This window comes from Lactuca sativa, chromosome 3 (assembly GCF_002870075.4).
Source record: "Lactuca sativa cultivar Salinas chromosome 3, Lsat_Salinas_v11, whole genome shotgun sequence".
Classification (NCBI taxonomy): domain Eukaryota; kingdom Viridiplantae; phylum Streptophyta; class Magnoliopsida; order Asterales; family Asteraceae; genus Lactuca; species Lactuca sativa.
In genome coordinates, this window is record NC_056625.2 from 288,894,031 (window position 1) to 288,966,119 (window position 72,089).

The following is a 72,089-nucleotide window of genomic DNA, read 5'->3' on the forward strand; positions in this document are numbered from 1 at the left end:
AATGTGAGAAGTGACAATGGCTTGGAATTCAAGAAAAATGATTTTGAAGACTTTCTTGCTAAAAAAGGAACGACTCACAATTTCTCAGCCCCTTATACTCCATAGCAAAATGGTATTGTTGAAAGACGAAATTGATCTCTGTTTGAAGTAGCTTGAACAATGCTATGCTTCGCGTCCTTACCTCTGTATTTCTGGGCTGATGCAATTTCCGCTGCTTGTTATACTCAAAACATATCATATTTGAACAAGCTATTCTCCATTACACCTTACGAGATTTTGAATAATCGTAAAACAAATGTGAAATTCTTTCATGTGTTCGGTTCAAGATGCTTCATCTTCAACTCCAGAGAAAATCGAAATAAGTTTGATGCTAAGGCTGATGAAGGAATATTCTTAGGCTACTCCCTGAACTCCAAGGCGTATAGAGTTCTCAATAAGCGCTCAAATAAGATTGAAGAAACATACAATGTCACCTTTGACGATAGTTATGTTAAGAAGATGAAATCAACAGAAGGTGCAATGCAAGAAATCTTTCCAATGAATGGTCATGTTACGACCTCTATCTCAAATCTTTTCGAGCAATATTTGCTTTTGTTTGATGAGCCTCAAAATGCGATTGATTCTGAATCAACTGCAAAAGACAACAAAGTTGATAATCTAAAACAAATTATCGACGACGCTGCTCAAAAGATGGTTGATGAACAATCCAAAGAAACCGAAAAGCCAGAAGCAAGCGAACCTTCAATTGACTGTCCTAATGTCCAGGGGGAGGGTCCATCTCTTCATCATGATCAAGGTTCATCGTTCCAGGGGGAGAGCTTACCGTCTCATTCTTCAAGCTCTTCTGAGAATCCAATCAAAGGAGGGACTACAAATACAGGTACTGAACAGGAGTCAATCTTTGAGGGGGAGAACACCAACATCAATAATGATGATATTTTGTCTGAATTAGAAGAAGAAATGAATGCCGAATTGGATCCCACTTATGATCCAAATTACCCACCACTTATCAAATGGACCAAAGATCACCCTCAAAGTCAAATTATCGGGGAATATTCAGAAAAGGTGCTAACTCGATCTCAAATCAAAGCAAAACAAGTTGCACTCTTTTCTCAAGTAGAGTTTTGCATGTTCAACTCCTTTGTTTCCAAAGTTGAACCGAAGACCGTTAACTCTGGACTTGATCATTCAGACTAGGTTCAAGCCATGCAAGATGAGTTAAATGAGTTTGAAAGAATCAAAGTATGGTGTCTTATTCCAACTCCAAAGGATGCTTCGGTTGTCGGTCTCAAATGGGTATTCAGAAACAAGATGGACAATGAGGGGAATGTCGTTCGTAACAAAGCACGGCTAGTGGTTAAAGGATACTGTCAGGAAGAAGGCAACGATTATGAAGAGACCTTCGCTCCAGTTGCAAGATTAGAGTTTGTTCGTATCTTTCTTGCCTATGCAACCCACAAGAACTTTGAAGTCTATCAGATGGACGTCAAATGTGCCTTTATCAACGGGGAACTTGAAGAAACTGTATATGTTGAGCAACCTCCAGGCTTCATGAACGAAAAGTATCCAGATCATTGTTATGTCCTTGACAAAGTTGTGTATGGCCTAAAACAGGCTCCCAGAGCATGGAATGAAACTCTCACTCATTTCTTAAAAATGTCTAAATTCAATAAAGGTTCGGTTGACCCAACCTTCTTTCGCAAGCGAGAAGGTAACCACCTTATGATAGTCCAAATTTATTTTGATGACATCATGTTTGGCTCCATGAATCCTAGCTTAACAGCTGAATTCAAGAAGTTGATGGAAACTAAATTTGAGATGAGCTCAATGGATTAAACATTAGACAGGGACCCGAAGGCATTTTTATTAATCAGGAGGCATACACCAAGACTCTATTGGCTAAGTTTGGGATGATGGGAGACTCCAAAGTGAAAGTGCCTATGGCCTTTGGGACAAAGCTTACACCCTCATTGGAGAAACCAGCAGCTGATATGACACTCTATCGAGAAATGATTGGGTCTCTGATGTATCTCACAGCCAGTAGACCAGACATCATTTTCTCAGTCTGTTACTGTGCAAGATTTCAAGCCAACCCACACAAACCTCATCTGTAAGCCGTGTAAAACATCTTCCGCTATCTGAAGCGAACCTCCTCTCTCGGTCTATGGTATCCAGCCAACTCAGGATTCTTTGTTCAAGCATTCTCAGCTGCTGAATTAGGTGGTTGTGGATTAGATCATAAAAGCACCACTGGAGGATGCCAATTTCTAGATGGTAAATTGGTTAGTTGGCAATCGAAGAAACAAACTTGTGCTTCTCTCTCCACTACAGAAGCTGAATATATTGATGCAGCATCATACACATCTCAAGTCGTATGGATACAAAGTCAACTTAGGGATTACGGGCTAAACATGAAGAAAATCCCACTATATTGCGACTCTGAAAGCACAATTAGGATTTGTCACAATCCAGTGCAACACTCGAAGACCAAGCATATAGCACTGAGGTACCACTTCATCAAGGATCACGTCGAAGATGGTAACGTAGAAATTCAGTTCATCAGAACAACTGATCAACTGGCAGATATATTCACTAAGGCTTCACCTGAATCGAGCTTCAATAAGATTCTACAAGGCCTAGGAATGATGCAATCCGAATCCGTACCAAAATCGTCTTCGCTTCAATAAAGGTAACAAGCGAAATAGAGAAAACTGAAATGAACCGAACGTTTGGTCTATTTCGGGTGAAATTCAACCATGAACCGAAATGGAGTCTATTTCGGGTTCGGTCTTTCTGAACTCGTTCGCTTCTTTTTCTCATCAAGGCATTTTGACTGTATTCTCTTATGTACACTTTTTCATTACTTCTTTTCTACTTATAAAATACAAAAATATTTTTCTATTTCATTCAATTGGTCAATTCTCACAAAATACAAAAATATTTTTACTTTAATTTTTATTTTTTTATCTAAAGTTTTTCTTTTTGTCTAAGTGTGATTTTCGTTGGCGAAGCTAAGGTAGGTAAATTTTTTTATTAGTTAGGAGTCCTTAAAAGCATGTTGTTGTATGTTGACTAAAGCCTCAAAAGATTTTGAGTGAAGCCTTAATAACATGATATATACCAGTCATGTTTTCCTAATCCAGGTTGTCCTATTCACCCTAATCATGAGCTACCTTACTCTACTCACATTGAGTTTAGATTTTTCTGCTTGGTCACTCTTTTTCTTTAGAGTAGAGGTATATTCGCTTCTTATACCATCTCCATCACTTTTCTCCATTATAATTCGTTTCACCAATTTAAACCCTGAGATTCTCTGTATTAACCACTGAGGTTTATGGTTATACAAAATCTGTGTTCATGATCTTAGTTTCATGCAACTATGTACTAATTGAAACCCAAAGTTCAACACCACTAATGAATTGACGGTGAATTCTCATATTCAAGATCTTACTTGTTACCTAATGAAATCTCTTTTTACTTTTGAGTGATCTTTATGAATTTGTCATACACCAAGGCTTTTCTTACCCTAAAGATCCAGTTTAATTTTTTTTTGAGATTTCTTTACTTCCTTTTGTCCTATAAAATTTCTCCTACCTACTTGTTCAACAAATCACAATGATCTCACAAGTACTTCATTCAATTTCGGTCTTATGTCAAGTATCGAAAATATGAATTGAAGCGAAAGCCACCCTTTATAACCTTCAAAAGATGCCTTTCAATACTTCTTAATAAGTTATTGATCGTTATTTAATGGGAAACCAAGCAAGCACTTTAATGTCTCTCTTGACTTTGAAGGAAGTGATTGATGCCCAAAATCCATTGTTTTATGTGCATTTATGGCATCACAGATTATCCTTAAATGTTTGCTTTATTTCTTTATCTTTTACACCCTATGCACGAAAATTTTTAATTTTCCACACTCTGGTTCTTTTAAGGCTGTTGAATAAAGCATAATTGGCAACGACGATTCAAATGTATTATGGAGTGACGATTGGGATAAAGTGAAAGCTGACTCAGTGGTTATCCAAAACGGTTTCGCGATTTAGAAAAGTGAATTTTATGGAATGGTGTGCAAAAAGGAAACGCCCTTTCTCTTAGGGGTGAGCATATTAACCGAAAAACCGAACCGTAACCAAATTAACCAATATAACCGAACCATTTTAACCGAACCATTATTAAAACATATGGTGTGGCTTCTAATTTGGATTAACCGAATACATATGGTTCGGTTATGGTTTTCATCCAAAACCAAACCACTATTAACCGAACCGAACCAATAATATTAATAAATATTCTTAATATAATATAATATTAAATACTCCTGTATCCCATATTTATTATCTAGTTTTGACTTGACGTATTTTTTCTTTAATTTTTACTTTAAACATTTTTGTTTTGATATATAATACTTGAGGCAAAATATATGAATGAATTGTGTTTTAAATGTTTTTTCATTATTATAAGTTTTATCAACTAATTTATAACACAAATAAAAATATTTAAGGTCAAAGTTAAATAATAAATACTTCGAAAGTCAAATGTGGACAATAAATATAAGACGGAGGGAGTATAATGTATGTAATATATTGAGAATTGAAATTTTAAAGGGAAATTACTTGGAATCAGATATGATAAGTAATCTTCTATCAATATAGTTATATATACACAATCATTCATTTTTTTATAACAATAGATTTATTTATTTTCAATTAATATAGAAAAATGTTTTTATTTTTATGTCATTTTTGACCATTATGGTTAACCAATATTAACCGTTAACCATAACCATTAACCGACTAAAACCGCTATCCAAAACCAATATTTACCGTTACCCAACGGTTATTGAAATACATTAACCAATTGTAATGGTTATGGTTCGGTATTAACTAATAACCGAACCAAACCGTCCTATACACACCCCTACTTTCTCTTTCCTGCATCATCATCGGCATGCCAAATGTTCATCCGTTAACTCAGGCACTATTTTTGAGATAATCCAAGATCTCAACCGGATTTTTCTCTCTCTTCCTTGTACTTATAAAAGAATTAAAATGGTACTCTCTAACCTTTTATCACTTACCAACCTCTCTCAAAGAACAAAGGCGATTTCTCTTACTGTTCATCATCTTCTCCAAGCTTCTACAATGGCAGACTCTTCGTCCGTTCATGATACTTCCGTTCGTCAACCACTTCTCACAATCAAACCCCAACAGAACCTGATCATCGATCTCACTCCGTTTATCCTATGATCCCTACATGTTATACGTTGTTGAGTGTCTCAAATACTCCCCTCTCGGCGAGGCGCTGACCAAAGTCGAAGTCGTACCAATGTTATGCCTTTCTCTTGTCTACTCCACTGCCTACTACGACAAGGTTCATGAAAGGATTCACTTCGAAATCCACAATGAGAAGACCTCTATCTCCAAGCATCGCTTCTGTGCCCTAATTGGTCTTTCTCAAGAACAATCTCCGGTAAGCCCTGAATCCATCACCACTGGTCAATTGTTTTCCATGTTTTATTAGATGGGGTATACTAAAACCCTCATCACAATCACAAAGTTTAAGAAGTCCTGCGTTCCTCCTCAAATGAATGGCCTGTTCACGTTGTTGTTCAAGGGACTCTCTGAGCGAAGCGCCGGCTCAGATTGTGCGAGCAAGTCTTTTATGATTATGCTACATGGGTTGTACCATCGGATCGACTTAGATTATGGAACTATAATCTGGCAGCAATTGGTACAAAGTTTGGTCTCTTCATCCAGGCATTTTGAGATCTCATGTGGGCGATTATGGTCAATCATCACCAATTGGGCAATAGACCGCCTTCATGTTCCAATCATGGCGGACTCTTTTCTCTCCTCCGTTGCTACCTTTCACGCAACCAAAATCATTGTCACAAATCCCACCAAGTACTCCTTTATTGGAACTATTCCTGAAGCCATGCTCGCTCGTATCTATGCGTCGAGTAATGTTCTCCAACAATACAGGAAGCATCCTTCTTTAGGTCCAAGGGAGCTTACACCAGCCATGGTTCTCTCCATTGAAGAGGCTGACAAGCCGGCTAAAAGGGGCAAGAAGACTGAGAATCAGAAGGAGGCACCTGTTTCCAAACCAACCAAAGGACAAACCCCTAAGAAGCGAAAGTCTAACAAGGCTGCTACATCACAGGCTCAACCGAAGAAGCAGAAAAAGCCTACTAGGAGGCTTATACTACAATCCTCAAGTGATTCAGATTCAGAGTATGTTCCTCCTAAACATAAGAATGCTCCTCCTTCAGAATCTGAGAGCGAAAGCTCTGATGATGAGGCTTCGGGCTGAGGTAATACTCCGCCTCGCTCTCCTACCCCAGAAATTCCAGTTCGCTCTCACCCTCCTTCACCTCACCTGTAACCATCCCAGTATCTATCCCTCCAATATTTCCCATTCCAACCACTCAACCATTCACTACAATTTCCATCCCCACTCCCATATTCACAGACACTACTACTACCACTACTACCACAGGAGCTCACTCCACTACTCCCACTCCACCAGTAACAACCGAACCACCTGCACAACCGAACCTCCAGCTACTACCAAACCCTTATCTCCCACTCAATCCACAGAAACAACCCCCATTATAGGTGGTGAGGACTTGGAATTTGATTCCACGTATTTCAGTCCTTACCGTGTGCAGAGTCATGATGATGATGATGAGCCTGTTACAAAGCGTCATCTCAAGTCAGTGAACGAGAAACTTGATCAACTACTCTCCTCCTCTTCCTCTGGAGCTTACTCTGAAGCAGCATTAAAGGCTTTATTCACAATTGTTGTTCAGGAACACAGTGCCTCACTTTTTGCTGCTTCCAAAGCCATTCAAGCATCCACTTCTCAATGCCAGCAAGCCTCTCTTGCTGTTGAGGCTTCTACCAAGGAGTTCAAGGAAGCGATCGCAAAATTCAATAAACTAGTTTCTGAAGCTCATCTTTTTCTAGATTCTTTGCAGGCAGCAGCTACGAAGAATGCTCAAACAGTCAATGCTTTGGTGGATAATCTTCAACGTTCTCTTCAATCTGAACATTCCAACCTTGAAGATGCACGCCAGGAAATTGAAGCAGCCAATGAAACTTTACATGCTAACGTCAATGACCGATTGACCCAACTGGAGTTTGAGTTAGCTGTAGAGAATCGTATCATGGATGAGCTAGACAGGCGAACCTCACAGCTGAAAATGCAAAATTACAAGTTGCGTACGGCTACTGTAGAGGTCAATGACCTAAAGTCAGAAAGGGAGGTCATTCAGAGTTCTGCAGCTGATGTTCACTCCATCCTCCTTCATCTCCTTGAGGCTCACGATCATATCATCACCATAACTATCAGGCGCCATCTGGCTGACAAGCTCAGACCAGCATTGGACATCCTTAGTTGTATCGAGGGTGTTCTTGTGACTGGTGTCCAGCCGAAAGAAGGGGGAGAGAAGGTAACAACTCAACCTCCTTCTGGACCGAAACCATCTACAGAACCAAAGGGTAATGAAGCTTCGGTCAGTTACATGGAGAAAAAGAAGAAGAAGATTGGTGAGGATGACACACACAATGAGGATGATGTCTATGCTGAAAATCCTAAAAACCCCTTTCAAAAGGTAAAGCCCTCTGAAAAGGAAATGGAAGAAAACTACAAGAAACAAAAGGTTGAGCTCGAGTAAAAGCGAAAGGAGGCGGAACTCCTAGTAAAGAAGAAGTCCATGTTTCCTATCTGGACTATAGATTCGCTTTAAAGATGTGCAATTGATGAGTCAAGCATTCTTTGGCTTGAGCCATTAATGTCGTTTGGGCTCGAGAACTCCAGGGATGCACAGTTCGATATGCCAATCACACAAAAGGCATTTATTTTCCATTGCTTCAATTCGACTGCTGCTATTCCTTCGCCAGACCCGAAGGTAGATAGGGATCTGCTAGAATTCTACTTGGAGTTTGCGCAACCCCAGTACTTGACCTGGAGTTCGAAGAAGATTACTACTATCAAGGTGTTGCAGCCCTACTCAGCGGGGAAGTTCATTAATGTCAAATTCAAAGTGACTCGAGGAACCGAAGGCTCAGTTCACAACTTCACCCTTGCTGATCTACCGAACCTTAATCCCCATGACTGCATACTCCTCAACAACATTCTTCTGTCAAATCCACAGGAGTACCAGCCAATAATTGATCATGTCAAGTGAATGCTTGTGTGCTACATTCATGAGGTAGCGAAGATGGACCAGGAGATTGCCTCTGTCATTCACAAGCGAACCACGATCAAGACTATGGGCAGAGCAGGCAATGTCAACACTATGGTCAAGGGGAAGATAGATTCAAAGTACCACACTGTTATGTTCATCGGAGACGAAGGTTGGAAATGCTTGTTCGCTCTCGTTGACAAACACCTCTTCTCTACGTCTTGCCTGGAGCATATTTAGGAGATCATTCAGAGGTGTGATCAGAATAGTGCAGCTGACAAGAAGTTGTTCACTGATATGCTGAGGTGGTATATCCAGTTTTTGCAGACACTTCTCGCAATAATTCCTCGGCTGTTCAAAGTAATAAAGACAGTGAAGCCAACTCAGAAGAAATAATCTCTCCCCTCATTTGAAGCAAAGGGGGAGATTGTTGGGATTATTATGTTGCGTCATGGGCTCAGTCCTTAGCCCAATTTTGATTGCCGGTATTGGGCCTGTCCAACCGTGCATGTTTTTGTTCTAGGGTTTAGTATATAAGCTCCATGCATGGAGTCTTAGATGTTAACGCTTTGATAATTTTCTCTTTGAGTTTTGTAAACCCTGGCTCGCCTCTACAGCGGAAGTTCCTCATCGAGCTCTACTAAGGCATGACTTTATTGAATCATCAGCATATATTTGATTCCATTTTTTGTTCATTCACTTACTGTATTTGTCTTGCTATATTTTCATATTCATACCTGTGAAAGATCTAATCGATCTGGAATTTAACTCTCATCACGTAGATCCATCATCATTAGCAGTTGCTAGCATGCAGATCTTGCCTTTTCCTTTGATGTTGCCAATGGTTTCTTCTTCATCTCCAGATGACCAAACTTGATGGTCTCTTTTAACATTAGCCACATACGCCCTAGCTCTTTCCTTTTCTTCCAGTTCCTGAGCCATTCAAAGGTAGAATGCTCTGTCTTTCACTACATTGGCTTTGCAATCCTTTGCAAAATGATTCTCTTTGTTGCGTTTGTGGCATATTACAACATCACTTTTGTCTTCAGAAGGGGTACCAGAGTCAGAGGTTTGCATGGACTACGGTGTCTCCATTGGTTGAGTGTTTTGAGATTGCGGTTGTGGGTGTGAACTTTTAGGATAATGAGAGTGATTGTTTTGTGGGTTGAAGTTAGATTGAAAGGTGGTTTGTTGAATTGTTGATTTTTGGGAAAAGAGTGAGGTGGTAGTCGGTTGAACTGTTTGCTAACTAGAGCAATAGCCTTTTGAAATTCTTCTTCGTCATCATACTCTAAGTCAGCTTCGTATGACTACGGTGTAGTGTCATACGAGGGAGAGTAGGACTGGTAGTGAGGAGCTTGTGCTATAAGTGCTAGTGGTCCTCCGAAGTCAGCACAATCTTTGAGTATGGTGGATTCTTGTGCTTGCAATTGCCCATACATCTTGTAAAGAGACAGGGAATGAATCTTTCTATCTCCTTGAACTATCATCTTAGCAGTAGTCCAATGTCTTCCTAACACGTTGAGAAATTGAAGGTTTGTTTCATGGTTACCGCGGATGGTGCCAGCATTTGATAACTTAGTAACAATCAGATTGAACCTTTTGAAGGAGTCCTCTAAACTTTCACCAGCATGAGCTTTGAAGTTATTGAAATCATTGAGTGTAGTTGTGAGCTTCTTATCTTGAGCTTGTTCTGAACCTTCATACAAGTTCTTGAGAACATCCCAGATCTCTTTTGCTGATTTACAGTTTATGATAATGTCGAAGTTGTCAGGAGCAACTCCACAAGATATTTCATAAAAAGCAACAACATTATTTTCCATTTTATCAAGATCATCCTTGGTGGGACGGTTCAAGACTGGTTGTCCTCCTCCTAGTCTGGCTATGGCACCATCGGTTGGAACATGTGTAAGAACAGGGACATGTGGTCCTTCTTCAACAGATCACCATACATCTCTTCTAAGTCTCCTTAAATATCTTTCCATTCTTTGAGACCAGTGATGGTATTTATTTGTAACCAGTATTGGAGCTCGATTTGAACCACCAACACTGTTGGAAACGTTTAGAGAAAGTGATTGTGCCATTTTCTGTTTTTTTTTTTTTTTTTTTAAATGAGCTTTAGTGGTATAGAAGGCCCTTTGAAAAATCAGAGTCCCGTTTTTCAAAAAGCAACCACTATGGCTCTGATACCAATTGTTGAGAGAAAAAACTTGAGACACACTTGAACAAACGTTAGAACAAGCATGATTGCGGAATTAGTTACTCTCAAAGGATCTAAAACCTCAACAATAATAAGTTAATATGTTAGATGGTTAGCTAGTTAGTTGTGGAAATATAAAGAAACATAAATGACAGCAGGTGATATATCAAGTAAACACATAAGATGATTCATAACATGGAATGCATTCAAACCAAGTTAGTAAGTAAGATCAATCATAGTGATAGAGTCACGAATGACTTGCTCCGAAGAGAGATATTAATCAGTTGTGTTCGAGAGGATTTCAAAGAATAAGAAAGATATGAGATAACTTGATGATAATTAAGATCTAGAGATGAGTAAGAAGAGATTTGTTTTGATTGATAAAATGTAGTCTCTATTTATAAAGACTAAGGAGACACACGAGATTGACTCTCTAAGAGTAGCCATGCAAGGCATATTGGACAATAGAGAGTATACAAGAAATAGATACAAAATAGACTATGTACAGAAAGAAAGACTACGGTAGCTTGATGACTTCGGATGTGATCGCTGAAGGAGCTTGACTGCGGAGAGCTATAGACTGCGGTAGATAAGATTAAGAGGGTCACTTCACGTGTCAACACATGTGTCATCGGCTTCGGTACGTCGTGGGACATCCATTTACCCTTGGTCGAGTTCTCCTACAACAACAGCTACCACACCATTATCAAGGTTGCGCCTTTTGAAGCCCTCTATGGTCGTAAGTGCAGATCCCCTTGTGCTTGGCTGAAGTGGGAGACACGTAGCTGGCCAAGGAACAAGTCCCTGACAACACTCTTATAGGCCCAGAAATCATCCGCGAAACCACTGAAAAGATCATACAAATTCAGGAACGACTGAGAGCCTCATGAGACCGACAAAAGAGCTACGCCGATAAATGACGAAAACTCTCCAACCTTGAGTTCCAGGTTGGAGACCATGTTCTGTTGAAGGACGCTCCCTGGAAAGGCATGATACGCTTTGGAAAGCATGGAAAGCTAAGTCCAATATACATAGGACCCTTCGAGATCCTTGCTAGGATCGGTCCCGTAGCCTACAAACTTTGTCTACCCCAAGAACTTAACAACATTCATCCTGTCGTCCACATTTTGAATCTTAAGAAATGCTTATCCGACGAAACCCTTGTGGTGTTGGGTCAATATTTTGGTTTATACTTTGCTTTTCTAGGAAATTGATTTGTTATGTAATATTGTATATGTGTTTACGGTCAGGAAGTGAGTTTATGACCATAAATAGAGTTTACGGCCGTAAACACGTTTACGGCCGTAAACTCAGTTTGCGGCCGTAAACTCAGTTTGCGGCCCAGTCAAGTATATATAAAGGTGAGGGGTGTGAGGAAGAGTCATGAACACTAGAGGAGCTTAAGTGTGTGCATTTGAAGGTGTTCTAGAGAGAGAAAAGAGAGTGCGTGTTAGTGTGTGTGTATCTTGTATCTGAATCTTCATTCATATCAATACATACAAGATTCATCATCTTCTTCTTCTCCTTCACTTCTATTTGATCTGGCATCATCCGTTTGATTGGGATTCCGCACCATAAAACGGATATGATTGATACACAAGCAGATTAGGGACTTACAATTACTATCAGAGCTTGGTTGTATCAATCAATTTTCTTCAGATCTGGAGCTTATTTGATCTTATTTTGAAGAGATTTTTGCGTTTTTGGATAGATCTCGCCAAAAATAAGGGGGGTTTGTTCTTCGCGTTCTTCCTAAAAACGAGATTTTGATCGAGTTTTGGAGCAAAAAGGGTGAAAAAACATTGTTTTTCATCAAGAACAACAATTTCTGAAGAGTTTACGGTCTTTGAAGGGTTTACGGTCAGGAGTTTACGGGGGAATTGAAGACATGAAAGAGAGTCGTCAAGAGATGTTATGACAAAACTTCAACATGTTCGATTATATCCCTGGAGAAACCCTGGAAGCTCAGTTGCAGCGATTTACCACACTCACTACCGAGATGAATATAGCTGGGATCTTCTTGACCAAATCTGAGATAAACAAAAAGTTGTTGAATACACTTCCGAAATCGTGGGATATGGACGTGGCTAACATCAAGAAGATAAAAGATCTCAATCGTCTTAGTCTGGCTGATATAATTGAAGAACTTGACGCTTTGAATTGTCGAAAAACAATGAGTTCCGCAAACCTTACGGTCAATGAAGTGTCATGTTCTCATTCATGTGAAGTTTCATGTTCTCAATCATGTGATGCTACGATTAAACTTCTTCGTGAACATAATGATTTATTAAAAAGAGAAATTGAGGACCTGAGATATGAAGGATATCAACTCAGGAAAGGACAGAAACCCCTGAAGGCCCAGTTAGAAACAAAAATAAAGGATTTTAAGAGAATTCAGACAGAATACAATGAAAAATGTGAACTTTATGACTATACTAAGAGACAACTTGATGCTGTAACCGAAGAACTTGACGCTTTAAAAACTAAGTGTGGAAAAACAGATGTTAGTTTTAAAAATTATACTGCGTCAAGTAAGACTGAAACCCAATTAAAATTCAAAGATAATCAAAACAAGGGTCTAGGGTATGATAGTGTTCCTCCACCTTTCAATCATAACTACACATCCATCCCTATGACACAGGAAGAAATTGACAGGGAGGCATATCTTCGATATGGCAAACCAGCTGGATTCGTGTCAGGAGGTATTCAAGTTGAAAATACTAATGTTTCTACCTCATGTGCAGGTAAAGTAGTAGACGATGAGAACAAGGAGAACACCATTGAACAAACCAACATCTCCTTGAACTCTAAATCTGTTGCTTCGAACTCAACTACTTTTGATCAACCTTCCGTTGAGAAATACAGGCCACCAATTCCAACGCAACAGAGTTCTTGTTGCAATTGTGCTTGTAGGAACAATAAGAAACAAGGCAAGGATACGCCACCAGGGGAAGGAATAAACAACTTCACGGTGAAGAAAAACACATGTTTTCACTATGAACACCTGGACACATTGCCCGAAACTGTCCAAATTGCGCATACGTTCCTTACTACGAACAAGACTGGCAGAACGCGCCAAGAGGGAGATACTCCAAAAGAAACTCCTCAAGGTCACGTTCATACCATGATGGATGGAACGCGTAGAAGGCCAAGAATTCAACTCCCAAGGCAAAGAATCTGAATCCCAAGGGCAAGAAGGGAATGTCGGCCAAGAAGTCCAATCCAAGAGATGCTCCCGTGAAGCCAAAATCAAAGTCATCTCAACGGCCGACATCATGTTCCAAAGCAAGTACCGAGGCACCCATCGAATGGAAAAAGAAATGGGTTAAACCCAACTACAAATGGGTACCAAAGGCTTACTCTCCCAAATCAACTAATGACTCTAATATTTCTTCATCTTCTGTTTGTGATAAACAAGATACGTCATGGGAGAAAGTACCGTGCAAGGATGACAAAGGTCGACCCAGTTTCAAAATGGATTAGGTTCCAAAGACCAACTGATCCTGCTCTATGTCGGAGCAGCTATGGAGGCATACCATCAAACTTCGGTTTGTTGGTAGTAGCTGTTCTAGGCACATGATAGGAGGCATCTATCAACTTTACAACACTCAGAACATTGTTTGGGAGATTGTGTCCTTTGCGGGAAGAGAAGAAAGGAAGTCATCACTCACGGGGTTAGTGGTTAATGACATGAAGAATTTTTGGATCTGTTCTGAGATTATGCGTGCTGTTCTCAGACCTTCTGGATGCAAATTCAATCGGTGACTTACGGTTTGAGTTTTCTTCTCTATACTCCTGAGTTTATCTTAGGTTGATTCGCTTTAAAGACTAATTTTTGTTTTAGGATAGTTTAAATTTGCGCATTTACTTTCGTTTCTCTCTTATGCACAAATTTACGGGGAGAAATAAAAACAAAACAATAATTAGAAAAATTAAAAATATCAAAAATATTCTTGTTATGAAGTGTGCTTGAGGGAGATGTTTTGGGAAGTGATATTATCAAGTGATAACAGGCAACCTGAGTCTGCGTAACGTACCCCAAGTTGAAGAGTCTTTGCTCTGGTTTGATGTGTCGGTAGACACAAAAGATTCTAAATGGACTTGACTAGGCAGAGTTGAACTTAGGAAATTTATAGACTTGACAAATCTTGACCTAGTTAGATATGTTTAGCCTGACAATACGACGCTTGGATAGGTTGAGTTGGGAGATATATATGGGAATCCACTCGTCACATTAAATGAGCCCATACTTGGAACTGTGGTTTAACTTTTCCTCGATGTGCGGATTCTGTGCTTAATTCCAGTATTGATGGGGCGACTGGTAAATTTTGATAAATTAAGTCTGTAGAAAATCGTTTTCTTTCTTTCTGTCTGTTAGTCATATGTTTTCTCCTTTGCGTGACTTCCAATCCGACTTGGTACACAAGCAACTCTATTTCTCTGCATGTTATATATATGAAAGTCCTCTTATCTGTTAGCCATATGTGGTCTCCTTTGCGTGACTTCCAATCCGACCTGGTACACAGCATATGCAACCTTCTACTTCTCAACCCCTCTGAAACAATAAGTAATAGCAATCTGAATCTGTTCTCTCTCTGAATAATTGTTTGCTCACCCGGTGTAAGGAGTACTCTGGAAGTTCTTCTACTTCTCAAAACCTCGAGATGTCATCTTCCGATACAGATCAAAAGCATAAACAAGACATTATAAGCCTTTCAACAGTTATTTACAACTACTGGCCTATAATCCAAAAATCTCTCGTCGTCCTCCGACTATGCTCGGGGCCCACTACCTGTAACATAAAAAGCTGAGTGGGTCAGGCTTGGGAGTCTGGTGAGCATATAGGGTTTTCAACCCACAGTAATAATAAACTTATTAAGTTCACTAGTCGACAATAACACTGATTAGCCGTTCCCGTTATCCTCACTTTACGTCCCTAAACACTTTTCACAAAGGACCTAGCCTAAAGAATATCATCGGGATGGACACTACTGCTAAGGGGTTTCCTCAGCCATACATGTCCTAAAGGAAACCATGAAGGGGATGGAGTACAGCGAATGAACACCCAAGTTCATTAACACTTACAGGTTGCGGACCTGCTAATGTTTCCCACTGGACTGTCTAGAAAGTCCGTGGTCGTCATCCAAACTCCGCTAGATGACTTGATCTTAAAACACATCAAGGCCTCTCATCACTTTTATTTTATCACACATCACTATCTACCCATGTTCTACCCAACATATTTGTAGATAAAAATACATATACAGTTTAAAACTTGTATAAAACATCAACTCAATAGTCACCTCAAATAAACAATTAATATATTTACACATAGCACGTATTATAAGGTAAATACTTCATATCTATCTGTAAAATGGAAGTGACTATACACTCACATGATTTGATGATAATCGGGCATCAATTCATTTCCTAAAACGATCGTTTCTAATAAAACCGGGAGTTTTATTGAAAAACCGGGCTCTACAAAAGCCGGTTTCGAAACCGAAAAGATAAATTTTTTGGGCTTCTCGGGCACTTCGTGGAGTATTATGGGGCTTATAATTGATATCGGGGCTTTGGGGGATGTTAAGATGAAAGAAATATGGGTTTATGGGAAAAAAATGACAAGACTCCAAAATATATCCGAGAGGTCTCGCACCCTTCTATATATAGGGGCGAGGCTTTTGATCCAAGGGATGAGAAGAGGCCACGCGTCGCAGATCTGAAGCTCGCAGGGGATGGCTCGCACATGGTTTGCGCATGCGAGGGGCTCATTGTCGCCTCCTGATTGGACCGCGGTCTAGTCGAGGCTTCGGACGTGGCTCCTTCTACGAGGCTCAGACGGATGAGTCACTACACACGCGTCGCATGCGAGGCTTGCCATTGAATTTTATACGTGTAGTCAGCGGATTGGACCGCAACTCGGACTTAGAAGGACACGACACGCCTCGCTAGGTGGCTTCGTGACTCAGCAGCTAGGATACGTGGCGCGTTTTGAGCGAGGGTGACGTGGCTGAAGTCCACGTGTGTGAAATTCCTCGGTTTTGGGGATTTTTCTCGTTTTTCACGCCAAAACTTCTAAAATACATAACTTTCGCATACGAGCTCCGTTTTTGACGTTCTTTATATGCACGCGTAGCTAAATTTTATATTATAATTTTTAACAGACCGGGATAGAAAATCCGTTAAAAATTCATAACTTCTTCATCTGACGTCCGTTTTCATCAGACTTTTTACCGTTGTGCTACTAATGACAAGACCTTTGATTCACATTTAGGTTGTGTCGGCTAAAAATTGCTCGATCTAAAATTCGAGTTTTTAGCTGTCTACTGTTAAGCTGAAACTTCGAAAAATCATAACTTCCTCATACGAAGTCAGATTTGGGCGTTCTTTTTATCGAACTTCTCGGTTTAACAAATACTAAGACTTTCGTTTAGATCACTAAGGCTAAAAAGTATTTTATCAAAAACTCACTTTTTACGACACTCGGCCCCATGCCGGTTTGTCGCGAAACTTCGACAAGTCATAACTTCTTCGTTATAACTCGGATTTCGGCATTCTTTATATCCCAGAAATCCTTGTTTTGACCACTACAACTTTATGTAAAGATATCGGACTTATCTCACACTATAATTTTTGACGCTTATTTTTATTCTTAATTAATTAAGCCCTAATAATTAAGCATAAAACATATAATTCACATAATATTCACATAATTCCTTTTCATTTCTTCAAAATGAGTTACAAAGGTTAACCTAGAATATCACCTCAACATTAATGCCTAGGCTAGAAACACGAGTGTTACAGTATAATAAATGATTATAACTATTAATTTAATTTTTCTTTTTTGATTTTATTTTTTATATATATTATTTGTTTTTATTGCGCATAGATATAAAACTATAGTGTCACATATACATGTTTTTATGATTTATTTAGATTTGTAGTTATTTATTTTATTATTTTAGGCATAATGCTAAAATTTTATAAAAGCAAAATGAAATGAAGTATTTTATGAAATGTGTCAATGAAAAGTTATAGTGTCACAAGTTGTGAATTAGTATTTGAGCCAGTCTTTTAAGCTGTGAAGTTGATATTTTAATCTGTCATTTTTTGTTTACTTTTGTTAATCATAGTTTTTCTGCTATTAAATTTTGAATTCATGTTTGTTTTTTATTTGTGATAATATTGGAATCAAATTGTTATTCGGTTTATGTTTAATGGTTGTTATGTTGTGAATTGAAATTCGAATATATGTTATTATGTTGCGAATTCACTATATTAAGTTGCGAATTTCATGTTTAAACTATAACTTAGTTATATTAATTTGTCAATTTTTTGTTTAAGCTGTAAATCGATTATATTAAGTTGTGAATTTTGTATATTAAACTATGGATTTATTGTATTAAAATGTGAATTTTGTGTATCAAACCATGAATTAACTTTATTAAGATTTTTAAGTTTATAATATGGTTGTGAATGCATATTATTTGTGTATTAAACTGTGATTTTATTGCATTAATCTATGAATTTTGTATATGAAGTTATGACTTTTTGTTATAAATTGTTAATTAACTGCATTAAGCTGTGAATTTTCTGTTTAAACTTTGAATTGAATATATTAAACTCTGAAGTTTGTGTATAAAATTTTGATTTTTTGAATTAAAATATAAATTGACCGCATTAAACTGTGAATTTTATGTTTAAACGATGAATTGACTATATTATGATGTGAATTTTGTCTATAAAACTGTGACTTTTGTATATTAATCTATTAATTGACCACATTAAGTTGTGAATTTTTTGTTTAAATTGTGAATTGACATTATTTTGATGTGCATTTTTTAATGAATATTTTGTTAAAATATGAATGCTTAATGTATGAATGTTTAGATTAATTTTCTTGTGTATATGTTTATTTTTTGTGTTGTATAAATATGTAAGAATGTATTAATGTTTATAATTATTTTGCGTTAAACTCTGAATAAGTGAATTAATTGATTTATTAAATTGTGAATATAAACAACTCTGATTCGGAGGGAATGATGATTGTGACAGTGACACTTGTGGTGGTGGTGGTGTGTGGTAGTTGGCGGTGGTAGAGTTTGGGTTTGGTTTTCTTTAAATATTTGAATTAGTGTATAATGGAGATTGTATTATCTTAAGTTTTGAATTTTATTATTAAAAAAATGAACTGTATTAATTTTTATATTTAATAGAATTTTTTTTGTTAAACTATGAATAAATGTATGCATTAAAATATTAAATTGTGTATTTTTAAATTAATATGTTTATTAAACTATGAATATGATATTTTATATTAGGAATATGTCTTACACATGATATATATATATATATATATATATATATATATATATATATATATTAAAATCTACAATTTAGATAAAAAAGAATTTTAAATTTGTCAAGGCATATTTCTATTTTTTTATTAAAATTTTGTATATTTAGTTGCAAAAATGAAATTGTTTGTGTTAAAAAGTATTAAAAAAATGAGAATTACAATGTTTGTTTTATTAAACTATGAATATTACTAGAAAAATGTCATTGATTTTGTTAGTCCGATAGTGGCTCGGCGGTGGTTTGACGACAATCCAACAAGAGGCAAGTAATTGTAAACTAAGGAATGTGCAAATATGGCTAATATAATATTAATATTTGATTTGTCAAAAATGACATTAATGAAAACATTTTTAAAAAAATGGTTTTTAGGTTCTTAACATTTTTAGGTTATCTTTTGAACCACTTTCTCTCTCTCTCTCTCTCTCTCTCTCTCTCTATATATATATATATATATATATATATATATATATATATATATATATATATATATATATATATATATATATATATATATGTGTGTGTGTGTGTGTGTGTAGGTGAGGTTCACTAGAGAACCATAATTAACAAAGAACCAATTGTGAGCATCAGAAATCATATTGATCAACGGACAAATAAATAGATCTACACTTGTATATTGCACACGCACACACCGGATTATACCAAAAAATTCACCTCCTTACCAACAAACCCCACCTTTTTTTCGTTTAAATTTTTTTTGACAACACTTTTTATCAAAAAAAATCGAATATACTGTTGTTCATGATTTTTCGTTCCTTTCCATAGAGATCCATGTTGATATATAAAAAACGAACTTTTTTTTTTGAAAAAATCTCACTTCATTTTGTTATTTTTTTCAATATTTAAGTTTATTTTTATCCAAAAAAAACTAATTATACCAAAAATATTTATTTTTTATACTCTACTAATAAACATCAATACCGATTAAAAAAAAAACTCTTTTAGTTTAGATTCACATAGTGAATCTAAAATGTAATATTTCACTTTTACATTGACGATATGAATTTGACTGGCTATATCAACTTTTTGATCATTCGCAAATTAACTTAGTGAAATTTACATATGAATCGAAATATATTCCCTGTAGTTTTATAATATTTTAACTTTTTCTTTATTCATAAATTATTTTTGTAAAATTAACAAATAGATTTATTCACATTATCAATTTGACTTACTATTATTCACACTGTGAATCTGAGTAGTTTCACAACGTGAACCTGAACATATTCATAATGTAAATCTAAACAGGTTCACAATGTGAATCTGAACAGATTCACAATGTAAATTTGAACTCAAATTCCGATTTTTTTTAAACATAAATATGAATCTATGCTTAAAGAGTACCAAAAAAATATGAATTCTGATATATTTATTAATTTTTTCTACAAAAAATAGACTTTAACTCTTCAACCAACAAAGAAAATGAAGTGAGTTTTTTTGAAAAAAAAATCATTTTTTATATATCAATATTGATCTCTATGGAAAGAAGACGAAAAATAACGAACAGTGATATATTCAGTTTTTTATTTCGATAAAAAACATGAGTAAAGAAAAATTAAACTAAAAAAGAAGAAGTCGGTTTTGTTATAATCGGGTGTATATGTGTCCATTGTAAAAGTTTACAACTTTTCATTTTATCGTTGATCGCTTTCAATTTCGACGTTTTGGATTGGTTACTTGGTTTCTTCATTAATAATGATTCTCTTTTGAATATATATATATATATATATATATATATATATATATATATATATATATATATATATATATATATATATATATATATATATATATATATATATATATATATATATATATATATATATATATATATATATATATATATATATATATAGGGAAACAGTTATGTGGAAAATGAATATTGGGGCAAAATATCATTTTAGAGTAATTTAACGAAATCACCCTTATAATTTGATTAAAATTACACTTTCGGTCCCAAGCATCTTTCTTTATAATCGTTATTAAAAATAAATAATCTACTAATAAATAATAATCGTTATTAAAAATAATACAATTATTCTTGTTATCCCTGAAGACATGTGTTGAAATTTGTGAGAACTCTCTAAAGGGAAGAGCATAGCCACCACATCTGCAACTAGATATTAATTTCCATCGTTTTCCTAAAAGTTCACATCTTTAGGCTAAATAATGTTGTGTTATTATAAGCTAATATATGAATTATATCAAAAATACAACATCATATTAGTAACTGAGAGAATTACATCATTTGGGTAGGACATTTTAAGATCGCTACGAACTGGCAACTTGCAATACAAACCATTTTGCCACTACTGAGTTCAACCACTAAAAGATGCAAATAAATTTATTTTGTTTAACTAAAAGGTCAAAATTCATATCATATTGCCAACTGCATCGGTCCAATAACAAGGATGATGATGAGTTAAACAAATCAAGAAATAAGAACAAAATCTTATAGAAATAGAGAATTTGAGCTTGAAAATTAAGAATTAAACAAATCAAGAAATAAGAACAAAATCTTAAATCACAGATTGCAGATTATTTTGAGCAAGAACAAATCTTGAAAATTGAATATTGAGAATTATGAACAAAAAGACATCTTATTATTTTCAACAATTTTGTTTATCCGAATTGACATATCCTATTCCAATAGGTTTCAGGAGCATTTTGATTTTTTTTTTTTTTTTTTTTTTTTGTAATCTCAACAACTCGATATCATAAGAACGTGTGATTTATTTTGTTATTATTCATACTAGGTTACGACCCGTGGAAACCACGGGTTAAAAATTTAGAAAAAAATTTATATTATTAAGAAGAGTTAACTTTGTTTAGCATTTGTTGTATTGATTATTTAAAATTTAAAATAACTTTGTAAAAAAGATTAAAATTTTGAATATATGTTAAAGAGAAACACAATTAATCTATGCAAAGGTACATATGAAGATAACTAAAATGCATCTTTCAATATCTAAATGCTTTATGAAGTGTGAGGGCAAATCATTATTCTTTGATTTGAGTGATCAATGAAGAAACACCATGTCGCATCTATTAAAGCCTGAAAGTAAAATATTGAAACAAATTAAATATTATGGATTACAATACAATGCTATATAAAAAAATGTAAAAAAAAAAAAGAAAAAACACAATTGTTTGAATTTAAAAACTACAACGCATTTATAAATTTCTAAAAACTTCCTTATACACAACATTGGAAGTTTTGTTTGTAAGTCTACCATCATTATCTAAAATTAACAATTTCAATCATTCTCTACTTTGAACTCTAGATAAGGCAACATACAACTGTCCATGAGAAAAAACAGAATCTTTGAGATACAGACCAACCTTTGATAAGGACTGCCCCTGACTTTTATTAATTGTCATTGCAAAACATACAACCAATGGAAATTGTCTTCTTTGAAATTTGAAGGGATTTTTTTTTTTAGATGGACTTAAAGACATTCTCGGAATATAGGTTTGCTTCCCAATATTAGTTCCAGATATGATAATTGCCTCAATAACACGTTTGCCCAGAGATTTCACTTGTAGTCTAGTGCCGTTACATAAGCCATTTTTCTGATCAATGTTTCTTAGTAACATAACTAGAACACCGACCTTTAAAATTAACTTGTGATTTGGCAAACCTGATACTTTAAGACCATTTAAAATATCTAGGGAGTATAAATTGGGATCAAACTGATCATGAACAAACTCTGATTGGCAAAGTGTATCTGAACTTAAATATTCTACTTCGTCTCCGGGAAACAATGCTAGCAAACGATCATTGATTTGTTGGACAACTTCATTTTTTGGAGCTAGTATAGCTCTTTCTTGAAAATAACTCGTACCATTGAATTTTTCCAAGATTGAAGGATATACAAACTAAATTAATGAACCTATAGGATCATGTGGATCATTAATGAGAATATCATCCGGAACATCAATAATCGCTTCACCATCGTTCAAACCACCAACCTTTCCTTCTCCTATGTCCAAAAGCCAGTTTGCAAAATTTTGTATTTTTTGAATATCAGATGGATCCTTTCCAACAGTTAGTGTCATGTTTTTTGTTAATCTATGGACTTTGCATTGTTGCCATATATATGAAGAGCTTAAAGAAGCATTAACGATATTTTGTCTGCTACCTCCTTGAACAATATGTAGAATCTGTCTGAAGTCTCTTCCAAAAACAATCGTTTTCCCTCTAAATGGAATATTTTAGTTGGTAGACTTATCAAACTTACATACATCTCTCAGAGCTCGATCTAAAGCTTCAAATGCATGTTTGTGGACTATAGGTGCTTCATCCCAGATAATCAATGAGCTTTTTCTTACTAATCTGCCGAGTTCACTATCAGGCGGTATCTTACAAACAGAATACTCCGTAAGATTCAACGGGATTATAAACCGAGAGTGTACTGTCCTACCTCCAGACAATAATAAAGATGCAATACCACTTGATGCAACATTTAAAACTACATAACCATTACATTTAATTGCTGCAGATAACATCTTCCAAAGAAAGGTTTTGCCTGTTCCACCATATCCATAAACAAAAAACACACCTCCTTTATTATCATTGACTGTAGTCATGGTATCAAGAAAAATATTGCGTTGCTCGTTTGTTAATGCATGAAACATACTATCAAACTCTTTCTTTAAAAGCGGTGTGTCATACTCTAGCTCCTCCATGATAAGTCGATTTGTTGAAGAAGAAACTGTATCGGAATCAGGGTAAGACATTTGTTTATAATTTTTAAGACTGGTGTTGTTACGAAGTAAAATCTGTTCGATCTCGAACAAAGTCAGGTTTTTGAGTTGATACTCATTGAGTGATAAACCTGTATAAAATGAACAATATGTAAAAAAAAAATATAATATCAAACAGTTTAATGGTAATAAAAAACATACCGTACATATTGAAAATTGAAAATATATAATATTCGTTTTTATAAATAATGATAGGAAATTATAATACCTGGAAACTTTAATCTACGCTGTTGGTTGTAAAGAATACCATCCGACAAGTGTTGCCATGTATTTTCCCAAACAAACTCTAGTCTACCGAAACTGTTAGACATTAACATCGTAGCAAATAAGAAACGCAGATAAAAACCAGTTCCTGAATGACTTGCTTCCTTAATTGCATCGACGTATTCTCTGTCGTCATCTAAGAGGCCCAAAGCATAACATGCATCTCGAAAAGTAGGAAATTCTTCACCATTTACCGTACGAATTTCTTCAAATGATTTTGGACCTTTCACTTTATTTAAAAGAATCCGTAAGAAGTAGACTTCGCCGAGTTTAGGTGAAACATAGTGAATCTTTCCTATTGAATGTCCAATTTTCCTTGGCTTCCACAACCTATCATCAGGTTTCCAAACAAACTTTGTAGGAAATTCAACATATGTAAGTTTTCGTGCATCTTTATTAATTTTATTACATTCCATCCAAGATGTGAACATAGAAGCAGCAACTGAAGGTTGTTCAAGAACATTGTTAATATCATCGTCTGCAGCATATCTGACTTGTTGTTGATCAGGAAGATGAAAAGGTAGTCGCATCACAGAAGGATATCGGTAATGAACATCATATTTAAATATTCTCCATGATGCTTCACATGCAGATATATATCTACAATCATAATAATCTTTTATTTCATCCACAACCTTTTCTTGATGAGAATCAGTGTTGATGTCAACAACAATTGTAGCTATATCTGGACCTTTGTTTATATATTTAAACAAATACTTTATGGAAGATCCCTGATTGCACCATTCAACATGAATGTGTGCCTGATATCTTTTCAATAGATATTTGTTATATGGAACAATATTTATGTTGTCTAACTTGACACCTGATTTTTCAACAAAATATCCATTGTTTCTTCTAATATATAATGTAACAGCCCAAAATCTCAAGTATTGTTAAATTTCAATTTTGGGGTGTTTTAAAGGGGAGACTCGGCGAGTGGGAGCCAGACTCGCCGAGTAGGGTCGCAGATTTGGTCGCGGGTTCGCGACTGGACTCGACGAGTCCATGTATGGACTCGGCGAGTCGACGCTGTTCAGCGGAAACCCTAGCCGTTTCGTATTGGGTCGTATAAAAGGGTGGTTATGTCGTCATTTCACGTCTTTTGGCCGATTGAGGAGGACCCTAAACGGTTGTGGGCATCCAGAACAAGGATTGAAGATCATTGGTGAATTGAGGAAGTTATTGTTCAAGAAGGAGAAGGTTTTGGCTAATGGGACAGCAAGGGAATCACGTTTCGAGTCTTGGGGACACTGAGAGTGCATGATTCAGGTAACCTTTCGGATTATTTACTGCTATGTGAAAGTGTGCACGGATTTAGGGTTTGTGAAACCCATTTAGAGATTAGATGGATTGCTGTGTTGTTATTCAACGTCTATAACCTTGTATTAGGACCCTTAGAGGTCCAGAAGGATCCATGTTTGTATATTTGGGAAAATATGTATCTCAGGAAGCAGTTCGATCGACTGCATGGCGTGGACTCGCCGAGTCGGATGATCAGACTCGGCGAGTAGCTTGAAGATTTACTGGGACTCGCCGAGTTGTTCTTCAGACTCGGCGAGTAGAGTCGGGGTGGCCCCGCGATTCTTCCAGGAGTAACTCGTTGAGTCAAGGAGAGTACTCGACGAGTAGAAGGGAATTTTAGAGGAATGAAGGACGACCAGACTCGCCGAGTCGCCAGGGAACTCGCCGAGTCCAGTCGAGTTGACAGCGGACTGTTGACTAGAGTTGACTGGTGTGATTTCTTAGGGTCAACTAATGAGGAAGATAGAAGTATTAATAAGAGACATATGATGTGACAGGGAGCTTGTAGCTCGGAGGATCAAGTGTAAGGAATTTCAGGAGTTGCTATCTTCCAGTGACCGCAAGGTGAGTCTTCTCACTATACTGTACCCGGAAGGGTTTTGACTGTGTGACCGGAAGGTCGGATATGATATGTGATATGTATGCTATATGTGGTAAGCTAATTGTTATATGTGCTATGTATGATATGTGGGCCGGAAGGCAAAGTGTTATGTGACAGGATGGTCAGGTATGATATGTGATGTATGTGCTTGAGTGTTAGAGTAAATGTATTATGTGCTATATATATGTGTATGGGCCGGAAGGCGATTATCTCATGGGCCGGAAGGCATTGTGCAGTGGACCGGAAGGTCAGGGCCTGGAAAGGCGTATTTGTGTAAGGTGTATATTGGGGAACTCACTAAGCTTCGTGCTTACAGTATTTATGTTATGCTGTTTCAGGTTCTTTCAGTAACGCGGAATGGCATCGGCTCGATTGTACACACCGAAGAAAGAGTTGTGTTTTGGAGGATCCTGGTCTTCTATTATAACGAAAATGAAACTATGTTTTGTAATTCGAATGTGAATAAGATTTTAAACAAGTGTTTTAATATTAAATTGATTATTTAAATGAAAATTTTGTTTTTGGAAATCACGGTGTTACAAATTGGTATCAGAGCCTTGGTTTGAGGGATTCGGACGCGCCTACAGGTGAGTCTGGACTCAAACTGAGGAATTAAGAAAAGGTTTTCAAATAAATGGTTTTCTAAAAGTGAATAAGAGTTCAAAGAGAAAGCAAGAAGGAGCAGTGTGTACAATCAGCCAGAGCCAAACGGTGATTTCCCAAAATACCCTTACTTTTGTATTTTGAAATATCTATTATGCACTTTATGAGATATTATTGCATGCTAGAGACAGGCTAGGTATTTCATATCTTAGGACTAGAGTGGCCTGATTTGTGATGCCTTAGTCTAGGGTTTGCTGTTATATGTGCGTTATGCTTTTGTGTGTATGTGATGAGTGAGAGTATCTAGTTAGAACGCACAAGGGGTAAAGCTACGGGGTACAGAGGTACTTCCGAGGATGAGCCGAGAAGGTGGAGCTACCACAGATGGGGAGTCCTATGTATGCTTCAATGCTCGAATGCTGCTTGCTTTGTGCTTTGTGGAGTTATCGATGATGGGAGTCAGCTACTAAGTGAGTATGACGATACTCAGGAGGTAGAGGGCTGGCATCATTAGGAACTCTTCAGCAGCTGATAGCAAAGAAGTGGGAGGACAGCGGAAGGGACTAGGGAGTAAACCTAGCCAGATGAGTGCACTGGTAGAGTAGAGGATTTCGCTGGAAAGCGAGCACGCGCGATGAGATGGGTGAAAGAGCAGGTTTATCAGCTACTTAGGAACTCTGGGATGGTCCGTGTGGAAAGTATGGGTAGATGTGGCAGGTAGTATGGGCCCGTACTACTGAAAGCAGAGGACCCATACTTGATACCGGGGGCATCCTAGAGGTCCTAAGGAACAGATTGAGGGGTGATGTTATGGTTCGGATACCATACATCGGAGCGGATACAGAGTGATGTTATGGTCCGGGCACCATACATCGGAACAGATTGAGATAGATGTTGTGGTCCGAATGCTATACATTGGAGCAGATTGAGGAGTGGTGCTATGGCTCAGGTACCATACACTGAAGCATGTTGAGGAGGGATGTCATGGGATGAGTACCATGGTTCGTAATGGATGATGCTTGTGGCTATCTTGTTATCCGGTTATCGATCGGACGAGCACGAGCGAGCGAGATGTGAGGATTCGCGAGATCCTGCGTGATGAGGTTGCTGCATTGTTGCGGGCTGAGTCGCCAGAATTGTTTGGGTCGATCAGGACCACTATGATTGAAGTAGTTTGATGAGCGATATGCGGCTCTCGCAGAGACGGCTGCCGCGGCAATTACAGCGGCTGTAGCAACGGCAAAGAAAGGGGCTAGTCGGGGTTTTCAGTATCGGGACTTCTTTTATGCGAAGCCTCCCACATTCGATGGAGTTCAGGACCCGATTGTTGATGGTTATCAGATATGGAGGGGTGTTCTCCACGAGTCTATGCCCTGCTGATCAGAGGGTGAGGTGTGCTCTGAACCTATTGAGGCTCGGGGCGAAGGATTGGTGGAGATTGACTACGAGGTCATTTTCCGATGCGCAGAGGGCTGCGGTCTCATGGGATCAATTCGGAGGGATGTTCAGTACTCGCTATGTTCCGCGGGATGAAAAGGAGAAATTGGCTCGGAAGTTCCTTGAGCTGAAGCAGGATTTGGAGTCGGTGACTGAGAGCACCGGGATGTTTATTGAGGGGGCGATGTTTTGCCCTGAGTTCGCTTCAGAGCAGGCTCAGATGTCCCGATATCCGAGTATGCTCAAGGGAGGGTATCAGACAGTCCGTGTCTGCGCAGAGGCGCGAGACCGTGTGGTATCGCAGGAGGCCGCCATGTGGCGTGAGTTAGAGATTGAGTTGCAGTTGCGTGAGATGAGGCAGGCCCCGATGCAGTCGCAGTCGGCGCCGGAACGGTCCATGACCGTAGACGTTAGAATGGGGATCGGAGCGGTCACACTTGTGGGAAGTGTGAGAGAGATGGCACCGGAGCTTGTTGGTCCAGTGGTGCATGCCGCAAGTGCGGAAAGGAGGGGCACGGTGCACGGGATTGTCGGCAGTCAGTGCCGATTCGGGATTTCAGGACTTGTTATCAGTGTCGGCAGGTTGGACATTTGAGGGTCAACCGTCCACAGTTTCCTGCAGGACCGGTGCAGGCTCTAGCATTGACCACCTTGAGGAGTTCAGGAGGAGGACAGGATGGAGCAGAGCCCAAGGGCTCAGGGTCGTGCTTATCGGCTTGCGGCAGAGGGAGACGGAGCAGTGCCGGAGGCAGCTGCGGGTATGATGCTCTCTTGATGTCTTGATTAGCTTGCGTTGATTGTGGCGTATTGTTTGTGCTGGTGACTGGTGTGGATTTCGATGCGGTATTCGTTGTTTCGCGGGTGTGGCATGGTTATGGATTGGTGTTTCAGATTTTCGTTTGGCATTCGTTGTTCCCTGATGGTTTAGAATGATTATAGTTTGGTGTTTTGGTGCCGGTAGCCTTGTGCGGTTTTCGATGCGATATTCAACCTTTGGCAGGTTGTGAGTTTGGTTATGGGTTATTGCTTGGGAATTCCGTTGGTCATCGTTCGTGAGGGTTGATAGTGGAGATGCGGCACTGGGTTGAGTGTCGGGTAGCATCTGCAGTTGTGGAGTGGATAATTGAAAGATCGGATTCTTTTGAGCGGATTGATCAGGGAGGGGATGTGTTTTGCTGAGGGTTGCTTATGCTTGTGGGGAGCAGTCAGTGGGTAGATGTTCTCTTTGTGCAGGATTGTTCTGTAAGGTCGTTAAGGACGATCGGTGGCAGTTAGTCAGTGCTTTAGTGGGGGAGAATTAGAAAATTCTCCAGGAGATCGATGAGTATATGAGGGTGCTTAGCTGCCGGGATTCAGCAGTGTTTGTCAGCGCAGAGTATAGGCCGACGAGAGCGAGTGTCGGGTATGCGGGGCGGGATACAGACCTAGGGCATTCGATTGTGGAGGCCTGAGGGAAGGCCGGGATCAAGCTTGAGTAAGTAACCGGGGTTACGTGATCAGAGTATTGGTATGTTTGAGGTACGTGATGGGTTGTACTGCATTAATCCCACGGGATTATGTTGTGCATATTTCTAGAGCTGGAACCGGAAGGTTCCCAGAGTTAGAACCTGAGGGTTCGCAGAGTTGGGTGTACGGACCCACAGAGATATAGCCTCGAGTGGCTAGTATGTGTTAGGAGAGTCGGTCCAGTCATACTGGAGACTCTGTTGGTATTGCTGGATTAGTTTGAGATTTGCGGATCGCATATGTTGCGGTGTGATTGCATTGGAAGGTCTGGCCCCGGGTTATTGATCTTGTGTAGCGGAGGTAGTGATTTTGATGAGTGGAGAGAGTGCATGGGATTGAGAGCCCCTGCAATGAGAACCAGAGTATGTGGATAGCGGTTACGCAAAAAGGGTGGTGTCGCTTGGGGCGAGCACCGTGGCACCGGTTGGAGTGGCATTATGGCCAAGAGGGTTCCTTGGAAAAAGGAAAAGAGGAAGGTGTGTAACTCCGAAGGGGTGCAAGTTCACGAAAGTGAAAGCTGCAGAGCAGAATTATGGTTAGAGTATTTCAAGTATGGTTTCGAGCATCGTGTTTGCGGCAGTGAAGTAGGAACCCATCCGGGTTGGGATGACTGACGAGACTCAGAAAGGATGCAAGGGAATAGAGAATCTTGAATTCTCAGTGTGAATCTGATCAGAGAGTAGGGTGGATGTAGTGGTTCATCTTGGGAGATGTTCGAGGATACCATCAGGGTATCGGGTCTTTCCACCTGCGGGTGTTGGGACTAGTTCAGTATGTGTATGTAGTGGCAAGGGGAGAACTTGTGAGAGTTGCTCTGAGAGTGAGAATGGATCTCTCAGTCGGTCCGGAATGGACAAAGTGGGCTTTGGATCGGGGATCCGGTGATTCATGGTTCCCTAACCCTTATTGGTCGAGCGATTGTTGGGATTCAGAGCAGATTCAGCAGATGAGACAGAGGTTGTGACCGCCCAGAGCCAACAGGAAAGTTATGCGGACAGACGCCGGTCCGAGCATGTGATTCAGGTCGGCGACTTTGTATTCCAGGAAGAGGGGTAAGTGGGGGCCCCGGTATGTTGGGTCTTTGCGTGAAGGTGCGAAGGTAGGAAAGGTGGCCTATCGGTTGGAGCTGCCAACGGAATTGGGATGGATCCATGACACTTTTATGTGTCGCAATTGAAGAGGTGTGTAGTAGATGAGTCAGCAGTGGTTCTACTAGAGAACGATTAGGTGGATGCGAGTCTGTGTTACGCCGAGAGGCCACTGGCCATCAGGAATCGGAAGATCAAGTTTTTGAGGAACCAGGGAGGTACCTCTGGTAGTGATTCAGTGGCAACCTTGGAAGAGATCGGAAGTGTCTAGGGAAGCCGAAACGTGGGATGCGGGAGCAGCATCCAGAGCTATTGTTAGAGTGAGCCTTCGAGGGCGAAGTCTAATTCTAGTGGGGGAGAATTGTAACAGCCCAAAATCTCAAGTATTGTTAAATTTCAATTTTGGGGTGTTTTAAAGGGGAGACTCGGCGAGTGGGAGCCAGACTCGCCGAGTAGGGTCGCAGATTTGGTCGCGGGTTCGCGACTGGACTCGACGAGTCCATGTATGGACTCGGCGAGTCGACGCTGTTCAGCGGAAACCCTAGCCGTTTCGTATTGGGTCGTATAAAAGGGTGGTTATGTCGTCATTTCACGTCTTTTGGCCGATTGAGGAGGACCCTAAACGGTTGTGGGCATCCAGAACAAGGATTGAAGATCATTGGTGAATTGAGGAAGTTATTGTTCAAGAAGGAGAAGGTTTTGGCTAATGGGACAACAAGGGAATCACGTTTCGAGTCTTGGGGACACTGAGAGTGCATGATTCAGGTAACCTTTCGGATTATTTACTGCTATGTGAAAGTGTGCACGGATTTAGGGTTTGTGAAACCCATTTAGAGATTAGATGGATTGCTGTGTTGTTATTCAACGTCTATAACCTTGTATTAGGACCCTTAGAGGTCCAGAAGGATCCATGTTTGTATATTTGGGAAAATATGTATCTCAGGAAGCAGTTCGATCGACTGCATGGCGTGGACTCGCCGAGTCGGATGATCAGACTCGGCGAGTAGCTTGAAGATTTACTGGGACTCGCCGAGTTGTTCTTCAGACTCGGCGAGTAGAGTCGGGGTGGCCCCGCGATTCTTCCAGGAGTAACTCGTTGAGTCAAGGAGAGTACTCGACGAGTAGAAGGGAATTTTAGAGGAATGAAGGACGACCAGACTCGCCGAGTCGCCAGGGAACTCGCCGAGTCCAGTCGAGTTGACAGCGGACTGTTGACTAGAGTTGACTGGTGTGATTTCTTAGGGTCAACTAATGAGGAAGATAGAAGTATTAATAAGAGACATATGATGTGACAGGGAGCTTGTAGCTCGGAGGATCAAGTGTAAGGAATTTCAGGAGTTGCTATCTTCCAGTGACCGCAAGGTGAGTCTTCTCACTATACTGTACCCGGAAGGGTTTTGACTGTGTGACCGGAAGGTCGGATATGATATGTGATATGTATGCTATATGTGGTAAGCTAATTGTTATATGTGCTATGTATGATATGTGGGCCGGAAGGCAAAGTGTTATGTGATAGGATGGTCAGGTATGATATGTGATGTATGTGCTTGAGTGTTAGAGTAAATGTATTATGTGCTATATATATGTGTATGGGCCGGAAGGCGATTATCTCATGGGCCGGAAGGCATTGTGCAGTGGACCGGAAGGTCAGGGCCTGGAAAGGCGTATTTGTGTAAGGTGTATATTGGGGAACTCACTAAGCTTCGTGCTTACAGTATTTATGTTATGTTGTTTCAGGTTCTTTCAGTAACGCGGAATGGCATCGGCTCGATTGTACACACCGAAGAAAGAGTTGTGTTTTGGAGGATCCTGGTCTTCTATTATAACGAAAATGAAACTATGTTTTGTAATTCGAATGTGAATAAGATTTTAAACAAGTGTTTTAATATTAAATTGATTATTTAAATGAAAATTTTGTTTTTGGAAATCACGGTGTTACATATAAGGGATAACCGTTGACATCAACTGAAGAATGATTACATAATTGCTTGGGAAAATTTTTCGAACATTGCTTGTCAACCATGCACGGGCAATTCATATTTTCAGCTCCACAAGGACCATGTATCATGAATTCACTTACAAGTGAATACAACTCTGGATCTTCATTGATATTTGGAATCTCAGCGGAAATAATCGGATCGACATATTCAACAGTAGGCCGCTTTGAGTCAGCATGCATAAATAGACAAATATGACTATGTGGCAGACCTCTTTTTTGAAATTCAATTGTATAGACCACTGCAAATTAATTTTACAAAAAAGTTATCAGTCTTGACTCAATGAAATATATTTGCAAATAATAAAAAATGCTAATAAACGAAAAAATCATTATAAATTTTTTTTTATTAAACAACAACTTTTAATACCTGCTTGAATGATGCCAAAAATTTTATTTTCCCGTATGTCTTTAATAAAAGCATCGAGCTTTATTTTGAATAACCTACATAAGATATCAGGTCTATCTTCTGGATGCAGTGAAGTATTATGAAGAAACCTTTTAACTTCAAGCCATTTTGGATTACATGTAAAGGTTATGAAGAAATCAGGATATCCAAACCATTTACATAAGGACATGGCGGCAAGGTAGTTTTGCATCATATAACATGCACCGCCAGTGAATGATGAAGGTAAGATAACACGTTGTCTGACGTTGGATATATCTTTATTCCCGAGGTTTTGTTGATTATGTAAATTCTCATAAGACTCGCATCTAAGAATTTGTTGTTTGCTCCTTATGAAATGTAATCTCTCGCTTTCAATCATAGTATAAGCATCTACCAAAAACTGTTGGAACAACCTTTTTGAATTAAGAATTAGTGAAAAATATTGATCCCTGTCCGGTATTCTATAAGAAAAAAATTCTCTCATTGTACAGTTGGGTCGCTTGCTGTTGCTTGAAGGTGTAATACCTCGATGTGGTATGTCAACCATGTAACCATCATCACCATATGGAAACAGTAGTGGATACTGAAGAGGAATGTATGATGGATGTAATTCACTAATACGCCGTAGAGAACCAGATGAAGTTTGAACAACAATATCTCTATTATCAATTAAATCACCAATATCTCCGACAATTAAAGCGGCAACCTCAGAAGCAGATGGTAGGTTATATGTCCTTCCATCTTGGTCCCTTCTTCCAATATTCTCAATTTGATATTAACATGAGGGTTTTTATGAAAACAATCTCTAACCATTCTATAAGACTGAACCAAGACATTATTTGAATCTAACATCAACTTCAAATCTTGTATAATATCATTATCAAGAACAGAAGAATTTGATGTAGATCGTTGATTTTCTCCACTGCAAGTAAGATGAACATATAAACATAAGATAAATAAAGAAAGTAATGCTGATGAATAAGATATCTATTAATGTGATAATTGTGAAAAGTGTACCCAAAACATGTTCGTCTATTTGCGATCTCATTATCAGTATCGTATATGTACAACTGGGAGAATTTTGGTTTAAATCCCTGTTCCGGTAAAAGGCTTCTGATACTATGATAATTTTGACCGCTTAGTCGAAAAATGTATGGAACATTTCCTTTATTGATTGAGGAATCAATCTTGCCACCCATTGACGTAAAAGAAAACATAGAATTGTAAGAACGAATGTTCTTCATGAACTGTTTGCTTTTAGAATCTCCAGATCTAAAAAGATTTTCATAACTTGGAGGTGCATTCTTTAACTCTGGTAGTTCAACTTTTCCATAAGCACAACATAGAGAATAATTTTCATTCTCATTTTTTTTTTACATCTGGCAGCTTCATCTTTCCATAATTTTGCAAAACATGTTTTGCATACGACAATCTGATCACCATGATCAAAATAATCTGTCAATTAATGTTGACAAAAAAAGTCATTCATGTAAGGTTTTATAATTGAAAATGATTGAATGAAATAATTTTAATATTATATTTATAAATAAATTACCTTTTGATATACCTTCGTATATATTTTGATTATTTTGGCAATCGTTGTTGTGTTGATCAGATCTCAGACCAATTATTGGAATAGGAGATATATTTGCCCTTTTTTTTCTTACTTTTATGATTTAGGTTAGGTAACATGACTGAAGATGATCTTGATGTTATTGTAGATGATTTGTTTGATGTGTCACCATTCGAAAATACAGCGTATTGTGTAATATTTGGTAATGGTGATTGAAAACTGTTATTAGAAATATCCATCGCTGGCGAAAAAAGATTGAATATATGCATTGTTAAATATGATATAATATATATATATATATATATATATATATATATATATATATATTATAATATCAAAAGGTAAAATAAATGACTTACAATTGGAAATGTTAGATAAGGGAGTCCTAACATTTAAAAGTGAAGTAGGAGTTTGTAACATTGATTGTTTTGACATATCTGCACTTGATTTAGATGCGTATACGTTATTATTTTGATGTACAACTCCTTTGAATTTGTCTGGAAAAAAAATGTTTATGAGAAATGCATGAATATTTAATAATTTGTTTAATTTCATTTAAATATGAATATTGATAAAGAGATGATATAATAAAACAATGAAGTAATAAGTTTTATTTTATATATTAAAAGGAAACATAAAAAGTTTAAAAGCAATAAAGTATGTTACCGTTTGAATCCAATCTTCTGTTTGGTAACGGTGTATGAAAACTGTTATTGGAAATATCTATGACTGGGAAAAGTAGATTGAAGGTATACATTATTAAATATGATACAATAACATATATTATAAAATAAAATCGTAAGATATATGACTTACCATTGGAAATGTTAGATAACGGAGTTCTAACATTTAATTGTGAAGGAGGAGTTTGTAACATTGGTTGTGTTGACATATACACGCTTGATGTAGATGTGGATACATTTTTATTTCGATGGACAACTCCTTTGAATTTGTTTGTAAAAAAAAATGTTATAAGAAATGGATAAATTAGAAATAATATTGTAATTTCTTAAATAGTGTATGAATTTCTAAAGGATATCCGAATTATTATATATTATATAAAAATTAAAAAGTGAGGATGTCAATATTATTATTTTAAATATTTAAAGGATATTAAAAAGTGTAAAACAATGAAGTATGTTACCGTTTGAATTTGATCTTACGTCTGGTAACGATGATCGAAAACTGTTATTGGAAATATCCATGACTGGGAAAAGAAGATTGAAGGAATACATTATTAAATATTATACAATAACAATATATATTATAAAGACAACCGGTAATGTAAATGAGTTACCATTGGAAATGTTAGATAACGGAGTTCTAACATTTAAATGTGAAGGAGGATTTTCTAACATTGATTTTTTTGACATTTTTGCATTTGAAGTAGATGCGGATACGTTTTTACTTCGTTAGACAACTCCTTTCATATTTTCTAGAAATTAAAGAGATGTTATAAGAAATGGATAAATTTGAAACAATAATTTAATTTTTTTAATAATATATGAATATTATTATTGATAAATCCCTATTATTTATAAAATAAAAGCATGTCAGAATTTTTATTTTTACATATTTAAAGCATAGTAAAAAGTGTAAAAGAAATTAATTAGGTTACCATTTCCCTTCATTTTTAAAAGATGTGATGTCGATGAAGTTATATGTATTCATTTAGTCATGCCTTTTTTTATATTGTTCAAGTATAACTTTCTTATTCTTCTTTTTTCTCTAGCCTGAACATGATAGATGTTCCTATTTGAATCTACATAAGGGTTGATAAAATAAGTCACAAAATATATAATGAACAGATTAAAATTAAAAACATTTATAAAAAAAAGTCGTAAAATATTTAATGACCGTACCGTTAGCACCTGGGTTACTCTCATTTGTAGAAGATGAAATTCGACCGACTAATGTATTGTCCATAGGTATTTGTTTTGTATTATCCAGATAAAAATTATTTATTTTTATCTTCTTATTAGTCTTAAAAACATCCATTTTAATGGTTAGTATCTGAAACATAAGAAAATTTATAAGTTTATATTCAAACAAAGTATATAAAATATTATTTTTTGTTAAATAAAAATTAAATATATGATGAAAATAAATTATATTCAAACAAAGCAAATAAAACAAAAAGAAAAATACAATAATAAGAAGAGAAACATTCAGGAACAAATTATAAGTATGTTCAAATTGTCATATGCCGTTGGTGTTGCTCGAGACATTACAAAAAACAAAAGCATTATACATATTCATTCAACCATTTTACTAAAATATTCAGTAAAATCTAAAAAAACAAAAGTAAAATGATTTCATTATTTGTTTAAGGCAAAACATAAAAGGATGTCATCGAATTTGTTAGTTACTTATGTTTTTATGTATTTAGTTATCATATATACATATAATTTAACATTGAGAATAATGTAGAAATATATTACTCATAAAATCAATTGAATAAAATAATAGTAATAATAATAATCCCAGCAGACATCCTTTTGTCTTTTATTTATTTTTTTTTTTTTAATTTCTCCGTCGACTTTTTACCCCCTGCTTTTATTCATCTCTTTCCCAACATAAGCTACTTCACCTCCATCACTCTGTACGACACTTGAACTCCCCATTCAATTCAATCTTCTGAAATCTGATTTCGCTTATCTCAGAAATAGAGATATAAAGTATTTTCTTAATTCAACATCGTCGATGAAGATAATGCCGGGAAATTTTGTTGTTTTTATGACTGTCGGTGCTTTCCTAATCGCAATTACTCGGCGCTGAAGATCCATACGGTATGAAAGAATGGAATGTCACATATGGCGATATCTATCCACATGGTGTTCATGAACAGGTCGATTTTTATCCAATCAATCACTAAGTTTACTCCAATCAACATTTTTTACATTTGATTTCTCAATTTTGTGTTAAAAAAACTTACTAAACGTTCCAGAATTTATTTTACAAGCTTGATTTCTCAAGCATTTTACAGACACTAAAGAAACTCAAGAAGAAAGAAAAGATAAAAAACAATCTGAAAGTAGGTTTTCTATAAACTTACCGGAAGGAATGAATTCTGGGATTGACTGGACGAGTTTTGACTGTGATGATTTCAAACCTTGGAAAGAGGATGATGTAAAGGAATTATACAATGGTATGTTTGAAGTATATATAGTTTAGAATATGATAAAATTGACATAATAATTATAATTAAAAGTAAATGTAATTGACATTATAAATATAATATTGATATGATACCTTATATATGAAATCAGATTTGATAATAAGATGCCCTTGATCTGGTATGTAACGAAATTGACTTTGATGATCGAAAAAATTGATATAATTATGATATGTTACCTTATATATGAAATCGGATTTGATAATAAAATGTTGTATAATGTTGGTAAGGGAATTTTCGTCCTTTGTACATACCATTTATTTTTGTAATGTATTTTACAAAAATGTTTGTTTCCTTCTGTTATTGCATAAAGATATATGTATTGGCTAGGGCATTTTCGTTATTTGAACTTAGTTATAACATGTAAAAGAAAAGTACAATGCATTTATATTTAATTTCAGATAAAGTTAAGCATTGCTGGAAAGGATATTGTTAGGGAGGATGATTTTGATGATTTGACTTCTAATTTGATAGTTACAGATTAGCATTTATCAAGCATATCAGGTTCAGAAAATAAAGAAAACAGAGAATTTGAAAGCTTCATTGATTCAACTGAGGGATTGTTGGGAAGTATGAAGCATAAGATTTTTATGCCTCTATTCAATTGAGAAACGATTTCATTATGGAAGTGCCTGCTTTTTGGTGATTCTGAGAAATTTATGTTTGAACATGATTTACATGGATTTACAAAGGACGTTAATACCCCTTGTGTTACAATGAAGGAAATGACTAAGAGAATGTTGAATGTGATCCATGAACCCAGAAACAACACCTGTTTTAGAGTTATGTTGCTTGCTACTGGTGGGCACTTTGTTGGTTGTGTCTTTGATGGAAAACTCCATTATTGCCCATACAACATTCCACAGGTATGTTCTTTATCTATCTTATCACAATAATTTCATCAGAAAAATTATTTATGAGCTTAAAATTAACACATCCTTGCCCAGAACTAAAAATATAAGTTGGTGAGTCTGAGAAAAGTATGAAGCATAAGATTTTTATGCGTCTATCCTTTTAATCAACGATTTCAATCTGAAAGTGCTCGCTTCTTGGTGAGTGTGAGAAAATTATGTTTCAACATGATTTACATAGGTTCACAAAGGACGTTAATACCCTTGTGTTATAGTGAATGAAGTGAATGAGAGACTGCTAAATGTGATACATGAACCTAGAAACAACACACGTTTTAGAGTTATGTTGCTTGCTACTGGTGGGCATTTTGTTGGTTGTGTATTTGATGGAAACTCCATTGTTGCCCACAAAACATTCCACAGGTATGTTCTTTATTTATATTATCACTTTAATTTCTGAGGTTAAAATGAAAACATTCCACAAAATTATTTATGAGGTTAAAATGATTACATCCTTGCCCAGAACTAAAAATATCCCTTATTAGTATCTATGATTGTAAATACAAGTAATGTAATTTAGTTGAACTTACTTATAAATTCTTACTTATTGCAACAGGTAAGCAGTCACAACAGTAAACCATACAAAGAAAACAAAATCTGAAAGAAACAATAACACAGAAACTATATACCCCTGCAACAGGTAATCTTCCCCTAACTCTACATTTATTATCCATAACGTCTCTTCTTGAAAACCCAGATGAAGTTCAAGGTAACACTTTTTCTCACTGTAATTCAATCTTTTTCCTACTGGGTTTCTGTTAGATGTCTTGAATTTTGGTGGGGACATGATATCGATATCAATTTGGGTTCGGTTTATGTGTATAAGTTCGTAAATTGGGACTCTGGTTTCTTTTTTATTTTATCGAGTCATATTCTCCTTTTGCCAGCATAATTCATAAATGATCTTCTATGTTATTGTTGTTAATCAACAGCAGGACATTCAAGAATAAATTGTCACACAGACGCATACACATTAATACATATTAATTAACAGAATTAATTTTCAATTTTGATTAACACAGACATTGAGAAGCAGATAACTTGAAGCAAAAACTTACCGAACAATGAAATTCGATGATTGCCGATGATGGTTGATTCTTGGAAGAAGATGATGTAAAGAAGAATTCATAGCGTATGAATGAAGTATATATTGAGTTACATATGATAAAATCGAAATAATCTTCAAAATTAAATGCAAACGATACGATTGATATGCATACCATAATAAGATGATCTTAATCGGGCATGTAACGAAATTGATTCCATAATCCAATCGATATCGATATCGATATGTATCCATATTCAATTTTCGAAATTTCAATTAGCCATATTGCCGTATTCCATTCCATATGTAAGCTAATTTCCATATTTCGTGTGTAATGTGATTGTTGTGTTTAAGGAAGCAGGGGTAAAAATGTGATTTAACATGGGCAGAAGAATGGGTTTTACATATGACACGTGGACAACTGGTTATGTTTATTAGATAGGGAGATATTATCTGTAAATCATCATAAACCAAAATCCAATCATACAGAACCAAAAGCCAAATGCACAAAATCAGATTATACTAACATTCGACTAAGATCTCATAAATAAAACTCTAAAATACATATAGAAAAAAATCAATTATACAGATAACCAATATCAAAAATATAGTCGAAAGAAACTCTAATGCACAAAATGGGTGAAGGTTGAAGAAAATTAAACATGAATTGAAAGAATACAAGAATTATTGAAAGAATTACAACATATATAATAATTCTTTCATGAATTGTGTTGAACTGATGTACTGATGTATTATATATGTTGTAATTCTTTTAATAATTCTTCATGAATTGTGTTGAACTGATCTACTGATGTAAAGTGGGAGATGCAGGTGGTCAATTTTGAAATTGAGAATAATCAGATACGAATAATTGTTTGCACAACATGCAAAAATCTCTTCTTCCCCTCTAGTCTCAAACACCATCTCCAAACCTTCAACCAATTTCAAGGCATGTCGAGATATGTCCTGTGTGTCGCAAGGCATGTTTGGACTCTTTTGGAGATCATGCAGTTCACTGTAAAGAACTCCCAAGGTTCAAATACAGGCACGATATGGTTAGGGATGTTTTGTTTGATATATTTAAGCGCGTCGGGGTTTTCGCTAAGAAAGAGGCACCTGTTAATTTCTTGACTGACCCGACAGAAGGAAGGTCAACCCTCACACCGGCTGACATTTTAATTTTTGGATGGGTCGGAGGGAAACACGCATGTGTCAATCTTACAGGGGTGTGACAACCCAAAACTTTCCATTCTGTTCAACCATTCACTTCAATATGAATTAAAACTATTTCTGCTAACTTTCAAACTTTTTGGAATAAGTTTGAGTGGTTTAAAGTTAGTGCTTCAAGAGATATCAGGAGAGTGGATACCCTAGGGTGTACTAAGTAGCAAAACATGGCCAAAACTTCAAGAGTTTTGAGTTTACGGTCCATAATGGTATTGGGACCGTAAACCTAAAAGGCTATATAAGTGTGACTTAGTTATTTTAATCACTTTTTCACATTTCCAAAGACTAGAGCCATTTCTCTCTCAAGTAGCATCCCGTTTTTCTTCAAGATCTTCAACTGGTAAGTGTTTCTAGCCCTATTATCGTTAGATCAAGTGCTAAACATCAAGATATAATCAAGTTTCCCCAAGAACAAGGTGTTCGTGGCCCAAGATCTTCTTGGACCGTGAACACTAAACGTAAGGCTTAAATGTGCCTTTGTCCCTTTAGACCTTTAAAACAAGTATAGCAACAACCCTTGACATGTTTAAACCTGAAGAGCATCAAGAAAAAACCCAAATAACACAAGGATAAGGTGTTTACGGTCCAAGAATCTCCTTGGACCGTAAACCCTAAAAAGGGTGCTTCAAGTGTGCCAAAGTGCCCCTGAACTCTAGCAATACCTTAGAAGTTAACATGGAACCTTCCTTTGATATGTTTAGCACAAGAAAACCACAAAAATGTCCCATGTCTAAGTGTTTACGATTTGTGGAGCTCCCAAAATCGTAAACACCCCAATGAGGGTTTTAATGCCCCATATTCATTCCTTAAGCTTTGAAACTAGCCTAGATCTTTACCTAGAAGTGTTTTGGACTTGAAAACTTCATTTGACCATAAACCATTTGAGTTTACTGCCGTAAAATCAAAGTCATATGGTCCAAAAACCGTAAACCCTATAAAGGGGTGATATGTTGCCCTAATCACTTCCTAAGGCTAAAACTTGAAGTTAGGATGCTTCAAAAGGACTTCTAGGACTTCAAACCACCACATGGTCAAGGTACCATGAGTTTACGACTGTAAACTCATGGGTCTACCACCGTAAACTCAAGAAGATTTGTTTCCAAAACCGTAAACACCATTTAGTGCCATTTCACTTCCTTTTGTTGAATCATATGTGATTCCAACACCTAGCCAAGGTGTTTCCTAGTCCCGGAAGGTGTTATCTTTCATATAGTTGTGTATCAACACTATATTCATGTCAATATGTGTCCTTATATATCATTTAGGACTTACTGTGTCTCGAGACTTCATTCGTGGAACTTCTCATCCGTACGCGCATGCCCCGTTTGAATCACCCACATCAGGTGAGTTCATACCCCGTAATGAATCTTTTAACTATTTTAATTGTTTTAGGGGGGGGGGGGGGGGAATACAAGTTGAACATAATGATAATTGTGTAAATTTTTGTTATAAACATCTTTCAAAACGTTACTTATGTTAATTATAAGTTGTTAAAACATTTCAAAACTCTTTTAAAGGTTATGTTACTTTATAGTTATACAAAACTCCATTTTTAAAGTATAAATATAACTTTGTAGATAAATGAGTCTTTTCAGTAACAGTCCAGTTAGAGCATTGGTAAGCAATTATAGGTATAGTTTAAGAGAATGCTATTCATTACTTCTAGTACAATGAAGCACACACAGAACAGAACATAACAAACAGTGAAGAGAATCAAACAATACCAGAACAGAACATAACAAACAAGTAATTTTCTTTAGCATGATAACACGCAGACAGGATCTATCTTTAATGTGAAATACATGGCTTGCATGGATTTGCTTAGGTCATGTATGGTTCCCTCAATCTCCATACATGAGAGCGGTTAGTAGGGGTTCCAGCTTTCACATTTTGACTGTAATAAAACACACATATGTTTTTAGGTTGTTAGTACCTCTGTATGTCATTATAAACGACATCAGGGTACTCATTTCTCCCATTACTTTCATAAAGTTTTGGTAACACTTGAAGGTTAATCTATTCTCTATTCGAGATAGGTTATAAACTAGGGAGAAAGTACTTTCAGTTGACAAAGGAACAGTAGAGTCTTGGTAGAAGACTGCTTTCATAACAGTAGAGTCTTGGTATAAGACTGCTTTCATAACAGTAGAGTCTTGGTAAAAGACTGCTTTCAAAAAATCGAGTCTTGGTAGAAGGATACTTTTAAAAGTTAGGACCATAATGCTAATCTTATGATTCCTTAATGTATACACTATAGGTTACATATATGCTAATAGATTCCGACAGCTAATAGGATGCGTGTTTTCCGCCTCATTGCCTGTTCTCATTGGATTGGGGTCTTGAACTGAGTTCCCACAATCTATTAATGCCCAAATCTATATATATGTATGCTTAGTATACATTAAGTCATCATAAGGGTACCAAGTATGGTTCAGGTTATAAGACACAGAGTCAAAGCACAGTTTTTCTAGTACAAAACTTACTTATCAAAGTCAGTGTTTTTGACAGACAGAACTAGAGATTTCCCAGAAAGGGCTTAATCCATTTTATTAAGCAGTACTTTTATAAAAGACTTTAAGCGAGTTAACTCTATAATACCTTAGGTTATACACCATGTTTATGTATAGAACTAATATCCGATAGTTAGTTAAATGTGTGTTTTCCCCCGACGTCCTGTTCTCGTTGGATTGTGGGCTGAGGGCAGATTCCCCCAATTAACTATCTACCCGATATCAGATTATATATAGCAGTATAAACAAAGCTATTATAAAAGTAATCACCGTAGTCATTATTTTAATATAAGAAATATAGGTTTTCTTAAAAGAACTCTTCATTAAATATAAAGGAACCATTACAAATAACTCCATGAGTAACAAGTGAATACACCAAGGTTATATATGACAACAATCTAACAACCAATGGAATGTGTGCTATCCGCCTTACTTACTCTTCCCCGTTGGGTTGCGAGTTTAGTGCAGATGTGCACAATCGATTGTTTGTTTACTCTAAGCATATATATAACTTGTACCCACTTAGTATGCATAGAAAGGCTTGTAGTGTCATTTTACTTAAGTTCCATTAAAGAAGGAAATATAGGATTTTCTAGAGGAAAAGGGGAACTTTTCAAAACAGAACTTACAGCTTACATCACTTTTACATATACATTTTCAACAACATTTTACAGCTTACTCACATCACTAAAATCTTATGAACTCACCAGCTTAATTGCTGATCAACTCTTTCAAATAACTTGTATTCTCAGGAGACTATTAGACAGGTGCTCGTGCTGGGGATTTAGAAGATGAAGCATTTCAGCTTCAAGTCTTATTTTGTTATTTGTGTATGAATTCTATGTTTTGGGAACACACTTTGTAAACACCTTCTTTTGAAATGAAATGGTTGTTTATTACTTGCTTACCATATACATATCTCGTGATACTTGACATGACATCCTCCACCCCCGAACGTTTCCGCCGTTCCGGTTTTGGGGTACTATGATAGATTGGTATCAGAGCATTGTTTATAGTGAACTAAGTATATCAACCGATAAAAGATATACGTCTATAAATACAATGGGGCTTGAGTGCTCTGGATAATGATATATTTTAGAGTATAACTTCAAGTTATAAAAAATATACCTACTTGCTCATACATGTACATAATAGAACTAGGATCACGAGGAGAACAGAACTAAAAGTATTTAAAGGTTGGGCATTGTTGTCAACCCGAATAGTGATGTAATCATAGCTAGGATCAATATAGCCTGATCAACTATATTCATTCGAGATGTGACCAACATGTGTTTGCGAATGATGTGGTGTTGCAACATGGTTAAAACTTACCAGAACACCAGACAAGAGAACACCAGAACAAGTACGGTTAGAGTTAGAGTACTATGGGAGTATTCTATGATACGATAACGCGATAACAAGTTTAGAACATAACAAGTATGTTACGTTAAGATACTATAGGAGTATTTTAGTCCAGATACATAACTTATGTGATAACTTAAAAGACCCTTGCGGATAGGTCTATAATGTTACAGGGTATATTCATAAAGTTTTATATATAATCAAGATCTTATAGACATAGAATCTGTGACCGACGCTTCGCTATCCATTCCTTTTAAAGAAGTAGTGTTGAGGTGGGATCAATTGTTCGAAGGTCTATTTGATCTTCAATTATATACAATACCAACTGGTATACCTAGTACAATTATAGGAAGATTCCGTAAGGATCACCCCATAAAGTTACCTTAAAGTTCATAGATTCTTTAGTCACTTTCATTCTCGCACGACAAGCCCAAATAAACATAACCACTCCCTCATAGTAGACAACAGAAGAATTCAGGAGGAACAAGGACAAACCAATGAGAAGGTTTCAAGGAAAGATCAACCGAAGTAACCAAAAACGTCTTACGCGTCACACTAATAAATATTAACTAGGTTAATTTAGCGAGCGAGTGGAAACACTGCTCACATTACATGTGTTAGAATTATTTTCATACATGCAGCTGGTAACAGTTATTCAGGAAACAGATATTCATTCGAGGATAGTTATTTCAAATTCATAGAGTTTATTAGGTATAGACTCATTTATGAATTGTTCCTAGAACCCTGTGGAAGTCAAGACCCGATGCATCCAAAACTAGGATAACCTTGTCTTTTCAACTTTCGGCTTGTTTCCGTTGCTATAGACTTATTCCTTCTCATCTTTGTTTTCTTATTAGCAAGGATGCCTCCTCGTAGATCACCCAGACATGCTACTCCGATAACTCCCATACCTTCTCCACAAATCGATGCAGCAACTTTGAATGCTGCAGTGGCCGAGGCTGTGGCAACAGCCATGGCACAATATCACTCCACCAGTACAGGTGGAGGCGAAGCGCCTACTGATTCTACTCAAGGTGAGTTCCTTGTGCACCAGGGAGATTTCTCCTACAAGGACTTCACCAGATGCCAACCACTGTCCTTTAAAGGGACTGAAGGAGTCATTGCCTTCCTGCAATGGTTCGAGAAAACAGAGTCGGTCTTCGAAATTTGTTTATGCCCCGAAGGAAGCAAAGTGAAGTTTGCTGTCTGCACCTTCGATGGCAAGGCCCTAACATGGTGGAACAGCCATGTTAAGTCACTGTCCCTATCAGTGGCAAACTCAATAGGTTGGGAAAACCTAAAAGAGTTAATGCGGGAAGAATATTACCCTTTAGGCGAGAATCAAAAACTGGAACAAGAGCTATGGGATCTCACTATGGTCGGCTCAGACATAGTGACCTACACGGACCGGTTCAACGAACTAGAAACTCTATGCCCCGAAATGATTACCTCGGAAAAGAAGAAGATAGAGAGATACATTTGGGGTCTGACTGCTCCGACCCAAGGAAATGTGTTGTCTTCTAACCCAGCCACGTTCGATAGTGCTAAACGCTTGGCTCAGCGACTCATCGATCATGGAGTCCGCCATAGCATAAAATTCCCTATTCCCGAGTCATCAAGGGAATAGGACTATAATCAAGATTCGGAGAACAAGAGAAAGAAGAAGCGAACAACACAAGACATCACACAAGAACAACAAGCGAGTACTATGTACGCTGCTACGATGCCTACTGCTTCAGCATCTGCCAGTCGTTATGCTGGAAACCTTCCAAAGTGTGGAAAGTGCAACTTTCACCACACTGGAGTGTGTCGATAAATGCAGTGTCTGAACTGCCACAAAAAGGGACACACAGTCCGTTTCTATAGGGCATCGACTCAACCGATCTCCCAAGTCCTCGGAGCTTAAGAAAAACGAGCCTGTTATAGCTGTGGTGAGAATGGACACATTAAGAGGGACTGCCCAATAATCAAGAACTCAGGCGCGGATGGACGTATTCTGATGATCACCACAGGAGAATCTACTCCGGAGTCGTTGACGAGTAGTGGTACATTTTCAAAATAGTACTTACTTTTAAAAATTAATTTATATTCATATAAGATTAAAATTGGGGATGACACTTAAAAGTAACAATAACAACTCACATGGTGAAATAGGTCGTAATATTCAAGAGAACTAAAAGATCCCTTAGAGAAGATATTATGACTCACAATATACATCAGGGTTGTGCGCAACTGAGATGTCGCAGACTTAGAGTGAGTAACTCCGCTTAGGTCCCCTTTTCCTTAATTGGTTGAGGATTTGAGGCATAGATGCTCAGTCGACTGCCTGGCTCATCTTAAGTATTCACAACTTGTATATGACGGGCGGTAGTAGTGGTACCATAGGGGATCATGGCATAATAGTATCCCTTCAGTAAATAAAGCTCTTTTATTTGTATGTATGCGCACATAGCGGTACGATACATAGGAGTGTTAATTTAAAAATAGAAAACAAGAAAATCGAGATCAGTTACAAGGAATACATTTTTTAAACATACTAGGAGTACAGTACCAATCATACCAGGGATACATCGTCATTTGTCAGACGTTTCTTTCATTTGACCAAAACTTTGTTCGGTATAGAGTCCGTTCTTTTCTTTCGTCATGAGTTGGCGTGGTCCTCACCATACTGAGTTCATATGTTCCTATCGCCTCGATCGGCAATTTCTTGAAACTTTCGTCAGTCGTATCGAAGGTCCGACCTAAACCTAAACTTTATCTTTCTCATTCTAAAAACCCGAAGTACTCGTGCGAAGAGTACTTTGTCATTCAAAGACTTATCGTCTGCTGTCCGCAGACCGTCACGAAATACCTCTCGTCCAGTAGACCAAGTTCGAGAATAGAGGCTACGGATGAATACAGCCCGCCTATTGTTTTGAATGTATACGCAATGGTGGTATATGAGAGTGATTACGCAGATCTAGTATGTGTGTTTCCGCCCTATCTCCTGTTTTCCCCATGGGTTGTGGACCTGGGGCAGAGCCGCACATCCGACAGTCCTATTAATCTTAATCATATATGGCTTGTATACACGAGATAATGATAGATGGACCAAGTATCAATCCTATCAAGAACACCAGGGCAACTGGTCAGGTCTACGAGTGAGTGTTCTACAAAGCGGAAGAGCTCAACCCCGGTAGTAATTTTAAAGAGCTAATTTCGGGACGAAATTCATTCTAACGGGGGAATGATGTGACAACCCAAAACTTTCCATTCAGTTCAACCATTCACTTCAATATGAATTAAAACTATTTCTACTAACTTTCAAACTTTTTGGAATAAGTTTGAGTGGTTTAAAGTTAGTGCTTCAAGAGATACCAGGAGAGTGGATACCCTAGGGTGTACTAAGTAGCAAAACATGGCCAAAACTTCAAGAGTTTTGAGTTTATGGTCCATAATGGTATTGGGACCGTAAACCCAAAAGGCTATATAAGTGTGAATTAGTTATTTTAATCACTTTTTCACATTTCCAAAGACTAGAGCCATTTCTCTCTCAAGTAGCATCCCGTTTTCTTCAAGATCTTCAACTGGTAAGTGTTTCTAGCCCTATTATCTTTAGATCAAGTGCTAAACATGAAGATATCATCAAGTTTCCCCAAGAACAAGGTGTTTGTGGCCCAAGATCTTCTTGGACCGTGAACACTAAAAGTAAGGCTTAAATGTGCCTTTGTCCCTTTAGACCCTTAAAACAAGTATAGCAACAACCCTTGACATGTTTAAACCTGAAGAGCATCAAGAAAAAACCCAAATAACACAAGGATAAGGTGTTTACGGTCCAAGAATCTCCTTGGACCGTAAACCCTAAAAAGGGTGCTTTAAGTGTGCCAAAGTGCCCCTAAACTCTAGCAAAACCTTAGAAGCAAACATGGAACCTTCCTTTGATATGTATAGCACAAGAAAACCACAAAAATGTCCCATGTCTAGGTGTTTACAGTTTGGGGAGCTCCCAAAACCGTAAACACCCCAATGAGGGTTTTAATGTCCCATATTCATTCCTTAAGCTTTGAAACTAGCCTAGATCTTTACCTAGAAGTGTTTAGGACTTGAAAACTTCATTTGACCATAAACCATTTGAGTTTACTGCCGTAAAATCAAAGTCATATGGTCCAAAAACCGTAAACCCTATAAAGGGGTGATATGTTGCCCTAATCACTTCCTAAGGCTAAAACTTGAAGTTAGGATGCTTCAAAAGGACTTCTAGGACTTCAAACCACCACATGGTCAAGGTACCATGAGTTTACGACCGTAAACTCATGGGTCTACCACCGTAAACTCAAGAAGATTTGTTTCCAAAAGCGTAAACACCATTTAGTGCCATTTCACTTCCTTTTGTTGAATCACATGTGATTCCAACACCTAGCCAAGGTGTTTCCTAGTCCCGGAAGGTGTTATCTTTCATATAGTTGTGTATAAACACTATATTCATGTCAATATGTGTCCTTATATATCATTTCGGACTTACTGTGTCTCGAGACTTCATTCGTGGAACTTCTCATCCGTACGCGCATGCCCCGTTTGAATCACCCACATCAGGTGAGTTCATACCCCGTAATGAATCTTTTAACTATTTTAATTGTTTTAAGGGGGGGAATACAAGTTGAACATAATGATAATTGTGTAAATGTTTGTTATAAACATCTTTCAAAACGTTAGTTATGTTAATTATAAGTTGTTAAAACATTTCAAAACTCTTTTAAAGGTTATGTTACTTTATAGTTATACAAAACTCCATTTTTAAAGTATAAGTATAACTTTGTAGATAAATGAGTCTTTTCAGTAACAGTCCAGTTAGAGCATTGGTAAGCTATTATAGTTATAGTTTAAGAGAATGTTATTCATTACTTCTAGTACAATGAAGCACACACAGAACAGAACATAACAGAACAGAACAGAACAAACAGTGAAGAGAATCAAACAATACTAGAACAGAACATAACAAACAAGTAATTTACTATAGCATGAGAAGACGCAGACAGGATCTATCTTTAATATGAAATATACGGCTTGCATGGATTTGCTCGGGTCACGTATGGTTCCCTCAATCTCCATACATGAGAGCGGTTAGTAGGGGTTCCAGCTTTAACATTTTGACTGTAATAAAACACACATATGTTTTTAGGTTGTTAGTACCTCCGTATGTCATTATAAACGACATCAGGGTACTCATTTCTCCCATTACTTTCATAAAGTGTCGGTAACACTTGAAGGTTAATCTATTCTCTATTCGAGATAGGTTATAAACTAGGGAGAAAGTACTTTCAGTTGACAAAGGAACAGTAGAATCTTGGTAGAAGATTGCTTTCATAACAGTAGAGTCTTGGTATAAGACTGCTTTCATAACAATAGAGACTTGGTAGAAGACTGCTTTCTAACAATCGAGTCTTGGTAGAAGGCTACTTTTAAAAGTTAGGACCATAATGCTAATCTTATGATTCCTTAATGTATACACTATAGGATACATATATGCTAATAGATTCCGACAGCTAATAGGATGTGTGTTTCCGCCTCATTGCCTGTTCTCGTTGGATTGGGGTCTTGAACTGAGTTCCCATAATCTATTTATTACCCGAATCTATATATATTTATGCTTAGTATACATTAAGTCATCATAAGGGTACCAAGTATGGATCAGGTTATAAGACACAAAGTCAAAGCAGAGTTTTTCTAGTACAGAACTTACTTATCAAAGTCAGTGTTTTTGATAGACAAAACTAGAGATTTCCCAGAAAGGGCTTAATCCATTTTATTAAGCAGTACATTTTTTAAAAGACTTTAAGCGAGTTAACTCTATAATACCTTAGTTTATACACCATGTTTATATATAGAACTAATATTCGATAGTTAGTTAAATGTGTGTTTTCCCCCGACGTCCTATTCTCGTTGGATTGTGGGCTTAGGGCAGATTCCCCCAATTAACTATCTATCCGATATCAGATTATATATAGATATATAAACAAAGCTATTATAAAAGTAATCACCGTAGTCATTATTTTACTATAAGAAATATAGGTTTTCTTAAAAGAACTCTTCATTAGATATAAAGGAACCATTACAAATAACTCCATGAGTAACAAGTAAATACACCAAGGTTATATATGACAACGATCTAACAACCGATGGAATGTGTGCTATCCGCCTTACTTACTGTTCCCCGTTGGGTTGCGAGTTTAGGGCAGATGCGCACAATCGAATGTTTGTTTACTCTAAGCATATATATATATATATATATATATATATATATATATATATATATATATATATATATATATATATATATATATATATATATATATATATAACTTATACCCACTTAGTACGCATAGAAAGGCTTGTAGTGTCATTTTACTTAACTTCCATTAAAGAAGGAAATATAGGATTTTCTAGAGGAAAAGGCGAACTTTTCAAAATAGAACTTACAGCTTACATCACTTTTACATATACATTTTCAACAACATTTTACATTTTACTCACATCACTAATCTTATGAACTCACCAGCTTAATTGTTGATCAACTCTTTCAAATAACTTGTATTCTCAGGAGACTATTAGACAGGTGCTCGTGCTGGGGATTTAGAATATGAAGTATTTCAGCTTCAAGTCTTATTTTGTTATTTGTGTATGAATTCTATGTTTTGTGAACACACTTTGTAAACACTTTCTTTTGAAATGAAATGGTTGTTTATTACTTGTTTACCATATACATATCTCGTGATACTTGACATGACGTCCTCCACCCCCGAACGTTTCCGCCGTTCCGGGTTTGGGGTGTGACAAGGGGTATCCCCTCTCGTGGGCCTGAGGGCTGGAGGTTTCACAGCGGGACATGCTGCTTTAAAAGCAGCCACAAGCAAAGTCACCAAACATGAGAGATCGTGCATGGAAAATCAACACGTGTTCATACCATTTGCATTTGATACGTTTGGTTTCCTCGCACCGGATGCGGTAGAGTTTCTTAAAAGAGTACAACGAATCATGCATATTAATGTTATATCTCCTAGATCTTCGGATGTAGTCTTTAAAAGAATTAGTTTTACCATTCAAAAAGGCTTAGCGGCACAGCTTGTTGCCCGTTTGCCGTCTCACTCATTGTATGATGACAATTGAACTTTTAGTTTAATGAAATCAAATATCTTTAAAAAAAATCAACAGATGATCAATTCGTAAATCAAGAAGGAACTGATTTTGAAATTAACAGATCATTTAGAGATGAAAGAAAAAAATCGATTGATTAAGAAAACTAAATCGATGATAAAATTTGTTTTACATTTTCTGGAAATCGACGATCAGATGCAAAAAATGAAGCCGATGCGTTGTAGCCGGAGAGGCGGAGATGTGTGCGTTGTAGTCGGAGGCGGAGAAGTCGGTGCATACGCTGGAGCTGGTTTCAGGATCGTCGGTCGGAGATCGATGATTCATCCATTCAGCATTCGCAAGAGCGTGAGGGAGACGGTGGCTAGGGCAAAATCCATACACGAAGGGGATATGTGGGTTTCTTTTCAAGTTCAGGCGGACTAAACAAGTAATTTTAAGAAAACCATGTAGATTAAATGTGTAATATTAACCAAATCATAGGGATGGTTTTTGTAACTATATTATCTTCTGTAGCTAAGTATCTTTATGTATATGTGTCAATTTTTTATTGGCTTGTAATTTATGCCGAAAATATTTATTTTCCATAGAACGTGGTTATATATATACTAGTGGTGTATCCGCGCAACGCGGCGACAACGAATATTTTTTTCGACGATAAGTTTCTTTTTTGATAATAGTTTCCAATCATCAATTAATTTTCTCTCGTTAGACTATTCTGGTTTAAAAATAAAACTTTCTTATGTTTGTAACGATAGGATTGTATGACTCAATTTTTTGAAATATATGGGTCGACGTAGAGGCGTGATATCGTTGGCAATCATAAGAAAATCGATAATGTATCAGGAAGAATTGTAGTATTTTTTGTGTTTTAAGCTTATCGTAATATTGTTTAGACCATTAAGTAATTTATAAGGTAGATTTTATTAAAATTCTATTTGAGAGAGCTCATAAATTTAAAATGTGTTTTATTCCACACTCTGCAAAATAGAAAGGGATTTGTGTTCTATCATCCAGACTATCGATCTGTATCATGTCTCTTAATTTAGTCAATTATTCAAAAAAAAACATCAAAACTTTACTTTAAATGAAAATATTTTACATAGAATTGTAAACAAATATGAAGTTGTTATGTCAAATAATTGTATTTGCTATGAAGAATGAAGAGGTGATTGTAGTATTTTTAATAAGAAACAAAAAGAAAACTTAAAAGCATTATATTTTTCAAAATGAGATATCAAGAATCATAGGAAATCTCATGAACCACCTTTTGTAGTTGATCTAAGTTTAAGAAATAATACATTTATATAATAGTTTTTATCACAATATCAAATAAGAAGTACAATAATATCTAACATCATGTAAGTAAAGTTAAAACAAAATAGATATATTCGCTATGTTTAGCTAAACATTTCGATCCAACTACAAGTTAAACCTTAAAGTGCTTTAGTACTTAGCATTTTCTCGAGAATCAATTTAGCTTAACATTGTAAGTATACTATGTTCCTTATTCCTTTCAAAATCCAAATACATATATTTTGATCCAAATTTTATTTCGTCACCAGTGAGTGATGTCTAAAGTTTTAAAACAATGTCTCAAATTACATACTCCTAGCAAGATGCCTAGAGGCACAAAGGTTACATAAAACAAAACAAAGATTACATAGGATCAATACACCAAGAAATCAAATTTAAAGGCCAAGTTATTCCGTCTATTTTTGACCCAAATAAACATTGTTTGTCTTAAAATGTATTGACAGATGCCTCCAACAATTGATTTACATCTGTTGTATGACAAATATTAATTCCAAACCAAACTTGAATACTTACCAAGGCTCGTCCACAAGCAATAACGTTTTTCTTTTCTTTTCTTTTCTTTCTTTCTTTTTTTTTTTTTTTTTTTTTTTTTTTTTTTTTTTTTCTTCTTCTTCTTCTGTTGGACACAAATCTTGACATTGCACCCTTTTTCTGAAGGAGAACTCTTTCTACCCCAGAATGCATCATGCCTCTTGAAATTAAACAATTTTCTTGGGTTCATAACAAATATAAAAGCTTATTAGACTAAAGCGCATAAATGGTATTTTATTTAATTTAAAGAAATCAAGAGTTCAACTTCCAAATGCACATAAATACAATACCAAATCCTTACCTAGGCTTTAAACTTTTAGATGCACGCTTTCAATAGCCAATGGAGGAGCAATTCATAGGAATTCCTCGATTCATCGCATGAAAAGATTAGACAATACTAAATCAGAAAAAATCTTGCAAGCAAAATTATTATATGTAAGAATTTGAAAATATGGAAGGCTAAAAAGGATCAAGGTCCTGAGGAAAAGACTAAAAAGTTGTTGAAGTCTTGGCTCTAACAACTACCGCATGTATTTTAAGTATTTGTTTTGTCAACACATGAAAAAATTTATAATAACTAAGTAAAAGGACCCTCTAGCTTAAACCAAAATCATGTCAACCTGTAAAAACAAATTTATTCCAATAACTTAAACCAAATCAATCACAAACAGTGTTTAGTTTGATGAAATGTAATGAAGACATAAATATAATCATAAAACTTGGTAATTCGAGCACCAATCCCTATATTGTATTACAATTCGAAAGTAAACTTGGAAACATTAAATTAATCACTAACCAATGGAAGGGAAGGCAAAATGGCATGATTACAAATAATTTTGAATTTCATAGTTCTCGTGATATTTTATGGAACACCTACAATGCATGAAGAAACGTTATATTGTGGGTATCAAAAACTCAAAAGAGATTGTATTTAAGAGTATAAATGTTCTTAAACCTTCAGAATGTCAAGATACCTGAGAAGTTGATAGCAAATAATTGTCGAATAGCCATTCAAGTAAACTTAGAGACAAAAGTGAGCAAAGAAAACAAACCATCTGCGTAACCAATTGATAGTTTCTGTTCTCAACTTTTCCATCTGTAATAAAATAAAATTGTTTACTTCATCATAATCACATAATAAAGAAAGAAAGATGTGTAAAAATCGGATATGTTACCTACATGTCGGCGGCGATTATTTTGAATGGAAAAGGCGACAATGATGAGAGAACTGTTTAGTGGTGGTTGCGTTGATGAGTACTGCGGTGATAAGCGTTGATGAGTGGTGGTGGTGGTGGTGGTGGGGGGGGGGGTTAGAGATCGAGTTAGGGTAAGGAGAGAGTGAGAGTGATGGATCGTGGTGGGTTCTCGTTCCCGGAAAAAGTTTTGCGAGAGCACATAGTTGGTGGAGACGGCGATAAAAAATGGCGGGTGTTGCAAGGTTGGAGACTGGGTGGTGGTTCACTGCCTATGGTTGTGAGGACGATGATACGGGGGAATCGACTTAGGGTTTTTGATATTAGCTTAAGGGAAAAAGTGAGTGTAGAGGGAAACGTTATGTTGAATGCCTCTTACTTTCTGAAACGAAAACGGAATGTGTGTATTGATTAGTAAGCATTAAATGGTTGTACATATAGGGCGTGTTTGGTACGGAGCTTTTGGAAGCGTTTGGGAGCTTCTAGCTTTTAGCTTTTGACAAAACGCTCTAGTTTAAACAAAAAGCTTCGTTTGGCAGTACGAGCGTTTAGCTTTTAGTTTTAACAAAACGCTCCGATTCTAAAAGCTACTTCATGTAGCTTTTAACAAAACGCTCCGGAGCTTTTGAAATCAATTTTCATAATTACCCTTAAAAATATATTTATATATTTTTTTATTTGTAATCAATTGTCTTTTTATGTAATTTTATATATTTCAAAAGCTTCCAGCTACTTTTGTCAAACATTCATATAACAAATAAAAGCTACAGCTTCCCGCTACCAGCTACCAGCTACCCACTACCAGCTAACCGCTACCCGCTTCCAGCTAACAGCTACTTTTGCCAAACACGCCCATAATGTATGACATCTCTTAAATTTATATTTCAAGAAATGTCAAATATGCTATATATATATATATATATATATATATATATATATATATATATATATATATATATGAAAAAGTGAATACCCTTAAGGGTATATCAGACTAGGTAACCACACATTAAAACTGCATAGTTTTGATAATTTGTTTACTTGAAAAAAAAAACAATTTTCTAAAACAAAATAACTAGGTTTCCTTATTCACTGATACCATCGAACATGATTTATCCTTGATTTTATAATGATTCTATGATCATCGATTGTGAAAAAGATCGACTACACCATAAGCATTTCATAGAAATCGCAAATCACAGAAAAAGAGAACTACACCAAAAAATCGATTTCACACACTCAATTCACAGAAAACGATTTCATTAAAAACGATTTTCACAGACTGAATTCATAGAAATTAGGTTCGATATGATCTCGAAAATATAAACCTCCAACGTTTTTTCTGAATTACATACAACAAGAATACAAGATATTGGATTAGATCACAAATGTTTCAATTCAAAGAAACCCCTGTTTTTTGGTTAAGAGTACTTCCAAATAATTTATCTAAAACTTATTTATCAGACATTGATAGCATTTTTGAAGTATTTCTAAATTTTAATATTTATGATGATTGTTTGTAGACTTTTCCAAAATTTTTATAGTGACATTGTTGTTTTTAGAGCTTAACATTACGGCTGGTTACCGATGTTTCTGAAAGGTAAAATATCCAATGTATTTGATTTTTTTTAGTTTCTCATTCTTGGGTTAAAAATGTAACCTTGCTTCAATTGTGGGTTAAAAACAAAAGTATGATGTCATTTTGGGTTAAAAATGTAACTTTGATTCAATTGTGGGTTAAAAACAAAAGTATGATGTCATCTTGGGTTAAAAATATAACTTTCCTGCAACTGTGGGTTAAAAACGAAAATGTGTTGTCATTTTGGGTTAAAATGAAACTTTTCTACAATTTTGGTTTAAAAGTGAGAGGAAGTTGCCATTATGGGTTAAAAACGGAACTTTTATGCAATTATGGATTAATAATGAAAGTAGGCTATTATTTTGGGTTAAAAATGCAATTATTCTGCAATTGTGGTTAAAAAATAACAATAGGCTGTCAATTTTGTGTTAAAAATGAAAGTATAATGCTATTATGGTTATGAGTTAAAAGTAAATGTAGGATGATGTTATGTGTTAAAATGTAAAAGTAGTATGACGTTCATGTCCATGATTATGGTTAGCGTTGTTTTAATCTACACATAAGTTTAATGGTTTTTCACCTTGTTGGACCATTTTGCCCCTGTCCCAAAGATGGTATGTAATCCTCAAGAACTTAAGGTTAGGGAAGTTCAGGTCACATAAATAATAGGACCAAAAGCAAAGAATCACAATTGCTAAATTTGATTAAAAATTATAAGTATACTACTACTTTGAATAAGTATGAAAAGTGGGTTTCTATTTCATCTTACTCCAAAAAAATAATACTTTAGATCTATACATTTTCTATCAACATATACATGGTCCATTCACTATACAACAACCCAAACATTTTCTGGAGTTCCTATAATGTATTCTCATCAATTCTTCAGCAAAGAATCTCAATGACAATCTTAACCCTTCTTTCCTTTCATAATTTTCTTTCTTTCCTGTAAAGGGAGTAAAAACTTTAAATTTATAGTTATTAATGTGAAATAAATGAAGAAAAGTAACACTATTGGCAAGCCTGGGCATTGTTATGCTTTATGCGAAAAATCCGAATCTTGGATCCATCTTTTTTATGAATCAAACAATTTCTACAATATGAATCAATCAAGTCATTCACAATGTCATGTGATGGTCAAGAACAAACTGTACCTTTTAGAGCAATTGGCATGTTCAGAACCCATAACTGTAGGATAAAGTTCAAGCTTTTAGAGCAATTTTGCCTCTTTTATCATCGTACATTAGACTCCATTAAAAAGTAAAAAAGTTTTGATTTTGACATAAATGCCCTCATCAAGTCATCATCATTATCATGTGTTTAACTTTTTTTTCGAATGAAAACGTAATATATACATAAAAGTTCAATACATATCAATTGAAGGCAAACGGGAAACAAGCTGCGCCGCTAGCCCTTTTTGGATGGCAAAACCAATTCTTTTGAAAACAACATTTGTGGATCTAGGAGATATGACATTAGAATGCATGACCCGTTGGACTCTATTAAGGAGCTCTACCGCCTCTGGTGCGAAAAAAACCAAACAGTGGCCAAATGGAATTGTATTATTATTAAAAAACAGCATCCAAAACACATAAATTAGATATTATAAAAGATAGGTGGGGTCAATTTTGTCCTAAAAAGAAAAAAGCTCGCTTAGTTCTAGTCAAGAGTCAAACATGTATATGATGTATCAAGAATTATTTCACTGTAGATTTTTTGACATAAATAGAGGATATCATATCAATATCTTTATGTATTTTCCTATTACATATTTGAATGAAAACAAATTTAACCATCACTTACGTATTATCGAGTAACACTCATTTATATTAAAATAACCTTTTCACCTGCTTTTTCAAACTTTTTTAGTAAACAAAGACCTCTTACTGATTCATAGTGCAAATTTATTGACACATTTATCAACCAAAAATTCAACTGGTTATGGCATTGACCTAGAGACCAAATTTAGCTTACCACTATTAAGTATCAAATTACACGATCAAAATAACATCATTAAATGTATTTCAGCATTGATTAATTTGCATTAAGAAACAAATAGGCATACTGGGATAAAACAAAGTCACTCAAATCAGCAACCTCCGTAAGAGCTTTCTTCCACAGGTTCATGTTGTCATCTGTTCATCGTGAACAGGCTTTCACTAGTCAGACATAACCAAAAAATAATCTAAAATTATTGGAAACTGAACCATATTGACAAAAAATTTCACTAAGGCAATTAATCAAATACATGGTATACAATCCCATAAACATTTCTCTGAAATAAGATGAATATATAGAAATCACCGGATATATAAACCCGCTATCGATTAAACATCTCAATATAAAAATATAAAATCAAAACATTGAAGAGAATTGTAATCGAGATTTAGAAAGAAATCATGATTGTATGAATGAAAAGTAAGAACACAGAAAGTAAATATTAATCAGATCTTATATTGATGAAGAACTGATTACGAGCTTAAGCAGAGATAACTTGCGAATGATTAATGAATCACTCGTGCATTCGATGTCTCTATTTCTAACCTCAGTCCCTATTTATAGGAAACCTAAGTGTACAAAAAATATACTAAGTACTGAATTATACACTTCGCACAAATGAAGACTTAGTAAAATAACTAACATGCGAAACTAAAGAAACAAACACTTTGACTTTTACAACATCTAGTCTCTACATTCTCCCCCTTTGTAAACAGTCGAAGCTATTCAGTTTGGGAGATTCTAAACAGATGAGTGCATTGTTCTTCGGATTTATAAATACCAAGTGATTATCTTTTTAAGCTCTTTCCTGTCTCCATCATTATTCTTCGTGCAATTATTCATACGAACAATGAAATTCGTATATTGCGAAATGGTGTATCTTTCAATCTCTGAGACTTTAAACAAAAACTTCTTAGGCTTCCCCTTCATATCTTTTCCTGCGAAAACCATGCCAAAAGCTTTAAGGCATATTTATCCATCTACATACTTTTTTAACTCCGTTTGAGGCAAGGTTGATTCCCAAGAGACTGTAACTTTTCTTCCAAGGACTGATGGAAGTTCTTCATTAGTCAATGCCAAGCAATCATAGTAGTTATCTATGAATATCTTGATATGTGTGAAACCAAATCTGAACATATCAGTATCATATCCTTTCAGCTTGTTTTCTTCCATGTCTTTAAGAATAAATGCCACTTGAATGAGATCATTTAGATTCATCAAGGGAAAATAAGCAATGGTAAAATCAAATGCCTTGTTATCTGCACGAACCACAAAATATCAAAAGTTTTGAAGCATGTTCTCGAACATAACATCCTTCTTGATTGTTAGAACTTTCTTAATTTTCATTTAAGACCAAACTTCCTCTTGATCCTACGCAAGTACAGCATGAAATCTGATCTTCAAGTAAGTGTATTCATCAGCATTTTCAAAATTTTCACTTATCTTGTACTGCGCCATAATAAACATCATTTCGTTTATTGGAAAATCAAGCTGGCTTCTGTCTGAGTTTGCAACATCATAACTCCTTCTAGGATTTTTCTTAAACTCGTACAAGTGACTCCCCAAAACTTTAGATTCAATAGTTTCGAACGAGTACAACTTCGTAGGATCACCTTTGTTCAAAGTTGGTGGGTCACTTGCTCTTTGCCTTAGTATGCTCTAAATTTGCCTATGTTTTTCCATTTCAGCTTCAACCTCAGCTTTCTTTTCTTCTTTGGACTTTTCAATAACCACCTCTTTGCCTTTTCCAGTATCCATTGTTTGAGGTTTCGCACTTGAACTTCCTCCTTCAGTTGAACCAATTATAATTCCTTTAGTGATTGGCTTCGTTGTTACTATTGTTGAAGGAATTGGTTTCGTGATTACAGGCAGAGTTGTTTTAAGCTGAGTTGAATGAATCTTCCCAACTGTTTTCGCATCCTCTCCTTTACTTCCTTTTATTTATCCCCCTTGCACCCCTGTGAAAGCAGGCGGGGCATTCTTTGGCAAAAGAGAAGTAAAATTGATAATCGGGGCCAACGCCTTCTGGATAGCTTGCTCTAAAGAGTTGACTTTGAGGGTTAAAAATTCCGGAGTAAGAATCGTTTGTTGAGAAGGCTGCGAAACACAACTTTTTAATTTAGTGGCTAACTGAATTAATTTTGAAAACTGCTCCTTATTCTCTTCATGCTTGGCTTCGATAATTTGAGCAGACAGTTGATAATCAGTAGCAAGCTTAGTCAGTGCTTCAACAATAATATCAACACGTTTTTGTACTTCCAAATTTTGCGAATTAAGGTCTTGAAGCTCCTTTGCAATTTCTTTCTTTAACTCCTCAATTTTGAAGTTAACATCTTCCATGACCTTCTTTACATTTTGTACAAACAGAACATGTCGTTCTTTTGTAACAATTTTCAAATCGTTTATAACGCCATCAAACAATTTTCCTTGAGCTTGAATGCGAAGCTTATTATTCTTATCGGAATCATCAACTTTAGCAATGATGCGTTTCTCTGCAGCTTTGATCATAGATTCAACCTCCAAACCTGATATAGATGACTTTGTACCAGCATCAGCTTGTGATTGAATAATGGAATTCAACTTTCGATTCATGATTTTAAATTGCTTACCTGACATAAGCATATGATCAGGTATTTCCTCCTCCTCTGAATCAAAGTGTATGGCTTCAAACATTCCTCCAAAACCTCCTCCTTCGGTTTCTTCATCAGACTGAGCTTGCAAAGTTATAGGTTGTGGTGTTTCAGGTGATTGAGATGGGAACAATGTAGTAAAGGGATGTTTTAAAGGATGATCAAATATGGATAATGTGGTTGTGCTTGTATTTGGATGAGAAAATGGTGGTAATGAAGTAGATAAGTTGATTGGCATTGTAACTTCAATATTCGTGATAGGTGTCCCCGTATTAGATACGTTATCAACCTTACCAGAAATAAGTTCCTCCTCTTGAACTGACTTGTTTTGAACAACTTCAAGTGGAATGGATGTGGTAGTGGAAATTTGCGAAGTAATTAGAAGAGAAACATTTACCATTGTGGAAATGGAAACAAGTTGAGTCTCTGGAACCACTTCATCTTCTGATGATTCATTGCGAATAATCATCTTTCGTTTCTTGTAGAGCTTTTGAGTAATATGCTTCACAACCTCTTGAGCTCTTCTTCTCTTTGAACCAGGAGAAACAGGAGCCGAAACGTCTCTAAACACAGCCCCCTTACTACTCACCTCAGTTTTGCGAATAGTAGGAGAAGTAGTCGTCACATGTGATGACTTGCGAAGCTTCTTTAATACCCCTGACTTTGTTGGTATAATCTCCTTTTTAGTTTTGGGAGAAAGCTCATCTTTCTCAACCGTTTCAGCCTTTGATACTTTTGAAGATTCATGTTTTTCTTCCTTTTGAGTTTTCTTCTTCTTCTTTGAGGACTCAGCACTGACTTCAAGTAACACTCCAGTTCGCACATTAGGATTAAACGTTTTCATGTAGCGAACTAACACCTTGTGAGTAGAGGACACTTTGCGAAGCATTGCATTAGGAATTCTTGCAACACTTGTGAAGATATTTTCATCATCTTCAACAACTTTTGGAAACTGGTACAAAGAAAATTCTGCAACTTCTCCTTCTTCAGGAACTTGAATTCCTTCTTTTGTGTATACTTTTTCTAAGATCAAACTCCAGTACCTTGCACAAGAAATCCCCTTATCAACACCTGTATTTTCTAGCCTTTTGTTGAACTCCTTCCAAAGCAGAGTTCCATAATCGATATTTAAATCATAGTACAAATCCATTCGTCCCCTGTCTAGACCGACACTCCTTCTGGTCAAACATCTTAGAAAGATACCAAATAAGAAATTCCAAATACATGGTAAACTGGATTTCCTGAAATCACTTGTCTTTTCAAGAGTGGGTTGATGTCCCATCTCATTGAACATGAAGATAATCTGTGAATTGGTGGGTTTAAAGAACGGTGGGTTATGAGGAATGTTCAGGAAGTCCATCAACATGTTCTTGGTAAGACCAACCCTCTTGTTATTCACCAGATTGAAAGTGATGACATCAGTTGCATAGTTGTATGACGCAGTTGATGCCGCCATTGACAACCAAGTCATAGGAACTGGAAAAGAACTGAACATTGCAGTTGATAATGGTAACCTTTTTAGTGCAACGATCAACATCTTTAATTCTTCTGGGTAGGATGAGACATTAGGATCAACTTGGTAGTTTGTGCTTTGAATCTTCATAAGAGACTGTGAAATAACTTCGTCGGTGTTGGATTGAGTAGCAGCCATTGTTAGGGTTTGAAGAAGATGAAGAATCAGAGAATTTGGGAATTTTTTTTTTTTTTTTGAGTTTGATCGCGTAACCGTATAAAACACTCTTGAACCCCCTTTTATATGTAACCCTGATTGATTTGAATTTGAAGCGGGATGCATTTAATGATATCTGACGTGGCACCTTGAAAATCGGACCATTACTGCGAAAAGTTAGCCATGCGTCAAAAAGCAGTTGTCACGTCGCCTAGAAAATCTCGTCGAAACACAACAATCAGCAATGTTACATCCCCAAATCTGTCTTTGAGTTATCCCAATTTAGATGCGATAAGGTAAGAGTAAGAAAAATTAACTTAAAACGAAGTTGAACCCAAATCCTTGTCAATTGCGATTTCGCTAAATTCCCTTAATTGAATTTCAACTTTATTGAAATAGTTTTTGAAGAAATCTCATTTTCATGAAATTCTTTTTTTTTATTAATTACTCATCCTGTCGTCGTCTGATGTAACTATCCAGTGAAGAGAGAAGGAAGGAGGAAAAAGGGGTGGTGGTGACGGATGGGAACGCCGCTCAGTACAGGTTGTGAATTTTCTGAGCTTTCCAGTCGTTTTTTATAAATTAAAACGACATAGTTTTAATTTATGGGTACCTAGTATTATATACCCATAAGGGTATATTCACTTTTCTCATATATATATATATATATATATATATATATATATATATATATATATATATATATATATATATATATATAGTTGGTAAAATACTTTATATACGGTTTGTGGTGCAAAATTAAACTTATAAAACTCCATAAAAAATATATACAAAGCCTAACATAAGATCTAATTGAGGATACATGAAACATCTGATTGAAAATTTTATGAATTTTAGGCCTGATAACAAAATTTTGAGCCTTTTTCATAACCATATTTTTACTTTGAGCTAGCAATAGTAAAAGCTATGTTTATTCATGTATAGTAACCAATAATCATATGAGATAATTCCATGTGTAAGTAGGGTTTAGCACAATACTGGATTTCAAGTTAATTTTATCTTAATGTTTTTGCTCGGTTTTAGAAACCCAAAAGTAATTACTGTTTAATTTCCAATTGAAGACATTTTTTCACCTTCTACCACATCTATTCTGGATGTTCTTATTTTTTTGTGATAGTTTTTGTATGTTAATTTTTTTGTTTGTGTACTTATCTGTAGTAGCTTGTGGTTATTACTTAATACCTTTTTTATGAATGTAAAGAAGTCTACAAATTACTTGAAAACTGAATGTACTGTTTTCGTCTTCGCTTATTAGTTTATATCTATAGTTTTAATCGAACGTATATGACATTACTATTTACAAGGAAATGAGGTGATCAAAGATCATGCATGGTTAACGTGTTCGGTTTTCAACATTTCCTAATGCAATTATATCTATTCTGATTGTTTCCTCCTGTTCCCATTTTAAAAATTTGTTATTTATTGTTTTTAATTTTTTTGAAAGGAGATACCTAGTTGCTGCATTTTGTTCGTTTCTGTTTTCGTTGATAAGGAAATTGTGATAGAAAGGGCCGATGTCTCCTTTAACTATTCCTGCAGCATGTATAGACTATATATATATATATATATATATATATATATATATATATATATATATATATATATATATATATAATATATATATATATATATATATATATATATATATAGGGCCGGTCCATTGCTATGCGATGCCCGGGGCAAGACTAAACTAATATTAATGCCCATTTGTTTTTACCGTGCGATACATAAGACACGTACAACAAAATTTCTTAAAACAAAAACGCATTGACTAGGTAGGTGTTTAGATCATGGTAATATGACACTTTTCGAAGCTACTTTGTTAGAGACAAGAGCCAATTTGTTGTTGAAAGGTGGTTGTTTTAGTAAAGGTTAAGAGCTATGTAGGACTTTTATTTGTATCAGAACAATTATTCTTAGCCATATGCATTCTCAAACTTTGGCTGCTTAAGAAACATTAGTAAAATTAGTTAGAATGAGGAGTAAGATACCAATCAAGATTGAGTTCTATACATTAATCAATAGATCAAATAAATTTCCCTGTAACATAATCTAGAGGTCTTGGTTTTACCATTATAAAGCATCAATTAGCATAAAAACACCACCATACATAAGCCAACATTAAAGTTTCATTCCTATTATGCTTTTCAAGTTACTAACTTATTATAAAGTTAAAATTGGTTGATTGTTCTTTACAAAATGACTATGGAGATATTGAACCACATTTGAGACATTTATGAGTTAAATTCAGTCTTGGATTTTAAGTGAAGAATAAGGAAGATATATTTTCAAGTTCTAAAAGATCATAGATTCAGTCGAGGGTTTGAATTCATTGATAAAGAAGACATAGTACAATCATATATATAACACAAGTAACAATCTGAGTCACACTCCACAAATAAAACCAGTAAAAGAAAGTAGAAGAAAAATAATTATCAACTACTAACAATCAAATATCAAAATCCAATAATTGAAATCTATCACGAATATCTATCAGGATTAGATAGAAAAATAAGGGGATGGAGTTGAGATATGTCTTAATATGAATTGGAGAAATTCAGTTTGTAATAACTGGCGATTTATAAAAATCCCATGAACAACGGACAATGAAATCCCTACCGAAATTTCGATCATAAGATTGTTGACAAAACCTATAATCCAATAATTAGTGGTTGTAAAATCCATGAGGATTTTTTACCCATCTCCTCATCTTCTTTTCCCTTCTCCTCGTCTTCTCCCCATCTCTTCAACTTCGATAATTTTTTGAATTCCCGCTTTTAATTTTAGGTCTACCCTCTGCTTTTCAGTGTGCAAGACTTTGTTGTCGACTTCTGTAGCAAATATTGGGCCCAAGTTAAACATAGCTATGACGATTGTTTACAATTAAGTTCAAAAAACTGACAATTATTTACAGTTTTGAGGTTTTACCTTGGTAGCCGGTCATTTATTGTTTTTACTCCGGTAATCGGTTATCAACCGAATATGAGTGATTTTCACTGATTTTCACATATGTAATCAAAATTTAAATTAGTCCAACAGAAAATAGAGAAAATGAAAAACCTATCCTAATGACTTAATTACTTTCACTAAATAGTTAAATAATAGCATTTAACCAAATATAGCCAATGAAATAGTATGTGACTGAGAGAATTACGGTTTCACGTAAATTTAACGAACTACCGTTTTGGCCTAATCGAATTTAATAACATACATTTTAAGGGTTATGGGCTAAGGCTTGGAGGCCCGTCTACTGTTTAACGCCTCATTAGCCCAAAATACATAAAATTGAAAATTTCCAATTAGTTCATTTCCGATTAGATCATTTTCAATTGTTTGGAGGCACCATCTTGCTTCACCTCCTCCTCCTCTTGAGAATTTGCTCTTCTTCTTGGAGCTTAAAGATCCCTCAGAATTTCTCTTCTCGCCAACTTCAACCTTGTTGGTGGCTCTACTCTTGATCATCTCCTCCACCGACTTAGCTGCCTATATTACCGCCTCAAGAGTAAGTGCCTGGCGTATTGGCACGACATACTCCCATGGTAGTCCCTTCGTATACTTATCGAATTTCGTTAGTTCGTTGGGAACGATGCGCAAAGAAAACTCCATCTTGTGTGTGGATGCATTAGTATACTCGTCAATGGACATGTGGCCCTTCTTCAATGTCAGAAATTGGTTTTCTAGTTCCATCATGTTTTGGGCTGAACAGAACTTGCGTTTAAAGTGGACGAAGAGCTATGTCAATGTCTGTTGTACTGGCTCATTGGGGCTTATGGTCTTCCTCAAGGTATTCCACCAACGAACAGCACCACCTCTAAACTAACACACTGCATAAGTGGTTTGTAGCTTGCCCATGCAACCACACGTTATGAGAGCTAGCTCCATTTCAATGATCCAGTCTGTAACTCCGATTGGATCTTCTTTCCTCGTAAAAGTTTATGGTTTGCAAGTTGTGAAGTCTTTGTACTTGCATCCATTTGTTTCAATCCATTCGTCTTGGTTATTTCTTCAAACCACTGGCGGTTCATCTTGGCCAACGGTTCTACTATAGTTTCGTTCGTCTGACTGACCTTTATTCAGTTCAGGCTGTACAATGGGTACAGTAGGTTCATCCCTATTAAGCAATATTTGCCTCATCTCCTCCCTTTGTTCTGCCATCGTAGTGCAAATCACTGCTTGGGCTCCTGCCATCATGGTTGACTAAGGTGCAACTGCTACCTCTGGTGCATGCTCAATCACAGATCACTGATTAGCATTAGCATTTCTGAATCCGCTTCAAGTTCCCACCATGTCGATCTATACACCAAATTAGATGATGTTCGGTGTGTAGTGAAGGGAATTTTGATAGGGGAAAGCTTTATTTATGATAGACATATAAATCTACTTATCATTCCAAAAAGTTATATGCCAATTCTAATATCGTAATTAAACGTTTAGAAATCTGAACACATAAAGTTTCCAGATCCTGTCGGCAACAAGCCATAGATCCAATCAAATAACGACATCATAAATCATCACAAATCATTTAGCACGTAAAAGCATTTTAGGCATCTTCCCTAATTAAGCTAGTGCTTGTGTCTATTCAGGTGTACTTCCTAAAATATCATAGAAACACTCCTCATGATCATCCCTTATCATTCTAAGTTTAAGTCTTGAAATAAATCCTTATTACTAGTTTGCTTAAACTAATGCTCTGATACCAACTGTGACATCCTCAAATTCTAGGTCATTTTAAAACTTTTATTTATGCTTATTTGAAAATTAGATCATTCCTTTTAAAGAATAATATTCCGTAATTTACTCCCAAAAAACATGATGAATATTTTATCAAAGCATTTCCAAAGAATTGTATTTTATTTATATTAGAACCTTGGGATGTTATCGTCAACACATAAACATAAGCATAAACATACCTTACATTCATTTACACTAGTGATTTACATCTCCTTTAATCTCTCAATTTAATATAGCTTCGTATCAACACTTGTGATACAAATAAGCTGAGTGGGTCAGGTTGAGAAACCTGATGAGTACATAGGGTTTTCAACCTAAAATAATAAAGTTATTATGTTTCATCATCAAACAGTTAACCCAATTACCCAACCTTATTATCTTCTTTATTTTTTAAGAGTCTACCCTAAGAATCATCTATCACTCTCTAATTCTTTCCTACGGATTTTCCGAAGGAATACGCACGAAGTCCATTACTGCCATAAACAACCACTAAGTCCATAGTTTTCGATGTTCATCTATAGGGCACTAAATCCATAGCTACCAAGGGGTTTTTAGAGTACATATGGTGAACACATCGTTCACAACACCTACAGTTTGCAAGTCTGCTAGTGTTCCACTGGACTGTCTAGAATAGTTTGTTGTTTTTATCTATATTCAGGTAAATGACTGGTCCATCACCTGAGTCATCACTTCTTATCAACTTTCACCTCTCATCATCTATATCATCTTTCATCTTTCATCTCTCATCTCATCTCATCATTAATCTAACCATCTTTACCCATCATAATTATACGTATAAAATACATTTACAGTTTCAATCGAATAAAACATGTATATTTTATTCATCCAACATAGATATCAAGAAGAGATATCTTCAGAAAAGTCTGAATATTTTGGGAAAATTTTTAATAAAGTCCTAAATTTTAGTTTTTGAATAAAAAAGTTCTAAATTTTTCACATTTTGAATAGAAAAGCCCAAAAAACCGGCTAATTTATTCACTTTAGCCCTTTTTGTTCTGTTCAGCAGGTCATGGAACGAAATTGTTTTTTTTTTTTTTTGAAAATAATGAGACTTTTTTGCAGATTTTTTCAAAAATTTTATGTAATGTTTAAACATATTTTTTACGTATCTATATATCTATTTTTACATATTTGTGTATTTTTTATGTTTTTTGTATGTATGTATTTATGTATTTTTATTTATTTTAAATGTATAAATGTATTTTTTTTACTTATTTATATGTATTTTTAACCATTTCACATATTTTTATGCATTTTTATGTGTTATTTTTTTTATGTATTATGCAATTTTATGCATTTTTATGTATTTTCAACTATTTATATATTTTTTAAAGCTTTTTATATAGATGTTTATGTATATTAAATATATAAACGTATTTTTTAAGTACTTATATCTATTTTTATGTATTTTACATATTTTTTATGTATTATGTATTTATGTAAATTTTTAAGTGTTTTATATAGATATTTTTGTATGTTTACGTGTTTTAAATGTATAGACGTATTTTTTCATATTTATATGTATTTTTTAAGTATTTTAGGTTTTTGTGTTTTTATGTATTATGTATTTATATGTATTTTTGTGTATTTATGTATTTTTTTAGTTTTCTTATATAGATGTTTATGTGTTTTTATGTATATTAAATGTTTAATTGTATTATTGTTACGTGTTTATATATTTTTTTATGTAAAACTAATACAATTAGACATTAATATACATAAAAATACATAAACATCTATATAAGAAAACTAAAAAAATACAAAAAGATGTAATAATATATATAAATACATAATATATAAAAAACACATAAAAACACACAAAAAAATGTCAAATACTTAAAAAAACACATACAAATACGTAAAACAATACGTTTATACCTTTAAAATACATAAATATACAAACATCTATATAAAAAACTTTCAAAAAAAATAGATAAATACGTAATACATAAAAAAAATAGGTAAAATACTTAAAACTAGATATAAATATGTAAAAGAATACCTTTATACACTTAAAATACATAAACATCAATATAAAAAGCTTTTAAAAAAATACATAAATACATAAAAATATATAAAAATACATAATACATAAAAATAACACATAAAAAATATGTAAAATGGTTAAAAATATATATAAATAAGTAAATATATATATATATATATATATATATATATATATATATATATATATATATATATATATATATATATATATATATATATATTTAAAATACCTAAAAATACATAAATATATACATATAAAAACATAAAAATACAAAAATACGTATATATATATATATATATAGATATGTAAAAAATATGTTTATACATTATATAAAAATTTTGACGAAATCTGCAAAAAAGACCTATTATTTTCGAAAAATTAACAATTTGGTCTCATGACTTGCTGAACATGTCAAAAAGGGCTAAAGTGAATAAATTAGCCAATTTCTTTGGCTTTTCTATTTAAAAGGTGAACAAGTTAGGACTTTTGTATTCAAAAAATAAAATTTAGAACTTTATTAAAAATTTACCCAAAATATTGAGACTTTTCTGGAGATATCCCTATCAAGAATACAAATAATATTCACACATAGCACGTAATTTATCTTAAATACTTCATATCTATGTATAAGATGAAAGTAACTATACACTCACTTGTTAAAGTGATGATTCCAAACTTGGGCAATGCTTTGCTTCTAATAATTCTATTTTCCTTCGGCGAAACCTAGTATCATTACCGCTAGATTTGAGTCTAATATTTATGACGACCATTTAAGAGTGACATTGTTTTTTAAGTGTTAAACAATACTTTTCAACCACTATGTACAGCCAGGGGCCAGACATGAAACACCGGAGGGCAGGACCATTTGGGCATTTAAGCCCTTCTAAAATCCAACAACCCTATGTGGCCATTCAAACCAGATTCCCCATACCATGAGTAGTTGAAAGATATTATAATAATAATTTTTATATTACTAGTATATTTTATAATCCATATATTGTTTATAGGTTGATAATAACGATATTGAACTTAAACATAAGTTATATACTTAAAGTTGGGTAAGCATAACTTATTGATAAGAAGGTTTGGCTAGGAACCGAGCTCTGCGGGGGCAGAACTTCCAGCCGTAAGCCGTTATTCTCAGAGCCTTTTGGCACTCCAGGACTCGCCTCTAGCACTTGGGAAGTGCTAGGCAATGGGAAGGGCTAAGAGGGGTGTTTGAGTGAGAGAAAGAATGGGAAATGTGTGAGTTTTTGGGTTGATTTCCAGTTTTTGGGTTGATTTCCGCCGCTATTTATACGCTGAGTCTTGTTTGAACGTGAGGCGTTCCCTTTCTGAACGTTGGGCGTTCATGGCCAGGTGTCATCATCTGGTGCCAAGTAGTGGTGAGGAAGTAGTGGCTCAGATCACGCCACATGTTGCTCGCTGGTTACTTCAAAAACTAATTGTCTTCTAAAATCTATAACATTTGCATACGAGCTCCATTTTTGACGTTCTTTACATCTAGGCGTAGGTATCAACGGGATCTAAAACTTTCGTTTAGACTTCGTCGGCTAATTTTGATATTATATTTAAAGTTATTTTTTAACAGAATTAGACCGTTAAATTCCGTTAAAAATTCTTAACTTTTTCATCTGACGTCCGTTTTTGACTGTGTGACAACCCGAAATTTAGGGCTACTATTATAACCGTCAATCTATCCGTGAATCTCTTGTTTATCCGAATTACTGATTTTTAATGCACCTAAAGTAAAACAAATAACTTTATTCCAATTATTATATGATGTCATATGATACATTGCTTCCGAGTGTGTAAACCGCTTAAATGACAACGTTAATCAATGCGTCTGAAAAACTGAAATTTTGCATTAAGCAGTTTTTAGAAAAAAAAACATTCAAATATTATAGTACATGTTCCCCTGTTTCCGAAAATATAAATAACGTCCAAAACGGAGTTCGTATGCAAAAGATACAACCGTTTTAAGAAAAGCGGACAGTAAAATACTGTTATTCTTTAATCGCGTAAACAAAAACGTTCCGTTGAGGCACTTACGCTTTGCCGACGGGATTTCTGAGAGCATTTTTGGAACCAGGATATAGTATATTATTTAATTCCACACTCGAAATAATTTTTACGAAAATATTTATGAAAGTCGCGAAAACGGACACCGCCAACCATTAAGACGCAAAACTTCAAACGCACTTTCCCGGAGATCCGTAACTCCAAAAATTAATCCGTTTGATGTTCTAGAATCCTTGAATTATACTCTATCTAACGGAGCTTTCGAAAAATAAAATCAATGCATGAATACCGAGAAACCGGATTTTTGTAAGGGAGGTTTAGCCCCATGTGGGGCCCACCCATACCCCAACAGACAAAAAAAAATCTGATCTCTTTTATCTTCACCTCACCTTCACCTCACCCCCACGTGCCATATCTTTTCTTTCTTGCACATATCATCAAAGGTACAAGGTAAGGGTTGAGGTATGGTTCATTTGGTTTGTGTGTATGGATTTTTACTATAAAAGGAATGCATGAGTGCCTTCATTCGACGCAAATCATCAACTTCTTCCCTCTTCTCTCCATCACTCTCTTCCTCCATAAAAGCTGGAAGAACACCCAACCCCCTTTTGCCACTTTCAAACACCCACTACCACCACCCAAAAACTTCATCCATAAGCTTAGTTTGCTATTTGTTTCGATCACAGGTTGCTTTTCTATACTCCTGCATCGAAATCCAA

General features: G+C 35.6%; 2 long non-coding RNA genes and 1 pseudogene across 6 annotated transcripts; 1 reads left to right on the forward strand and 2 right to left on the reverse strand.

Annotated features, from left to right (window-relative positions):
- Nucleotides 1-22,649: 22,649 nt before the first annotated feature.
- On the reverse strand, nt 22,650-34,534 carry LOC111899305 (uncharacterized; annotated as a pseudogene).
- Nucleotides 34,535-36,826: 2,292 nt separating this feature from the next.
- LOC111899302 (uncharacterized) lies at nt 36,827-39,719 on the forward strand. 5 transcript variants are annotated; one of them, XR_006189671.2, is made up of 4 exons: nt 36,827-37,143; nt 37,258-38,744; nt 38,938-39,021; nt 39,404-39,719. It is a non-coding gene; the product is annotated as an uncharacterized LOC111899302 (long non-coding RNA). The 5 variants fall into 5 exon arrangements; XR_006189670.2 differs by having other exon boundaries at nt 36,831-38,336; nt 38,418-38,744; XR_006189668.1 differs by having other exon boundaries at nt 36,831-37,443; nt 37,945-38,744.
- A 13,789-nt stretch (nt 39,720-53,508) lies between these two features.
- LOC122197236 (uncharacterized) lies at nt 53,509-53,983 on the reverse strand. Its single transcript, XR_006189948.2, has 2 exons — nt 53,803-53,983; nt 53,509-53,680 (listed from the first exon to the last, which is right to left on the reverse strand). It is a non-coding gene; the product is annotated as an uncharacterized LOC122197236 (long non-coding RNA).
- Between the last annotated feature and the right edge of the window lie 18,106 nt (nt 53,984-72,089).